General features: G+C 44.2%; 1 protein-coding gene across 1 annotated transcript; it reads right to left on the bottom strand.

The window, feature by feature from the left end:
- Positions 1–52,862: 52,862 nt before the first annotated feature.
- Positions 52,863–56,853, bottom strand: LOC119268235 (protein indeterminate-domain 7-like). The gene is made up of 3 exons (XM_037549820.1): positions 55,319–56,853; positions 54,761–55,160; positions 52,863–53,988 (listed from the first exon to the last, which is right to left on the bottom strand). Exons 1-3 carry the CDS (start codon positions 55,500–55,502, stop codon positions 53,139–53,141), a joined length of 1,434 nt encoding a protein of 477 aa, XP_037405717.1. The 5' UTR covers positions 55,503–56,853; the 3' UTR covers positions 52,863–53,138.
- Positions 56,854–72,089: the final 15,236 nt, after the last annotated feature.

Raw genomic sequence — 72,089 nt, 5'->3', positions numbered from 1 at the left:
CCCACTTGCACTAGAGTGAAGAATCTAGATTACACAGTAATGATTCTAACACCCATGGAGCCTTGGTACTAATCATGTTTTGCTCGTGAGAGTGGCTTAGTCAATGGGTCTGCAACATTCAGATCCGTATGTATCTTGCAAATTCTATGTCTCCCACCTGGACTTGATCCTGGATGGAATTGAAGCATCTCTTGATATGTTTGGTTCTCTTGTGAAATCTGGATTCCTTTGCCAAGGCAACTGCACCAGTATTATCACAAAAGATTTTCATTGGACCCGATGCACTAGGTATGACACCTAGATCGGATATGAACTCCTTCATCCAGACTCCTTCATTTGCTGCTTCCAAAGCAGCTATGTACTCCGCTTCACACGTAGATGTTGGAAATATGCCCTAGAGGCAATAATAAAATGGTTATTATTATATTTCCTTGTTCATGATAATTTTCTATTGTTCATGCTATAATTGTGTTATCCGGAAATCGTAATACATGTGTGAATACATAGACCACAACATGTCCCTAGTGAGCCTCTAGTTGACTAGCTCATTGATCAATAGATGGTTACGGTTTCCTAACCATGGACATAGGATGCCATTGATAACGGGATCACATCATTAGGATAATGATATGATGGACAAGACCCAATCCTAAGCATAGCACAAGATCGTGTAGTCCGTCTGCTAAAGCTTTTCTAATGTCGAGTATCCTTTCCTTAGACCATGAGATTGTGCAACTCCCGATACCGTATGGGTACTTTGGGTGTGCCAAACGTCACAACATAACTAGGTGGCTATAAAGGTACACTACGGTTATCCTCAAAAGTATCTGTTGGGTTGGCACGAATCGAGACTGGGATTTGTCACTTTGTATGACGGAGAGGTATCTCTGGGCCCACTCAGTAGGACATCATCCTAATGAGATCAATGTGATCAAGGAGTTTTTCACGGGATGATGTGTTATGGGAACGAGTAAAGAGACTTGCCGTAACGAGATTGAACAAGGTATCAGTATACCGATGATCGAATCTCGGGCAAGTATCGTACTGATAGACAAAGGGAATTGTATACGGGATTGATTGAATCCTCGACATCGTGGTTGATCCGATGAGATTATCGTGGAGCATGTGGGAGCCAACATGGGTATCCAGATCCCGCTGTTGGTTATTGACCGGAGAGTTGTCTCGGTCATGTCTACGTGTCTCCCGAACCCGTAGGGTCTACACACTTAAGGTTCGGTGACGCTAGAGTTGTAGAGATATTAGTATGTGGTTAACCGAAAGTTGTTAGGAGTCCCATATGAGATCTCGGACATCACGAGGAGTTCCGGAATGGTCCGGAGGTAAAGATTTATATATAGGAACTCCAGTTTCGGCCACCGGGAGAGTTTCGGGGGTCACCGGTATTGTACCGGGACCATCGGAAGGGTCCTGGGGGTCCACTGGGTGGGGCCACCTATCCCGAAGGGCCCCATGGGCTGAAGTAGTGTGGGAACCAGCCCCTGGTGGGATGGTGCGCCCCACCCAAGGGCCCAAGGCGCCTAGGGTTGGAAACCCTAGGGGGCTGTTGCCCCCCGAGGGGGCATGCGCCCCCCTGGTTGGAAACCCTAAGGGGGCCGTTGCCCCCTGAGGGGCCGCCCCCTCTAGATGGGATCTCCAAGGGGGCATGCACCCCCCTAGCCCCTATATATAGTGGAGGGGAGGGTGGGCAGCCGCACCCTAAGCCCTGGCGCCTCCCTCTCCCTCCCATGACACCTCTTCCTCCTCCAGTAGCGCTTGGCGAAGCCCTGATGGAATCCCGCTGCTTCCACCACCACGCTGTCGTGTTGCTGGATCTCCATCAACTTCTCCTCCCCCCTTGCTGGATCAATAAGGAGGAGACGTCTCCGCTCCGTATGTGTGTTGAACGCAGAGGTGCCGTCCGTTCGGTGCTAGGATCATCGGTGAATTGGATCACGACGAGTACGACTCCATCAACCCCGTTCTCTTGAACGCTTCCGCTCGCGATCTACAAGGGTATGTAAATGCACTCCTCTCTCTCTCGTTGCTAGATGACTCCATAGATTGATCTTGGTGATGCGTAGAAAATTTTAAATTTCTGCTACGATCCCCAACAGTGGCATCATGATCTAGGTCTATGCGTTGTTTCTATGCACGAGTAGAACACAAGTTGTTGTGGGTGTCAATTTTGTCAATTTACTTGCCGTTACTAGTCTTATCTTGATTCAGCGGCATCGTGGGATGAAGCGGCCCGGACTGACCTTACACGTACACTTACGTGAGACAGGTTCCACCGACTGACATGCACTAGTTGCATAAGGTGGCTAGCGGGTGTCTGTCTCTCCCACTTTAGTCGGATCAGATTCGATGAAAAGGGTCCTTGAAGCACCGCTAGGTGATGCACCTGTTTTCCCAGCAACTTAAGACGTTATGAACACCTGGCAGTCACGTAGTGATGATTACTCCATGGATCAGTGCGGCATGCTTTACAGCTTAGAACCGGGGCTCCAAAAGCGTTTTGAGCAGCACGGAGCATATGAGATGTTCCAAGAGCTGAAAATGGTTTTCCAAGCTCATGTCCGGGTCAAGAGATATGAAGTCTCTGACAAGTTCTACAATTGTAAGATGGAGGAGAATAGTTCTGTCAGCAAGCACATACTCAAAATGTCTGGGTTGCACAACCGCTTATCTCAGCTGGGAGTTAATCTCCCGGATGATGCGATCGTTGACAGAATCCTTCAGTCGCTCCCACCTAGCTACAAGAGCTTTGTATGAACTTCAATATGAAGGGGATGGAAAAGACCATTCCTGAGGTATATTCAATGCTGAAATCAGCGGAGGTGGGGATCAAAAAGGAACATCAAGTGTTGATGGTGAATAAAACCACTAAGTTCAAGAAAGGCAAGGGTAAGAAGAACTTCAAGAAGGACGGCAAGGGAGTTGCCGCGCCCGGTAAGCCAGTTGTCGGGAAGAAGCCAAAGCATGGACCCAAGCCTGAGACTGAGTGCTTTTATTGCAAGGGAAACAGTCACTTGAAGTGGAACTGCCCCAAGTACTTAGCGGATAAGAAGGCCAGCAATACCAAAGGTATATGTGATATACATGTTATTGATGTGTACCTAACCAGCGCTCGTAGTAGCTCCTGGGTATTTGATACCGGTGCAGTTGCTCATATTTGTAACTCAAAATAGGAGCTGCGGAATAAGCGGAGACTGGCGAAGGACGAGGTGACGATGCACGTCGGGAATGGTTCCAAGGTCGATGTGATCGCCGTCGGCACGCTACCTCTACATTTACCTACGTGATTAGTTTTAAACCTCAATAATTGTTATTTAGTACCAGCTTTGAGCATGAACATTGTATCTGGATCTCGTTTAATGCGAGATGGCTACTCATTTAAATCTGAGAATAATGGTTGTTCTACTTATATGAGAGACATGTTTTATGGTCATGCCCGCTGGTTAATGGTTTATTATTATTTAATCTCGAGCGTGATGTTACACATATTCATAGTGTGAATGCCAAAAGATGTAAGGTTGATAATGATAGTCCCACATACTTGTGGCACTGCCGCCTTGGTCACATTGGTGTCAAACGCATGAAGAAACTCCATGCAGATGGACTTTTGGAGTCTTGATGTCTACTACACAACCTTATTCTTGTAGACGTTGTTGGGCCTCCAAGTGCAGAGGTTTGTAGGACAGTAGCAAATTTCCCTCAAGTTGATGACCTAAGGTTTATCAATCCGTAGGAGGCATAGGATGAAGATGGTCTCTCTCGAGCAACCCTGCAACCAAACAACAAAGAATCTCTTGTGTCCCCAACACACCCAGTACAATGGTAAATTGTATAGGTGTACTAGTTCGGCGAAGAGATGGTGATACAAGTGGTATATGGATAGTAGATAATAGTTTTTGTAATCTGAAAATATAAAAACAGCAAGGTAGCAAGTGATAAAAGTGAGCATAAATGGTATTGCAAAGATAGGAAACAAGGCCTAGGGTTCATACTTTCACTAGTGTAAGTTCCCTCAACAATACTAACATAATTGGATCACATAACTATCCCTCAACATGCAACAAAGAGTCACTCCAAAGTCACTAATAGCGGAGAACGAACGAAGAGATTATGGTAGGGTACGAAACCACCTCAAAGTTATTCTTTCCAATCAATCCGTTGGGCTATTCCTATAAGTGTCACAAACAGCCCTAGAGTTCGTACTAGAATAACACCTTAAGACACATATCAACCAAAACCCTAATGTCACCTAGATACTCCAATGTCACCTCAAGTATCCGTGGGTATGATTATACGATATGCATCACACAATCTTAGATTCATCTATTCAGCCAACACATATGACCTCAAAGAGTGCCCCAAAGTTCCACCGGAGAATCACGACGAAAACGTGTGCCAACCCCTATGCATAGGTTCATGGGCGGAACCCGCAAGTTGATCACCAAAACATACATCAAGTGAATCATGTGGTATCCCATTGTCACCACAGATACGCACGGCAAGACATACATCAAGTGTTCTCAAATCTTTAAAGACTCAATCCGATAAGATAACTACAAAGGGGAAACTCAATTCATTACAAGAGAGTAGAGGGGAAGGAGAAACATAAGATCCAACTATAATAGCAAAGCTCGCGATACATCAAGATCGTATCACCTCAAGAACACGAGAGAGAGAGAGAGAGAGAGATCAAACACCTAGCTACTGGTACATACCCTCAGCCCCGAGGGAGAACTACTCCCTCCTCATCATGGAGAGCACCGGGATGATGAAGATGGCCATTGGAGAGGGATTGCCCCCTCCGGCAGGGTGCCGGAACGGGTCTAGATTGGCTTTCGGTGGCTACGGAGGCTTCTGGCGGCGGAACTCCCGATCTATTGTGCTCCTCGATAGTTTTAGGGTATATGGAGATATATAGGCGGAAGAAATACGTCAGGGGGCCACGAGGGGCCCACGAGGGTGGAGGGCGCGCCCTAGGGGGTGGGCGCGCCCCCCTACCTCGTGGCCTCCTCGAAGCTTCCCTTACGTGCACTTCAAGTCTTCTGGGCTTCTTTCCTTCCAAAAATGAGTTCCTTGAAGTTTCAGGTCAATTGGACTCCGTTTGATTTTCCTTTTCTTCGAAACCCTAAAACAAGGTAAAAACAGAAACTGGCACTGGGCTCTGGGTTAATAGGTTAGTCCCTAAAATAATATAAAAGTGTATAATAATGCCCATAAACATCCAAAACAGTAGATAATATAGCATGGAGCAATCAAAAATTATAGATACGTTGGAGACGTATCAGCATCCCCAAGCTTAATTCCTGCTCGTCCTCGAGTAGGTAAATGATAAAAACGGAGTTTTTGATGTGGAATGCTACTTGGCATAATTTCAATGTAATTCTTCTTAATTGTGGCATGAATATTCAGATCCATAAGATTCAAGACAAAAGTTCATATTGACATAAAAATAATAATACTTCAAGCATACTAACTAAGCAATCATGTCTTCTCAAAATAACATGGCCAAAGAAAGTTCATCCCTACAAAATCATATAGTTTGGTCATGCTCCATTTTCGTCACACAAGAATGCTCTCATCATGCACAACCCCGATGACAAGCCAAGCAATTGTTTCATACTTTAGTAATCTCAAACCTATAAATTTTCACGCAATATATGAGCGCGGGCCATGGACATAGCACTATGGGTGGAATAGAATATAATGAGGGGGGTTATGTGGAGAAGACAAAAAGGAGAAAGTCTCACATCAATGAGGCTAATCCATGGGCTATGTAGATGCCCATCGATTGATGTTAATGCAAGGAGTAGGGGTTGCCATGCAACGAATGCACTAGAGCTATAAATATATGAAAGCTCAACAAAAGAAACTAAGTGGGTGTGCATCCAACTTGCTTGCTCACGAAGACCTAGGGCACTTGAGGAGGCCCATTGTTGGAATATACAAGCCAAGTTCTATAATGAAAAATTCCCACTAGTATATGAAAGTGATAACATTAGAGACTCTCTACTATGAAGATTATGGTGTTACTTTGAAGCACAAGTGTGGAAAAGGATAGTAGCATTGTCCCTTCTCTCTTTTTCTCTCATTTTCATTTTTTTCATTTTTTTGGGCCTTCTCTTTTTTATGGCCTTTCTCTTTTTTGGGGGCCTTCTCTTTTTTTATGGCCTTTCTCTTTTTTTATTCCTCACTTGGGACAATGCTCTAGAAAATGCTGAACATCACACTTCTATTTATTTACAACTCAATGATTACAACTCAATACTAGAACAAAGTATGACTCTATATGAATGCCTCCAGCGGTGTACCGGGATTGCGATGAATCAAGAGTGACATGTATGAACAATTATGAACGGTGGCTTTGCCACAAATACGATGTCAACTACATGATCATGCAAAGCAATATGACAATGATGATGCGTGTCATAATAAACAGAACGGTGGAAAGTTGCATGGCAATATATCTCGGAATGGATATGGAAATGCCATAATAGGTAGGTATGGTGGCTGTTTTGAGGAAGATATAAGGAGGTTTATGTGTGAAAGAGCGTATCATATCATGGGGTTTGGATGCACCGGTGAAGTTTGCACCAACTCTCAATGTGAGAAAGGGTAATGCACGGTACCGAAGAGGCTAGGAAGGATGGAAGGGTGAGAGTGTGTATAATCCACGGACTCAACATTAGTCATAAAGAACTCACGTACTTATTGCAAAAATCTACAAGTCATCAAAAACCTCGGCACTACGCGCATGCTCCTAGGGGGATAGATTGGTAGGAAAGGACCATCGCTCGTCCCCGACCGCCACTCATAAGGAGGACAATCAAATAACACCTCATGTTTCAAATTTGTTACACAACGTTTACCATACGTGCATGCTACGGGACTTGCAAACTTCAACACAAGCATTTCTCAAATTCACAACTACTCAACTAGCACGACTTTGATATTATTACCTCCATATCTCAAAACAATCATCAAGCATCAAACTTCTCTTAGTATTCAAAATACTCATAAGAAAGTTTTACTAATCTCGAATACCTAGCATATTAGGATTTTAAGAAAATTACCATGCTATTTAAGACTCTAAAAAATAATCTAAGTGAAGCATGAGAGTTCATCTATTTATTCAAAATAAAACTACCACCATGCTCTAAAAGATATAAGTGAAGCACTAGAGCAAATGACAAACTACTCCGAAAGATATAAGTAAAGATCAATGAGTAGTCGAATAATTATGCAACTATGTGAAGACTCTCTCTCATTTAATAATTTAAGATCTTGATAATTTATTCAAACATCAAGCAAAGCAAAATAAAATGACATCTAAGAATAGCAAACATCATGTGAAGAAGCAAAAACTTAGGATCAACCGATACTAACCGGTAGTTGTTGAAGAAGAAAGGTGGGATGCCAGCCGGGGCATCCCCAAGCTTAGACGCTTGAGACTTCTTGAAATATTATCTTGGGATTCCTTGGGCATCCCCAAGCTTGAGCTTTTGTGTCTCCTTAATTCCTCTCATATCACGGTGTCCCTAAATCTCAAAAGCTTCATCCACAGAAAACTCAACAAGGACTCGTGAGATAAGTTAGCATAACACATTGCAAAAACCTTATCATACTCTACTGTAGCAAATCACTAAAATTATTTTTCAACATTGCATACTAAATGCCTCTGCATTTTTAGTAGTCCTATCCTCAAATAGAATCATTAAAGAAGCAAACATATGCAAACAATGCAAACATAACAGCAATATGCCTAAACAGGACAGTCTGTAAAGAATGCAGCAACATCTATACTTCCCTAGCTCCAAAAATTATGAAAGAAAATTCCCATTTTAGTAAATTTATCAGAGCTTAGTATTCAAAAGGTTTCAACATTTTATCACATTCTGACTTTCCTAGGGAATTATTGCAACAGCGGTAAACTTTCTGTTTTCAAACAGCAACATGTGGACTTTTAAAATAGGCATAGTAAAGGCTATCAATGCCACTTTTATTGAAATAAAAGATGCAAAACATTGTTCTAAATAACATAAAGCAAATCCTAACAAAATAAATTGACGCTCCAAGCAAAACACATATCATGTGGTGAATAAAAATATAGCTCCAAGTAAAGTTACCGATGAACGAAGACGATAGAGGGGATGCCTTTCGGGGCATCCCCAAGCTTAGGCTCTTGGCTATCCTTGAATATTACCTTGGGAATTCCCAAGATTAGGCTCTTGCCACTCTTTATTCCATAGTCCATCGAATCTTTACCCAAAACTTGAAAACTTCACAACACAAAACTTAACAGAAAACTCGTAAGCTCCATTAGTATAAGAAAGCAAATCACCATCATAAGGTACTGTAATGAACTAATTTTTTATTTATATTGGTGTTAAACCTACTGTATTCCAACTTATCTATGATTTATAAAATATTTTACTATCCATAGATTCATCAAAATAAGTAAACAACACATGAAAAACAGAATCTGTCAAAAACAGAATAGTATGTAGTAATCTGGATCAAACGTATACTTATGGAACTCATAAAATTCTCAAATAAATTTATGGACCTGAGGAATTTATCTATTAATAATCTGCAAAAATAATTAAATAAATATCACTCTCCAAATAAAAATGGCAGCAATTCTCGTGAGTGCTAAAGTTTCTGTTTTTTACAGCATGATCATAAAGACTTCACCCAAGTCTTCCCAAAGGTTCTACTTGGCACAAACACTAATTAAAAGCATAAAACCACATCTAAACAGAGGCTAGATGAATTATTTGTTACCAATCAGGAACAAAAATAAAGGAACTAAAGTAAAATTGGGTTGCCTCCCAACAAGCGCTATCGTTTAACGCCCCTAGCTAGGCATGATGATTTCAATGATGCTCACATAAAAGATAAGAATTGAAACATAAAGAGAGTGTCATGAAGAATATTGCTAATACATTTAAATCTAACCCACTTCCTATTCATAGGGATTTTGTGAGCAAACAACTTATGGGAGCAATAATCAACTAGCATAGGAAGGCAAAACAAGCATAACTTTAAAACTTTAAGCACATAGAGAGGGAACTTGATATTACTGCAATTCCTACAAGCATATATTCCTCCCTCATAATAATTTTCAGTAGCATCATGAATGAATTCAACAATATAACCAGCACCTAAAGCATTCTTTTCATGATCTATAAGCATAGAAATTTTATTACTCTCCACACAAGCAAAATTCTTCTCATTAATAGTAGTGGGAGCAAAATCAACAGAGTAACTATCATGGGATTGAAAATTAAAATCAAGATGACAAGTTTCATTGTTATTATTATTCTTTAAAGCATACGTGTCATCACAATAATCATCATAGATAGGAGGCATGCTTTCATCATAACAAATTTGCTTATCAAAACTTGGGAGACAAAAAATATCATCTTCATCAAACATAGCTTCCCCAAGCTTGTGGCTTTGCATATCATTAGCATCATGGATATTCAAGGAATTCATACGAACAACATTGCAATCATGCTCATCATTCAAATATTTAGTGCCAAACATTTTATAGATTTCTTCTTCTAGCACTTGAGCACAAATATCCTTTCCATCATACTCACGAAAGATATTAAAAAGGTGAAGCGTATGAGACAAACTCAATTCCATTTTTTATAGTTTTCTTTTATAAACTAAACTAGTGATAAAACAAGAAACTAAAAGACTCAATTGCAACATCTAAAGATATACCTTCAAGCGCTAACCTCCCCGGCAACGGCTCCAGAAAAGAGCTTGATGTCTACTACACAACCTTGTTCTTGTAGACATTGTTGGGCCTCCAAGTGCAGAGGTTTGTAGGACAGTAGAAAATTTTCCTCAAGTGGATGACCTAAGGTTTATCAATCCGTAGGAGACGTAGGATGAAGATGGTGTCTCTCAAGCAACCCTGCAACCAAACAACAAAGAGTCTCTTGTGTCCTCAACACACCCAGTACAATGGTAAATTGTATAGGTGCACTAGTTTGGCGAAGAGATGGTGATACAAGTGGTATATGGATAGTAGATAATAGTTTTTGTAATCTGAAAATATTAAAACAGCAAGGTAGCAAGTGATAAAAGTGAGCATAAACGGTATTGCAATGATAGGAAACAAAGCCTAGGGCTCATACTTTCACTAGTGTAAGTTCCCTCAACAATACTAACATAATTGGATCACATAACTATCCCTCAACATGCAACAAAGAGTCACTCCAAAGTCACTAATAGCGGAGAACGAACGAAGAGATTATGGTAGGTATGAAACCACCTCAAAGTTATTGACGGTGTCCTGGACTAGGGGGTACTCACCACGTCGTCTCCCGATCTATTAGATTGGGACAAGGACCCCCATGGCCGTATACTCATGGGCCAGTTCGGACAGCTGCCGCATACATGGAAAATTCCACAAGACTTGGTGATCAAGACAAGGACTCCTCCCCACCGGCGTATTCGGCTAGGACTCTTGTTATCCTAGGCCTCTGTTGCATTATATAAACCAAGGCCAGGCTAGTTGATAGATCATATACAACAATCATACCATAGGCTAGCTTCTAGGGTTTTAGCCTCTACGATCTCGTGGTAGATCATCTCTTGTAATACTCATATCATCAATATCAATCAAGCAGGACGTAGGGTATTACCTCCATCAAGAGGGCCCGAACCTGGGTAAACATCGTGTCCCCTGCCTCCTGTTAGCAATTATCCTAGACGCACAGTTGGGACTCCCTACCCGAGATCCGCCAGTTTTGACACCGACATTGGTGCTTTCATTGAGAGTTCCGTTGTGTGATCGGCAAAAGAATCAATGGCTCGCCTGCAGGTCAACTGCGACGCCGGCATCTTCGTCGCCGGCTCGACTGGTCACCTTGACTCGACCGAGGACCGTGCTCCATCTTCGATCATCATGTTCGGACGAAGGCCTTTTTCAACATCAACTCCGATCTCTATCATGATCATAGAGGAGTCATCCATGGAGCTCGAGGGCTCAACGCAACATTGCCCTCGGGCGGCCGTGCTGTCTTTATGGACAGCGAACTTGTATTCGCCGTCACCACCTCCTCGAGCATCGGTTTGACGATTGCTTCAGTGGAATAGTACGGAATTACGTCTACTACAGCCATGCAAAATTTCGTCAAGTTCCGATGGAGGAATCTCCGACAATCTACGATATTACCGGAGCCGTGTCAAATCTGGACGGGAATCTGGATGAGTTTAGGGCGTGGTCTCCAGAGCCCAGCTCGGAGGTCCTTTTGAAGATCCAACCATTCATCTACTGCGGAATTCCCATATCTACCACCCCTCCAAATTTCATCTCGATCCACGGTTCAAACTCCAGGAACCTTCCGATGAGTGGACCAATTTTCGGATCCGTTTTCTGCGCGAATACGGATCCGACCCGAATTCATGTTTCTTTATGAACGTGATATTTGACAACCTTTTTAGAGGAATTCTCTTCTAGGGTATTGTGCGTTGTTTTTAAACACGTGCCCGTAAATTTTTAAGCCTCCCCTGAGGTCATCTTCATCATCATGCTGGTGTCAAACCAGTCCGGCAATATTGCTCCAAGGCTGCCGACCTGCGCTAGACACGTCGTCACTTTGTTGAGCCGAGCTCAACTTCTTCGGATCATCATCTCGGCAAGCCGAACAAGAGTCCGGCATCGTGAAGGATAAATCATCACCAACATCGCCGCCCCACAGATTACACAGAGCAGGCATACCAGCATCGCCGCATGGTCACTTCATCAAGCCGGCATCGACCACGTCATGACCTGCATCGGCAGGGCCGCACTATTGCTTCTTCAAGCTGGTGTCCATCACGCCGACCTACTTCGACTCATCGGCTGACTCGAGGCTTAGACATCTCGGCTGGACCAGGGGCTTCGACATCTCTTCATCAACCTACTCCGGAGACTTCAGTGTCACTGGCCGACCAGCTCCATCATGTTAGCTGGACCGAGGGCTTTGCCTCGGCGAGCCAACCTTTGCCAGCATAGCCATACCATCGCTTTATCACCCATCAGGCAATGGGTGTGCGGATCGAGTCCCAATTTTCGGAATCACATTTCTTCGGATTGCTACAACAAATAAACCAGGTGCTATTAATCCTAGTATTTTTTGCTTGTTCGAGTTCTTTTTTCCCAAGGAATTATTACTCTGGTTTGTTCATCATATGTACACAGATCTATCAAATGATGGTCGCATTAACGAGGGTCGCATGGTGGTTTGGTCAGTTTCCGTACATGGTCCAGCGAACGCCGCATCCGGAACTCGGACCGACCTGTGAATTCAGGCTTTGCCACGCCTTTACCACATCACGCCGACGCCCTGCATTGACTTTGGCGCCAGGCCATATTTCTTTTATTACTCACTTTGCATAAATTATTTATTATGCAACGATTTTTATTTATTTATTATTATTGCTATTATCTCCGGTTTGCACTATTTTTTGTGCACAGGAAAATGATCCGGGTTGGGCAGTATCGTCAACTCGGCGTACTGACATACCACGTCACCTCGCCTGGACAGGGGGCTTCGTCAACACTTCATTACCCCATGCCAGGGACTTCGGCATCACTCTGCCGGCCCGCATTGACCGTGCTATGTCACCACTTCGGAGTGCCGAGCTCTTTGCTCCGCCACCTTGGGACCGGCTTGGGGGATGGAACCTTGTCCCGCATCAAGCTCGGGCCGCGTCATCAATACCGAACACATTAACCACCTAAGTTGCCTTCATGCTCAAAGTTTTAAATTTTTAACTTGTGTTCGGTTCGACCAAGCATTATACCTTTTTGAAAAAAAAAGTTGCTTGTAGAGAATCTCCTTGTCAAAACTTTGTTTGTGACACACAAATTCAAATATCCCGTTTACTTGGGGGCTCCCTTGATGGAGATTTTCCTCTTGCATATGATTATACTTGTACGGCTTTGTTCCTTGTTCGTGTATTACGCCACAATATGCACCATATTGACCTAAGCAATTTGCAAGCTGGGTTGCCTGGCTCCTATGCTTACCCCTATGTTCCCAATTGTTCGGCTAGGGAGTAAAGGGAGCACCTCTGCGATTGTCACGACCGGGTCATCTGAGCTCTGACCTCAGACTGGGTGAAGCCGAAAGCTAGTGCTCTTATTGTTTTCAATCATGGTCGGCACACAACGGAACTCATGAGTATAAAAAATCTATTGCACAAGTCTCATAGTAATAATGAGCACCGAAGAAAGGTATCGGTGGGGGTACTATTTTCTTCGAAGATGCTTCTTACACTTCGTTAGTAATATAGCATAAGTTCCCTGAGCGCGCTTTGTCTATTACAGCCTTATGGCCTGATTGCCTGGTCATCGGAAACACCGTCGATACTCTCAACAGGCAGAGTACATGACACTTTTCGGCCCTTGGCCGAGGAGGGAGAAGCCGACGGTCGGTTAAGACGCGTTTAAAGTTCGGGTGAACACAAATATGATATATGTACTTCGGTACATACAATCATTATACATAAAATTCTTACCCAAGTCACTTGGGGGCTCTTAAAATTTATATATGAGCTATAAATGTGTTTTCTTCTTGGTCGTTGTCAAAACACGACAGAAGCACATTTTTTTCTTTCTCATCCAATTTTCGGATTGGCACCGAACACTTGATCTTGTTCGGACGTCATGTTTTTACTCACGTTTTTTGGTTTTCCAAGCTTTTTGGCACTTTTAAACTATTTGTGTGTTTCCAGCACAAGTCTCACAGTGCAATGCCAAACACCTTTGTAGATTTAGCAAAAACATTCTCGGATCTCACTATATATGCATTGGTTTTGAATTGTGTCTTCAGTCAATAGTTGGGTTGCCCGGCTCCTGCGCTTGCCTCCTACGTTCCGCTTTGTTCGGCTAGATGTGCAAAGGGAGAACCACTGGGATTATGCTTCCAGCTCACATGGTTAAGCACCTCAGTGGAGAAAGCCGAAAACTGACTGTCACAATAAGCGTAAACTGGTCAGCGATCCGATGACGGTGTTAAATGACGGGCCATTCATAACAATGGCCGAAGTGTTTACGGCTTGACCTCGACTGTCGCCGAACACTACCGGGGGCTATTAACTGGCCTCCCAAACTAAATCCTCGATATTTTGCTCTTACATTAAAGCTGAGGTTTCATGGTCATGCTTAGCATGACAACCTAAAGAAAGGAACCAATAGCGGGGCTAATTTCTTTGGAAGACATTTCTTATGTGTAATATAACATATCTCTCTGCGTACCTTTGTTTATAAAACCGTAGGTCCAGATTGCCTTGTTTGTCGTAAATCTTTGCCCTCATAAAGGCTTTATAAAGTAGGACAAACACTCCTTAGCTACTAGCCGAGGAGGTGGAAGTCGATGGTCGGTCAACAAAGTTTTGTACAATGCGGATCCGAGCATTAAGGATGTAAAGTACTTGGATACATAGAGTCATTACACATAATTTGTGATTTTACTATGGATATCGATCCTTAATTCGGCCACCCGTGCCCGCATTAAGGCTCGGGGGCTACTGGGCTTCGGGCTTATTATTTACAAATATTAAAGGGGCACATCGATCCCCTGATCTGGTGTTTCCACCCGACCAGTGTCTCGGGGGCTACTGCATTGCCTGTCCAATGCAGAAAATTTTAAGTGCAATACAGTTTCCGAGGAGATTGTGATCCTCAGGTTGGTCGGCCGCACCCAACCTAAGTCTCGAGGACTGAGCACGCCGCTTTTTGTATCCCGAAGTATTCTGCCAAGCTAGGACTTGATCCTTAGGCCGATTTTGCAAATCAACCTGAGTCTCAGCGGCTACTGGGATCAGTGGTCTTACATCATCCTTCAAGTGCATCTCGGGTTTTAAACCGATACACAAGTTGAGGGTTACTGGCTATATATCTCGGCAGAGAATAAATTGCACCAATCAAAAATATTGACAAAAAATTGGCCCACAATCAGGGTGGTGCACCACCTCGGAAGCAGTCCAGCATAAAGCTCGGGTGCTAGTGGATGGCTCCATAGAGGGCATTTCCAGCATTAAGCTCGGCTAAACTCCTTCAACTTTTTTGGACCAAGATGATCTATGACATCTTGGATATAGTCCAGCGTTGGAGCTTGGACACAATCCGGCGTTGGAGCTCAGATACATTTCGGTGTTGGAGCTCGGAAGCAGTCCGACATTGGTGCTCGGCTGCAAAATATACCTCGAATGCAGTCCGGCGTTAGAGCTCGGATGCAAGAGGACACTGCCTCCCGGGAACAACTTCAAACCCGAGGTGCGGCATAAAAATAACAAGGCATTGATAAAGGCTGGAAACTTAAAGGGGCTCCTCGGATACCCGATGTGCAAACTCGTCGAATGCATTTCGGCAATCCTCAAGATCGAAGATGAGAAGATTTGTTGAACCAGTTTTCAAGACCGACAACCAAAGATGAAGAACAGTTCAGAAGAATCGAGGAGCATCCCTAACATGAAGACCGGTTCAGGGGGCTACTGACGGTGTCCTGGACTAGGGGGTACTCACCACGTCGTCTCCCGATCTGTTAGATTGGGCCGAGGACCCCCATGGCCGTATACTCATGGGCCAGTTTGGACAGCTGCCGCATACATGGAAAATTCCACAAGACTTGGTGATCAAGACAAGGACTCCTCCCCATCGGCGTATTCGGCTAGGACTCTTGTTATCCTAGGCCTCTGGTGCATTATATAAACCGAGGCCGGGCTAGTCGATAGATCATATACAACAATCATACCATAGGCTAGCTTCTAGGGTTTTAGCCTCTACGATCTCGTGGTAGATCAACTCTTGTAATACTCATATCATCAATATCAATCAAGCAGGACGTAGGGTATTACCTCCATCAAGAGGGCCCGAACCTGGGTAAACATCGTGTCCCCTGCCTCCTGTTACCATCGATCCTAGACGCACAGTTCGGGACCCCCTACCCGAGATCCGCCGGTTTTGACACCGACAATTATTCTTTCCAATCAATCCGCGTTGTGCTATTCCTATAAGTGTCACAAACAGCCCTAGAGTTCGTACTAGAATAACACCTTAAGACACATATCAACCAAAACCCTAATGTCACCTAGTTACTCCAATGTCACCTCAAGTATCCGTGGGTATGATTATATGATATGCATCACACAATCTTAGATTCATCTATTCAACCAACACATATGACCTCAAAGAGTGCCCCAAAGTTCTACCGGAGAATCACGACGAAAACGTGTGCCAACCCCTATGCATAGGTTCATGGGCGGAACCCGCAAGTTGATCACAAAAACATACATCAAGTGAATCATGTGGTATCCCATTGTCACCACAGATACGCACGGCAAGACATACATCAAGTGTTCTCAAATCTTTAAAGACTCAATCCGATAAGATAACTTCAAAGGGGAAACTCAATTCATTACAAGAGAGTAGAGGGGGAGGAGAAACATAAGATCCAACTATAATAGCAAAGCTCGCGATACATCAAGATTGTATCACCTCAAGAACACGAGAGAAAGAGAGAGAGATCAAACACATAGCTACTGGTACATACCCTCAGCCCCGAGGGAGAACAACTCCCTCCTCGTCATGGAGAGCACCGGGATGATGAAGATGGCCATGGGAGAGGGATTGCCCCCTCCGGCAGGGTGCCGGAACGGGTCTAGATTGGCTTTCGGTGGCTACGGAGGCTTCTGGCGGCGGAACTCCGATCTATTGTGCTCCTCGATAGTTTTAGGGTATATGGAGATATATAGGCGGAAGAAATACGTCAGGGGGCCACGAGGGGCCCACGAGGGTGGAGGGAGCGCCCTAGGGGGTGGGCGCGCCCCCTACCTCGTGGCCTCCTCGAAGCTTCCCTTACATGCACTTCAAGTCTTTTGGGCTTCTTTCCTTCCAAAAATGAGTTCCGTGAAGTTTCAGGTCAATTGGACTCCGTTTGATTTTCCTTTTCTTCGAAACCCTAAAACAAGGTAAAAACAAAAACTGGCACTAGGCTCTGGGTTAATAGGTTAGTCCCTAAAATAATATAAAAGTGTATAATAAAGCCCATAAACATCCAAAACAGTAGATAATATAGCATGGAGCAATCAAAAATTATAGATACGTTGGAGACGTATCAAGTATCTTGATTATGAATCATTTGACACGTGCGAACCATGCCTCATGGGCAAAATGGCCAAGACTCCGTTCTCCGGAACAATGGAGTGAGCAACCAACTTATTGGAAATCATACATACTGATGTGTGCGGTCCAATGAGTGTTGAGGCTCGTGGTGGTTATCGTTATGTCCTCACCCTCACTGATGACTTAAGTAGATATGGGTATGTCTACTTGATGAAACACAAGTCTGAGACCTTTGAAAAGTTCAAGGAATTTCAGAGTGAGGTTGAGAATCAACATGACAGGAAAATAAAGTTCTTACGATCAGATCGTGGAGGGGAATATTTGAGTCACGAATTTTGCACGCACTTAAGGAAATGTGGAATTGTTTCACAACTCATGCCGCCTGGAACACCTCAGTGTAATCGTGTGTCCGAACATCGTAATCGCACTCTATTGGATATGGTGCGATCTATGATGTCTCTGACCGATCTACCACTATCATTTTGGGGTTATTTCTATAGAGACTGCCGCATTCACTTTAAATAGGGCTCGGTCGAAATCTGTTGAGACGACACCGTGTGAATTGTGGTTTTGGAAGAAACCTAAGCCGTCGTTTCTGAAAGTTTGGGGATGCGATGCTTATGTCAAGAAACTTCAACCTGAAAAGCTCGAACCCAAATCAGAAAAATGCGTCTTCATAGGATACCCTAAGGAAACTATTGGGTATACCTTCTACCTCAGATCCGAAGGCAAGATCTTTGTTGCCAAGAATGGATCCTTTTTAGAGAAAGAGTTTCTCTCGAAAGAAGTAAGTGGGAGGAAAGTAGAACTTGATGAAGTATTGCCTCTTGAACTGGAGAGTAGCGCAGCTCAAGAAAATGTTTCTGTGGTGCCTGCACCGACTAGAGAGGAAGTTAATGATGATGATCATGAAACTTCAGATCAAGTTGCTAGTGAACTTCGTAGGTCCACAAGGACACGTTCCGCACCAGAGTGGTACGGCAACCCTGTCCTGGAAATCATGTTGTTAGACAATGGTGAACCTTCAAACTATGAAGAAGCGATGGCGGGCCCGGATTCCGACAAATGGCTTGAAGCCATGAAATCCGAGATAGGATCCATGTATGAAAATGAAGTATGGACTTTGACTGACTTGCCCGATGATCGGCGAGCCATAGAAAATAAATGGATCTTTAAGGAGAAGACAGACGCGGATGGTAATGTAACCATCTATAAGGCTCGGCTTGTCACTAAGGGTTATCGACAAGTTCAAGGGGTTGACTACGATGAGACCTTCTCACCCGTAGTGAAGTTGAAGTCTATCCGAATCATGTTAGCAATTGACGCATTCTGTGATTATGAGATATGGCAAATGGACGTCAAAACGACATTCCTTAATGGTTTCCTTAAGGAAGAATTGTATATGATGCAACCGGAAGGTTTTGTCGATCCTAAGAACGCTGACAAGGTATGCAAGCTCCAATGCTTGATCTATGGGCTGGTGCAAGCATCTCGGAGTTGGAACATTTGTTTTGATGGGATGATCAAAGCGTTTGGGTTTACGTAGATTTATGGAGAAGCATGTGTTTACAAGAAAGTGAGTGGGAGCTCTGCAGCATTTCTCATATTATATGTGGATGACATACTATTGATGGGAAATGATATAGAACTCTTGGAAAGCATAAATGCCTACTTGAATAAGTGTTATTCAATGAAGGACCTTGGAGAAGCTGCTTACATATTAGGCATCAAGATCTATAGAGATAGATCAAGACGCCTCATTGGTCTTTCACAAAGCACGTACCTTGACAAGATATTGAAGAAGTTCAATATGGATCAGTCCAAGAAGGGGTTCTTGCCTGTATTGCAAGGTGTGAGATTGAGCACGGCTCAATGCCCGACCACGGCACAAGATAGAGAAAAGATGAGTGTCATCCCCTATGCCTCGGCCGTGGGGTCTATTATGTATGCCATGTTGTGTACCAGACCTGATGTAAACCTTGGCGTAAGTTTGGTGGGAAGGTACCAAAGTAATCCCGGCATGGAACACTGGAAAGCGGTCAAGAATATCCTGAAGTACCTGAAAAGGACTAAGGATATGTTTCTCGTTTATGGAGGTGACGAAGAGCTCATCGTAAAGGGTTACGTTGTTGCTAGCTTCGACACAGATCTTGATGACTCCAAGTCACAAACCGAATACGTGTATATTTTGAATGGTGGGGCAGTCAGCTGGTGCAGTTGCAAGCAAAGCGTCGTGGCGGGATCTACATGTAAAGTGGAGTACATTGCAGCCTCGGAGGCAGCACATGAAGCAATCTGGATGAAGGAGTTCATTACCGACCTAGGAGTTATTCCCAATGCGTCGGGCCCAATGACTCTCTTCTGTGACAACACTGGAGCTATTGCCCTTGCCAAGGAGCCCAGGTTTCACAAGAAGACCAGGCATATCAAGCGTCGCTTCAACTCCATTCGTGAAAATGTTCAAGATGGAGAGATAGAGATTTGTAAAGTGCATACGGACCTGAATGTCGCAGATCCGTTGACTAAACCTCTTCCACGTGCAAAGCATGATCAACACCAGAACTCTATGCGTGTTCGCTTCATCACAATGTAACTAGGTTATTGACTCTAGTGCAAGTGGGAGACTGTTGGAAATATGCCCTAGAGGCAATAATAAAATGATTATTATTATATTTCCTTGTTCATGATAATTGTCTATTGTTCATGCTATAATTGTGTTATCCGGAAATCGTAATACATATGTGAATACATAGACCACAACATGTCCCTAGTGAGCCTCTAGTTGACTAGCTCGTTGATCAATAGATGGTTACGGATTCCTAACCATGGACATAGGATGACATTGGTAGCAGGATCACATCATTAGGATAATGATGTGATGGACAAGACCCAATCCTAAGCATAGCACAAGATCGTGTAGTTCGTCTGCTAAAGCTTTTCTAATGTCGAGTATCCTTTCCTTAGACCATGAGATTGTGCACCTCCTGGATACCGTATGGGTACTTTGGGTGTGCCAAACATCACAATGTAACTAGGTGGCTATAAAGGTACACTATGGGTATCCCTAAAAGTATCTGTTGGGTTGGCACGAATTGAGACTGGGATTTGTCACTCCGTATGACAGAGAGGTATCTCTGGGCCCACTCGGTAGGACATCATCATAATGAGATCAATGTGTTAAAGGAGTTGTTCACGGGATGATGTGTTACGGGAAAGAGTAAAGAGACTTGCCGTAACGAGATTGAACAAGGTATCAGTATACCGACGATCGAATCTCGGGCAAGTATCATACCGATAGACAAAGGGAATTGTATATGGGATTGATTGAACACTCGACATCGTGGTTCATCCGATGAGATTATCGTGGAGCATGTGGGAGCCAACATGGGTATCTAGATCCCGCTGTTGGTTATTGACCGGAGAGTTGTCTCGGTCATGTCTACGTGTCTCTCGAACCCGTAGGGTCTACACACTTAAGGTTAAGTAACGCTAGAGTTGTAGAGATATTAGTATGGGGTTAACCGAAAGTTGTTCGGAGTCCCGGATGAGATCCCAGACGTCACTAGGAGTTCTGGAATGGTTCGGCGGTAAAGATTTATATATAGGAAGTCCAGTTTCGGCCACCGGGAGAATTTCAGGGGTCACCGGTATTGTATCGGAACCACCGGAAGGGTCCCGGGGGTCCACCGGGTGGGGCCACCTATCCCGGAGGGGCCCATGGGCTGAAGTGGCGTGGGTACCAGCCCACCAGCGCCCCACCCAAGGGCCCAAGGCGCCTAGGGTTGGAAACCCTAGGGGGGCGTTGCCCCCCGAGGGAGCATGCGCCCCCTGGTTGGAAACCCTAAGGGGGTCGTTGCCCCCCGAGGGGCCGCCGCCCCCCTCTAGATGGGTTCTCCAGGGGGGCATGCGCACCCCCTAGCCCCTATATATAGTGGAGGGGAGGGAGGGCAGCTGCACCCTAGGCCCTGGCGCCTCCCTCTCCCTCCCGTGACACCTCTTCCTCCTCCAGTAGCGCTTGGTGAAGCCCTGCTGGAATCCCGCTGCTTCCACCACCACGCCGTCGTGCTGCTGGATCTCCATCAACTTCTCCTCCCCCATTGCTAGATCAAGAAGGAGGAGACGTCTTCGCTCCGTAAGTGTGTTGAACACGGAGGTGCCGTCCGTTCGGCGCTAGGATCATCGGTGAATTGGATCACGACGAGTACGACTCCATCAACCCCGTTCTCTTGAATGCTTCCGCTCGCGATCTACAAGGGTATGTAGATGCACTCCTCTCTCTCTCTCTCTCTCTCTCTCTCTCTCGTTGCTAGATGACTCCATAGATTGATTGATCTTGGTGATGCGTAGAAAATTTTAAATTTCTGCTACGATCCCCAACAGTAGATCCCGCCACGACGCTTCATTTAGAACTGCTCCAACTGATAGCTCCACCGTTCCATATAAACATGTATCCAGTTTGCTATTTAGAATCGTCTGGATCAGTGTCAAAGCTTGCATCGACGTAACCATTTACGACGAGCTCTTTGTCACCTCCATAAATGAGAAACGTGTCCTTAGTCCTTTTCAGGTATTTCAGGATGTTCTTGACCGCTATCCAGTGATCCACTCCTGGATTACTTTGGTACCTCCCTGCTAAACTAATAGCAAGGCACACATTAGGTCTGGTACACAGTATTGCATAGATGATGGATCCTATGGCTGAAGCATAGGGAACACTTTTCATTTTCTCTCTATCTTCTGCCGTGGTCGGGCATTGAGTCTTACTCAACTTCACACCTTGTAACACAGGCAAGAACCCTTTCTTAGCTTGATCCATTTTGAACTTCTTCAAAACTTTATCAAGTATGTGCTTTGTGAAAGTCCAATTAAGCGTCTTGATCTATCTCTATAGATCTTGATGCCTAATATATATGCAGCTTCACCGAGGTCTTTCATTGAAAAACTCTTACTCAAGTATCCTTTTATGCTATCCAGAAATTCTATATCATTTCCAATCAACAATATGTCATCCACATATAATATTAGAAATGCTACAGAGCTCCCACTCACTTTCTTATAAATACAGGCTTGGCCAAAAGTGTGTATAAAACCATAAGCTTTGATCACACTATCAAAACGTTTATTCCAACTCCGAGAGGCTTGCACCCGTCCATAAATGAATCCCTGGAGCTTGCACACTTTGTTAGTACGCTTTGGATCGATAAAACCTTCAAGTTGCATCATATACAACTCTTCTTCCAGAAATCCATTCAGGAATGCAGTCTTTACATCCATTTGCCAAATTTCATAATCATAAAATGCGGAAATTACTAACATGGTTCAGACGGACTTAAGCATCGCTACGGGTGAGAAGGTCTCATCGTAGTCAATTCCTTGAACTTGTCGAAAACCTTTCGCAACAAGTCGAGCTTTGTAGACAGTAACGTTATCGTCAGCGTCAGTCTTCTTCTTGAAGATCCATTTATTCTCGATGGCTTGCCGATCATCGGGCAAGTCAACCAAAGTCCACACTTTGTTCTCATACATGGATCCCATATCAGATTTCATGGCCTCAAGACATTTTGCGGAATCTGGGCTCATCATCGCTTCCTCATAGTTCATAGGTTCGTCATGGTCAAGTAACATGACCTCCAGAACAGGATTACTATACCACTCTTGTGCGGATCTTACTCTGGTTGACCTATGAGGTTCGGTAGTAACTTGATCTTAAGTTTCATGATCATCATCATTGGTTTCCTCACTAATTGGTGTAGGTGTCACAAGAACTGGTTTCTGTGATGTACTACTTACCAATAAGGGAGCAGGTACAGTTACCTCATCAAGTTCTCCTTTCCTCCCACTCACTTCTTTCAAGAGAAACTCCTTCTCTAGACAAGATCCATTCTTAGCAACAAATGTCTTGCCTTCGGATCTGTGATAGAAGGTGTACCCAATAGTTTCCTTTGGATATCCTATGAAGACACATTTCTCCGATTTGGGTTCGAGCTTCTCAGGTTGAAACTTTTCACATAAGCATCGCAGCCCCAAACTTTAAGAAGCGTCTCGACGGATTTAGATGGTGCCCTATTTAACGTGAATGCAGCTGTCTCTAAAGCATAACCCCAAAACGATAGCGGTAAATCAGTAAGAGACATCATAGATCGCACCATATCTAGTACAGTACGATTACGATGTTCGGACACACCATTACGCTGTGGTGTTCTGGGTGGCGTGAGTTGCGAAACTATTCCGCATTGTTTCAAATGAAGACCAAACTCGCAACTAAAATATTCTCCTCCACGATCAGACCGTATAAATTTTATTTTCTTGTTACGATGATTTTCCACTTCAATCTGAAATTCTTTGAACTTTTCAAATGTTTTAGACTTATGTTTCATCAAGTAGATATACCCGTATCTGCTCAAATCATCTGTGAAGGTGAGAAAATAACGATACCCGTCGCGAGCCTCAACATTCATCGGACCAGATACATTAGTATGTATGATTTCCAACAAATCTGTTGCTCGCTCCATAGTTCCAGAGAACGGTGTTTTAGTCATCTTGCCCATGAGGCATGGTTCGCAAGTACCAAGTGATTCATAATCAAGTGATTTCAAAAGTCCATCAGAATGGAGTTTCTTCATGTGCTTTACACCAATATGACCTAAACGGCAGTGCCACAAATAAGTTGCACTATCATTATCAACTCTGCATCTTTTGGCTTCAACATTATGAATATGTGTATCACTACTATCGAGATTCATTAAAAATAGACCACTCTTTAAGGGTGCATGATCATAAAAGATATTACTCATATAAATAGAACAACCATTATTCTCTGATTTAAATGAATAACCGTCCCGCATCAAACAAGATATAGATATAATGTTCATGCTCAACGCTGGCACCAAATAACAATTATTCAGGTCTAAAACTAATCTCGAAGGTAGACGTAGAGGTAGCGTGCCGACGGTGATCACATCGACTTTGGAACCATTTCCCATGCGCATCATCACCTCGTCCTTAGTCATTCTTCGCTTAATCCGTAGTCCCTGTTTCGAGTTGCAAATATTAGCAACAGAACCAGTATAAAATACCCAGGTGCTACTGCGAGCTTTAGTAAGGTACACATCAATAACATGTATATCACATATACCTTTGTTCACCTTGCCATCCTTCTTATCCGCTAAATACTTGGGGCAGTTCCGCTTCTAGTGACCAGTCCCTTTGCAGTAGAAGCACTCAGTCTCAGGCTTAGGTCCGGACTTGGGTTTCTTCTCTTAAGCAGCAACTTGTTTGCCGTTCTTCTTGAAGTTCCCTTTCTTTTTTCCATTACCCTTTTTCTTGAAACTGGTGGTCTTGTTGACCATGAACACTTGATGCTCCTTCTTGATTTCTACCTTCGCAGCTTTTAGCATTGCGACGAGCTCGAGAATCGTCTTATCCATCCCTTGCATATTATAGTTCATCACGAAGCTCTTGTAGCTTGGTGGCAGTGATTGAAGAACTCTGTCAATGACACTATCAATAGGAAGATTAACTCCCAGTTGAGTCAAGTGGTTATGGTACCCAGACATTCTGAGTATATGTTCACTGACAGAACTATTCTCCTCCATCTTGCAGCTGTAGAACTTATTGGAGACTTCATATCTCTCAATCCGGGCATTTGCTTGAAATATTAACTTCAACTCCTGGAACATCTCATATGCTCCATGACATTCAAAACGTCGTTGAAGTCCCGGTTCTAAGCTGTAAAGCATGGAACACTGAACTATCGAGTAGTCATCAGCTTTGCTCTGCCAGACGTTCATAACATCTGGCGTTGCTCCTGCAGCGGGTTTGGCAGCTAGCGGTCCTTCCAGGACGTAATTCTTCTGTGTAGCAATGAGGATAATCCTCAAGTTACGGGCCCAGTCCGTGTAATTGCTACCATCATCTTTCAACTTTGCTTTCTCAAGGAACGCATTAAAATTTAACGGAACAATAGCACGGGCCATCTATCTACAATAACATAGACAAGCAAAATACTATCAGGTACTAAGTTTATGATAAATTTAAAGTTCAATTAATCATATTTAAGAACTCTCACTTAGATAGACATCCCTCTGATCATCTAAGTTGTGACACCCGGGTAATTAAGCTACAGTAACCCTCTCGTAGTGATGCCATGTCATCACCCTTTTCCTAAGCCAATTGCCACTTGGTTAAAACTCAAGTCAAATTCGAATTTAAAATGCAAGTCAATTTATCATCTCTTCAAATTTTCAAAAAAAAATGTTCATTGGGTTGAATATATTCACAAAGTAATTATTGTATAAGAACCAATATTATTTGAGTATCTGAAATGCCATTAACCTATCTAAACTTGGACCATTACTATTTAATTTATCCTTTATAATTTAAATAAATGGCGAAACTTTTCCAAATGAATTGAAACCTTGTATGCTGCTTCAAGATCCTACTTAGTAATTATGTGCAAAGTTGCACCTATAACTAAATTAATTTAGTAGCTCAAATTAATGCAAAACAGAGATGAAACAAATGAAACAGAAAGGAATAAAAAAGAGAAAGGAAGAAAGAAAAGAAGAGGAAAGAGGAAAGAGAGATGGGGGAAGGCCCGGGTGGACTGGGAAAGGCCCAACCCACCTCCACCTCTCCTTCCACCTCCTGCTACAGGAGGCACGGGAGCCGTGGCGACCATCCCGCCGGCCATGGCCACGTGTCGGCCATCGGCGCCCCCACTACCGCCTATATGAGCACGCCACTCCTTCCCGAACCCTAGGCCCGTTTCTTCCCCTCCCATGCTCGCCCCCCTGTTTTTTTCATGCCCGAAACGCCCTGGACGCGCCGTTGTCGCTCACACAGCCACCGCCTCCCCCGCGCTGCACCACCGTGTCCCGGGGGATCAACGTCATCACCTACGCCATCTACAACACCGAATCGACGCCGGGGAGCCTCGCATCAACGGAATTGAGGTCATCTTCAACCTCGGTGTCGCCACCTTCCGCCGTTCGATCCGCCACCGATGATGCATCCCCGGCCTCCACGAGACCTCCTCGAGCTTCGCAGTGAGGTCCCGGTCCTATATGTCCTCCTTCCTATCTTCCCTGCATCCCCTAGCTTTCGATTCCAGTGAACACCGACCATCACCGCCGCGGCAAGTAGTCGTAGCCGTCATTTTGGTTCGCCTCAACTCACACCCGTGGTGTGCTTGGATGCAGCGCATCACATTGGTTCTATAGGAGCTCGCGCTGCTCCGTTGAGCCGCACGTAGCTCACTCCGGCACCCGCCGCTGCTGTCGCGCCCTACTCCCCTCGAACGTGTGCGCCCGCTGCCGTCGCTAACCGCGATGCTCCCACCGGCAGCTGCTGCCGCTTCTGCTGCCTGCTGTTGCTGTTTAACCGTTGCTGCCATTGCTGCAAGTTGGTATTAGAGCCGACTGCCTGTAGGAATCCCTCTTCCACACTCCTTGGCCGAAGTTGAATCTAGTCGATGAAAATTGTTTTACTAACATGGCTGTGCGGCCCATGGGCCCACGTCGCCATTGGGTGGTATTAGAATCTTTTATTCCTCATCTATACTCTGGGACTCTGATCTCTCTTCTATTCGGGTTAAATGATTTTACTAACTCTGACTCTAGGTTCTCGTAATTACTTCCTCCCGGAGAGCCCCTCACTCAAGGTGATTGCTTGGCGCACCAGAAGATTCCGAAGATACTCTTCGATGTTCTCTTGAGACTTTGTGCCCGTCGCTTTTGCAGTTCCCTACCACCGAAATATCCCTATGGATAAATACATACACCTACCGTCCTTACTTTTATTCCCAGTTGATCTTGTTATTACAAGATACCCCTTAAATTCTCTGTATTGTTTCGAGAATACTTTGTGCCTACTGCCCTGCGGTTCTTTGCCACCTGAATACCCCTATGAATAATTTCTCGCACTTATCGAGTATCCGTTCATTCCCAGTTGATTCATGTATTTCACAACGGTCTTCGAAATACCATTCGATCTTTCAAAAATCTCGAGCAACCTATTGCTCTTGAAATTCTTGCTTGCTTGCATTATAGTTAATCTCATAAGTCTCGTGATCTTATTGACATCCCTTGTCATTATCATTTTGAGTCTCTTGATTCAACATGTGTGTGAATGCACACAATCATCAGTTGTTCCCTGGAATTTATCCTTCCAATTCAGACGTCATTCTAGACATGAGCTGGATCTCGACCAATCAAATTTTGCCATTGATTGTACCCCTAAGTCTATTCAACTTATCCATCCCTAATCAGAGCATTGCTTCTGATCCCTTGTCTTGGAATTGATAATTCCTTTGCATTTGAACTTTGAGTTAGTCAGTTGTTTCTATAAACTAATCTCCTTGCATTCCTTCTTCCTCTGGTTGAGTATCGATGCTCACATCAGATCCCTTGAGGACCACCAGATCCTTTGTTGGATTTTGTTCGACACCATCCTTCATATTCATTAAACATTGTGAGATTTTCTTCGGATACATAATACCTTTGGTAAATTGTATCCCCTACTTTTGTCAACCATGCTCTGCTCCTGAGCTTGTATTATTTACTCCTGAAGTTTGTGGTATATGTTTCTATGATGCCCCGATGGGTTGAACCTATGCCTTCCTTAATCTATGTGAACCCGAAAGATTTCATGGGTCATACTTATCTAGTATTGCACCAGGTAAAACTTTCGACAACTAATGACATTTTCGTAAAGCAAGAGGTGAATGGAAGGTTATACATTGAAGAAGTGGGAGTCGACCTTGAAATTTGTGTTCATGCCCATGGACACGATGTATATCCTATCGTGGAAGCTTCTTGTAATAATAACTATTCCATTGATATAATATCATTTGGTATCTGTGTATTGAGCCTTGGCAATCGTGGTTCCGATCATATTTTTCTCCTTGATTCCATTTCTCGGGCAGGTTTAAGTACTTGTCTTCTGCAGATCATTGCACCTGTCCAACCTGTACTTTGATCTGCCGTCGAGTATTACACTTTGGTATCTCGAGAATATCAAAGAACTGTGTTGCTTCCTATGAGTCTTCATCTTGTATCGCTTTTCACCATTTTTAGATTTCCTTCGGGTTCTGAGTTATCAGTCACTCGAGAACACCGATAATTGAATCGATTCCGCACTCCGATTCAATAACTCTAAATAATTTTGTTGCCTACGAGTTTAATAATCCTTCCAGTCATTCCTAGCCTGATTGGCTATATCGTTATCGTGCTAAATTTTAACTGTGCTACCTGGTGCTTCTTCTTGGAGCACAATATTTGACGATGAGCTAACCTTACGTCGATCTTCCTCGTCATATCATTCCGCCTTGAACAGCAAGCTTGATTTCGAGTTTGTGTCATATCTGTGGCTCCAATAATCTTTTGAAGCATCAGTCCTTTTGCTTGATGCAGTCGCTGTTCAATTGCTTCTTCGTGGATCCTCTTGACAACAAATTGTCGTGATCATCATCAACACTTTCACTCCTTCCAGGATATCATTGGAATTCTTGATGATAAGTGCCATCCTCGTTCCTTGGTAATTTGACTTACTATCAACAACATCCTTACCTTCCTTTCATCACAAACTTGTTCATGTTATGGATGCAACTTGCTATCCAGCTCGTATTATGATCTACCTTGAAGTATTACTGCCTTTTTGTCAAGGATGTTATGAGAATTTCACCACCTCTTGAGAATTCTTGATATCAGTGATACTTCACCATCACCATTCTTTTCTTGGTCCCCGTGTTGTTCCTAACAGGAATACTGACAGATGTACTAGTAATTTTAAAACTTCTAGCAACCATATTGCTTTGAAGTTAATGGTCAACAGCTCATTCTTAGACCATTGGTTATCGAATCGCCATTCTAACATTGTTTATGCTACCTAAGTCCGTATTTCGGGTGCACCGTCAACCAATGTTTAATCGTGTATGTTTTCCTCGAGCATACCTCATTATATCATTTGATCTCACAAAAGCTATCTCCTTGTTCACATAATTGTGGAAATCCATCTTTTGGAAATCTCGATGAATTGTCGCTGAGTTCATCAGCCACCTCCTTATTCTCCCCTTGATTTAATACTGAACTCATGATTCGGAACTTGCTTCCATAGTTCATTTACGAGAATCTTACAACACCGTCTCGTCAATTTGTGTTGCACCTTTTTCTTCTCAGGCATAATGAGTCTGAGGTATCCTGACACCAATCAGATCTGAATCTCAGTCATATATGATGGTTGGAACATATCCCCAAGAGTTATAACATTAGTTTTTGACCCGATAAGGTGATGTCATGCCTAGCACACCTGGTGAGAGGATCGATTGTTATAATTTCCTTTTGGCAAGGTTAAACCCTTCTTCCATGATGAAATTGAAGACTTATTCTATAAGTTGTTCCTGTTAAATCCTTGGTGTATCCAAAGTTTGACCTTTGCATGAAGACCATGTCAATGCTATATCGAAGTATGTCTGTGGTACTCCGATTTCCAACAAGAACCTTTGGAGCCCAATGCTAAATGTTTCTGACTCAATTATCCAAACACCGTTGTATGGGTAATATCATGAAATTTCTCTCTCTCTACCTAAAGAGTTTTCTACATTATATCCTGTCATGGATATCATGCTCTGCTTGTCCTTGGGAAAGGTTATACCCCTGAAATATGTGTTTAAACACATTTTTACTTTCCATTGTTCTGTTTAACCTAATGATCACATTCCCCTTTTCATTGGATTGTTTGACCTTCCTGGTGTTCTATATGATCTAAGCAGTAATATTCTCCTGCTTAGGTAAACTCCTTGGTGTACAATTCTATCAGCAAGACCCTGTTACTATTGTTGATGACATTCCGGTAACCACCGATGGACGAGAACTTTGCCTGTAGGTCCGCCTCGTTTCAACGAGCAGGAAAATGGTTCTCTTCGTCCCTCGCCCTTGGTACCAACATTGTTGCCAACATAACTGACAGTCTCTTCTCTGACATGCGTGGCTATCATGAAGCCTTACTTACATGATCGTGCAAGACGTCACTGCCCTTTCTACTTTTAACCCACATGGTGGGCCCATAACCCACAGTTCCACAGGATCGAAACCTGACTCTCCTGTACCCCCTGTTTCCAAAGTTATTACTCACGCGCGACTTTGTATGTAATTCACGAGCCACCTTTCGAGAGATCACCAATTCTGATATCTGAAACAATACTTATGCCCATTGCTCTGAACCCCCTTTCACACTCTGTTTCAGGCAACAAATGATTGCATATCCGCTTGAAACTTCTTATTGCACCTTCTTACCTTGCTCTTGATATTTTCTTAAGTTTTAATTCAAGAGTTACTTTCGGCCACCTTCCCCGATGTTATCGACCAAATAGTCAACCTTGCAGAGGTAAGTTCTTTCGGAATACCTACATGTTATTCTTTCGTAAATACGATGGAGTTCCTGAAGAAAGGATACCGACTTCATCATGATGACCTGAAGCAGAGAAATGAAGACATCAATGTAATGGGTCGATCTCTCCGAGATGAGCAACAAGAACGAGAAGATCCGTTAGAATTTTGTAACCAAATCTTTCCCCCTTACTCCATCTCTTAAATCTCGGGACGAGATTTCTTGTAGTGGAGGAGAATTGTGACACCCGGGTAATTAAGCTACAGTAACCCTCTCGTAGTGATGCCATGTCATCACCCTTTTCCTAAGCCAATTGCCACTTGGTTAAAACTCAAGTCAAATTCGAATTTAAAATGCAAGTCAATTTATCATCTCTTCAAACTTTCAAAAACAATGTTCGTTGGGTTGAATATATTCACAAAGTAATTATCGTATAAGAACCAATATTATTTGAGTATCTAAAATGCCATTAACCTATCTAAACTTGGACCAGTAGTATTTAATTTATCCTTTATAATTTAAATAAATGGCAAAACTTTTCCAAATGAATTGAAACCTTGTATGCTGCTTCAAGATCCTACCTAGTAATTATGTGCAAAGTTGCACCTACAACTAAATTCATTTAGTAGCTCAAATTAATGCAAAACAGAGATGAAACAAATGAAACAGAAAAGAATAAAAAAAAGAGAAAGGAAGAAAGAAAAGAAGAGGAAAGAGGAAACAGAGATGGGGGAAGGCCCAGGTGGACTGGGAAAGGCCCAGCCCACCTCCACCTCTCCTTCCACCTCCTGCTACAGGAGGCACGGGAGCCGTGGCGGCCATCCCGCCGGCCATGGCCACGTGCCGGCCATTGGCGCCCCCACTACCGCCTATATGAGCATGCCAGTCCTTCCCGAACCCTAGGCCCGTTTCTTCCCCTCCCATGCTCGCCCCCCTGTTTTTTTTCATGCCCAAAACGCCCTGGACGCGCAGTTGTCGCTCACACGGCCACCGCCTCCCCCGCGCTGCACCACCATGTCCCGGGGGATCAGCGTCATCGCCTACGCCGTCTATAACACCGAATCAACGCTGGGGAGCCTCGCACCGACGGGATCGAGGTCATCTTCAACCTCGGTGTCGCCACCATCCGCCGTTCGATCCGCCACCGATGATGCATCCCCGGCCTCCACGAGACCTCCTCGAGCTTCGCAGTGAGGCCTCGGTCCTATATGACCTCCTTCCTCTCTTCCCTGCATCCCCTAGCTTCGATTCCGGTGAATACCGGCTGTCACTGCCGCGGTAAGTAGTCGTAGCCGTCGTTTTGGTTCGCCTCAACTCACAACCAATGTTCCTATTACATGTGGGCCACCAATCCTCTGTTGACTAGTCAAATTGATTGGATCAACCCCACTGTTGTATGGCAGAGCACAGGGTGACAAAAGCTTTTCTATTTAAATTTTCAAATTAAATAATTCAAATAAATCTAAGAAAGTTTGAAAATTAATATAAAATAATATGTAGCTCAGATGAAAATACTTTGTACATGAAAGATGCTCAAAACGACGAGACGAATCCGAATACGCAGTCCGTTCGGCCGTCACACATCCAGAGCATAGCGAACACGCAACTTTTCCCCTCCGGTTCATCTGCCTGAAAACGCGAAACATCGGGAATACTTTCCTGGATGTTTTCCCTCTTTGCCGTAATCACCTAGTACTGCGTTAGGTCACCTCTAGCACCGCGTATTGTCATGTTATGCCTTGTGATGCTTTGATTGCACTGTTATTTATTGTGTTCCTCTCCGTTACCTCTTTCCGGTAGACCCCAAGACCGCTGCCGGTACCCCTGTTGTCGACTACGGTGTTGACGACCCCTCCTTGCCAGAGCAACCAGGCAAGCCCCTCTTTGATCACCAGATATCGCCTACTCTTCTCTATACTGCTTGCATTAGAGTAGTGAAGCATGTTACTGCTTTCCGTTAATCCTATCCTGATGCATAGCCTGTCTTTGCTACTACTGTTGTTACCTTTACCTGCAATCCTAAATGCTTAGTATAGGATGCTAGTATTTCATCAGTGGCCCTACATTTTTGTCTGTCTGCCATGCTATACTATCGGACCGTGATCACTCGGGAGGTGATCACGGGTATATACTATATACTTTATACATGATACATGTGGTGACTAAAGTCGGGTCGGCTCGTGGAGCACCCGCGAGTGATTCACGGATTGGGGGCTGAAAGGACCTTTGTCCCAACGGCCCTCTGTTTGGATCTTTGTGGCGAAGTGACAGGGCAGATTGAGACCACGTAGGAGAGAGGTGGGCCTGGCCCTGGTCGGCGTTCGCGGTTATTTCAAGATAACACATTTAACGAGATCTTGGTATTTGATCTGAGTCTGGCCACTAGCCTATACGCACTAACCATCTACGCGGGGACAGTTATGGGCACTCGACGTCGTGGTATCAGTCGAAGCCTTCGTGACGTCAGCGACTGAGCAGCGCGCGTCGGATTGGACTGGAACGCTTGCTAGGCTAGGTCTGCTTCTGGCCGCCCTTGCAACATGCAGGTGCGCAATGGGCGATGGGCCCAGACCCCTGCGCCATAGGATTTAGACCGGTGTGCTGACCTCTCTGTTGTGCCTAGGTAGGGTTGCGACGTGTTGATCTTCCGAGGCCGGGCATGACCCAGAAAAGTGTGTCCGGACAAAGGGGATCGAGCGTGTTGGGAAATGTGGTGCACCCCTGCAGGGAAGTTAATCTATTTGAATAGCCGTGATCTTCGGTAACAGAACGACTTGGAGTTGTACCTTGACCTTATGACAACTAGAACCGGATACTTAATAAAACACACCCTTCCAAGTGCCAGTTACAACCGGTGATCGCTCTCTCACAGGGCGACGAGAGGAGGATCATCGGTTAGGATTATGCTACATGATGCTACTTGATGAACTTACCATCTACTCTCTTCTCCTGCTGCAAGATGGAGGTTACCAGAAGCGTAGTCTTCGCTAGGACTAGCTATCCCCCTCTTATTCCGGCATTCTGCAGTTCAGTCCACATATAATACCCTTATTCCATTTGATACCAATGCATACATATGTAGTGTAGCTCCTTGCTTGTGAGTACATTGGATGAGTACTCACGGTTGCTTTGCTCCCCCTTTTTTCCATTTCCTATACCCGATTGCTGCGACCAGACGTTGGAGCCCAGGAGCCAGACGCCACCGTCGACGACGACTACTACTACCCGGGAGGTGCCTACTACTACGTGCAGCCCGCTGACGACGACCAGGAGTAGTTTAGGAGGATCCCAGGCAGAAGGCATGCGCCTCTTTCGATCTGTATCCCAGTTTGTGCTAGTCATCTTATGGCAACTTGTTTAACTTATGTCTGTACCCAGATATTGTAGCTTCCGCTGACTCGTCTATGATCGAGCTCTTGTATTCGAGCCTTCGAGGCCCCTGGCTTGTAATATGATGGTTGTATGACTTATTTTATTTGTAGAGTTGTGTTGTGATATCTTCTCGTGAGTCCCTGATCTTGATCGTACACGTTTGCGTGTATGATTAGTGTACGATTGAATCGGGGGCGTCACATAAGTGCTCATGTGATCCATATCAACTAAACCATGACCGATCATCACGTGAAATGAAGTAGTTTTCAATGGTGAACATCACTATGTTGGTCACATCTACTATTTGATTCACGCTCGACCTTTCGGTCTTAGTGTTCCGAGGCCATATATGCATATGCTAGGCTCGTCAAGTTTAATCTGAGTTCTGCGTGTGCAAAACTAGCTTGCACCCGTTGTATGTGAACATAGAGCTTATCACACCTGATCATCACGTGGTGTCTCGACACGACGAACTTTGGCAACGGTGCATACTCAGGGAGAACACTTATACCTTGAAATTTAGTGAGAGATCATCTTATAATGCTACCGTCAATCAAGCAGAATAAGATGCATAAAGGATAAACATCACATGCAATCAATATAAGTGATATGATATGGCCATTATCATCTTGTGCCTATGATGTCCATCTCCAAAGCACCTTCATGATCACCATCGTCACCGACTTGACACCTTGATCTCCATCGAAGCATCGTTGTCGTCATGCCAAAAATTGCCTCCACGACTATCGCTATCGTTCATTGATAAAGTAAAGCAATTACATGGCGGTTGAATTTCATACAATAAAGCGACAATCATATGGCTCCTGCCAGTTGTCGATAACTGTGTTACAAAACATGATCATCTCATACAATAAAATTTAGCATCATGTCCTGACAATATCACATCACATCATGCCCTACAAAAACAAGTTAGACGTCCTCTACTTTGTTGTTGCATGTTTTACGTGGCTGCTACGGGCTGAGCAAGAACCTTTCTTACCTACGCATCAAAACCACAACGATATTTCGTCAAGTTAGTGATGTTTGAACCTTCAACAAGGACCGGGCGTAGTCACACTCGGTTCAATTAAAGTTGGAGAAACTGACACCCGCCAGCCACTTGTGTGCAAAGCACGTTGGTTGAACCAGTCTCGCGTAAGCATGCGCGTAATGTCGGTCCGGGCCGCTTCATCCAACAATACCGCCGAACTAAAGTATCACATGCTGGTAAGCAGTATGACTTGTATCACCCACAACTCACTTGTGTTCTACTCGTGCATAAAACATCTACGCATAAACCTGGCTCGGATGCCACTGTTGGGGAACATAGTAATTTCAAAAAAAATCCTACACACACGCAAGATCATGGTGATGCATAGAAACGAGAGGGAAGAGTATCATCCACGTACCCTCGTAGACCGTAAGCGGAAGCATTATGAGAACACGGTTGATGTAGTCGAACGTCTTCACGATCCGACCGATCCAAGTACCGAACACACGGCACCTCCGAGTTCAGCACACGTTCAGCTTGATGACGTCCCACGAACTCCGATCCAGCAGAGCTTCACGGGAGAGTTTCGTCAGCATGACGACATGATGACGGTGATGATGTTCCTACCGACGCAGGGCTTCTCCTAAGCACCGCTAAGATATGATCGAGGTAGATTGTGGTGGAGGGGGTGTAACACCCATGATGCGGCTATATATCCCACGTGTCAGAGCACTACTTAGAGGCATAACCGCATTGTAGGCATGTCACAAGAGGGGTAATCTTTACATATCCCATGTACTGAATAAGAAAGAGATAAAGAGTTGGCTTACAATCGCCACTTCACACAGTACATAAATATAGCATTACATCATCCAGAATACAATCAAGGTCCGACTACGGAACCAAAATAAAGACAACCCCAAATGCATAAGATCCCCGATCGCACCAAGTGGGCTCCACTACTGATCGTCTGGAAAGGAAACATAGTAACATCCTAAATCCTCGTCGAACTCCCACTTGAGTTCGATCGCGTCCCCTGTACTGGCATCATCGACACCTGCATCTGGTTTTGAAAGTAATCTGTGAGTCACAGGCACTCAGAAATCTCACACCAGCGAGATCAAGACTATTTAAGCTTATGGGTAGGAAAGGGAAGTGAGGTGGAGTTGCAGCAAGCACTAGCATATATGGTGGCTAACATACGCAAATAAGAGCGAGAAAAGAAGCAACGCAACGGTCGTGAAGCTAGAAGTGATCAAGAAGTGATCCTGAAACTACTTACGTTCAAGCATAACACAAGAACCGTGTTCACTTCCCGGACTCCGTCGGAAAGATACCATCATGGCTACACACGCGGTTGATGTATTTTAGTTAAGTCAAGTGTCAAGTTCTCTACAATCAGACATTAACAAATTCCCATCTTCCCATAACCGCGGGCACGGCTTTCGAAAGTTCAAACCCTGCAGGGGTGTCCCAACTTAGCCCATCACAAGATCGCGGTCAACAAAGGATATTCCTTCTCCCAGGAAGACCCGATCAGACTTGGAATCCCGGTTACAAGACATTTCGACAATGGTAAAACAAGAGCAGCAAGACCGCCCGATGCGCCGACATCCCAATAGGAGCTGCAGATATCTCATTCTTAGGGCAACACCGGATGAGCGCTCCGTACAACTAAAACAAACCCTCAAGTTTCTCTGAGGTGGCGCTGCAAAGGACTCTAGTTCGGACCAACACTTAGACAAGCACTGGCCCGGGGGGGCTTAAAATAAAGATGACCCTCGAGAGAGCGACTCCCAAGGGAAAAAATAGGTGGTGGTGAGGCAAATGGTAAAACCAAGGTTGGGCCTTGCTGGAGGAGTTTTATTCAAATCGAACTGTCAAGGGGTTCCCATAACACCCAACCGTGTAAGGAACGCAAAATCAAGGAACATAACACCGGTATGACGGATATTAGGGCGGCAAGAGTGGAACAAAACACCAGGCATAAGGCCGAGCCTTCCACCCTTTACCAAGTATATAGATGCATTAATTAAATAAGAGATATTGTTATATCCCAACAAAATCCATGTTCCAACAAGGAACAAACTTCATGTTCACCTACAACTAACAACGCTATAAGAGGGGCTAAGCAAAGCGGTAACATAGCCAAACAACGGTTTGCTAGGAAAGGTGGGTTAGAGGCTTGACATGGCAATATGGGAGGCATGATATAGCAAGTGGTAGGTATCGCAGCATAGCAATAGAACAAACAACTAGCAAGCAAAGATAGAAGTGATTTCGAGGATATGGTCATTGATACGTCTCCAACGTATCTATAATTTTTGATTGCTCCATGCTATATTATCTACTGTTTTGGACTATATTGGGATTTATTTTCCATTTTTATATTATTTTTGGGACTAACCTATTAACCGGAGGCCCAGCCCAGAATTGCTATTTTTTTGCCTATTTCAGTGTATCGGAGAAACATAATATTAAACGGAGTCCAAACGGAATAAAATCTTCGGGAACGTGATTTTCTCACCGAACGTGATCCATGAGACTTGGACCCTACTGCAAGGGATCAAAGAAGAGGTCACGAGGGTGGGGGGCACCCCCTAGGGCGCGCCCCCTGCCTCGTGGGCCCCTCGGTGCTCCACCGACGTACTCCTTCCTCCTATATATACCTACGTACCCCAAACGATCAGAACAGGAGCCAAAAACCTAATTCCACCGCCGCAACTTTTTGTATCCATGAGATCCCATCTTGGGGCCTGTTCCGGAGCTCCGCCGGAAGAGGGCCGTCATCACGGAGGGCTTCTACATCATCCTAGCCCCTCCGATGAAGTGTGAGTAGTTTACCTCAGACCTTCGGGTACATAGTTAGTAGCTAGATTGCTTCTTCTCTCTCTTTGAATCTCAATACAAAGTTCTCCCCCTCTCTCGTGGAGATCTATTCGATGTAATCTTATTTTTGCAGTGTGTTTGTTGAGACCGATGAATTGTGGGTTTATGATCAAGTCTATCTATGAATAATATTTGAATCTTCTCTGAATTCTTTTATGTATGATTGGTTATCTTTGCAAGTCTCTTCGAATTATCCGCTTGGTTTGGCCAACTAGATTGGTAGTTCTTGCCATGGGAGAAGTGCTTAGCTTTGGGTTCGATCTTGCGGTGTCCTTTCACAGTGACAGAAGGGGCAGCAAGGCACGTATTGCATCGTTGCCATCGAGGATAACAAGATGGGGTTTATTTCATATTGCATGAATTTATGTCTCTACATCATGTCATCTTGCTTAAGGCGTTACTCTGTTTTTAACTTAATACTCTATATGCATGCTGGATAGCGGTCGATGAGTGGAGTAATAGTAGTCGATGCAGAATCGTTTCGGTCTACTTGTCATGGGCGTGATGCCTATATACATGATCATGCCTAGATATTCTCATAACTATGCTCAATTCTGTCAATTGCTCAACAGTAATTTGTTCACCCACCGTAGAATACGTATGCTCTTGAGAGAAGCCACTAGTGAAACTTATGGCCCCGGGGTCTATTCTCATCATATCAATCTCCATCACTTTAATCTTGCTTTGCTTTTTACTTTGCCTTTACTTTTACTTTGCATCTTTATATCAAAAATACCAAAAATATTATATCTATCAGATCTCACTCTCGTAAGTGACTGTGAAGGGATTGACAACCCCTAATCGCGTTGGTTGCGAGTAGCTATCATTTTGTGCAGGTACGAGGGACTTGAGCGTGGCCTCCTACTGGATTGATACCTTGGTTCTCAAAAACTGAGGGAAATACTTACGCTATTCTGCTGCATCATCCCTTCCTCTTCGGGGAAAACCAACGCAAGCTCAAGACATAGCAAGAAGGATTTCTGGCGCCGTTGCCGGGGAGTCTACGCAAAAAGTCAACATACCAAGTACCCATCACAATCCTTATCTCTCGCATTACATTATTTGCCATTTGCCTCTCGTTTTCCTCTCCCCCAATTCACCCTTGCCGTTTTATTCGCCCTCTCTCTCTATCCTCCCTCTCTGTTTGCCTCTTCTGTTTGCTCGTGTGCTAGTCTGCTTGCTTGTCATTATGTCTGAAATTGGGGAAGTTATCGCCAATATGAGCGATAACAATATCATGGAAAATTCGGATGCTCCTGCTAAAGAACCTACCATCTTTCATACAAAAAAATCCATGTTGGTAGTGGTAATAGTATTGGAAAAGGAGTTATTCAAGATTTATTTACTTGTGCCGGTGCTTTACCTTCTATGGGTAGTTCTATCCTTCACAGAACTAGTAGTCTTGCGGACGCTATTGCCATGCTTGTAGTTGAACTTGAAAGACAATTCATGCACATGCATCCTTCCATACAAAGGATTTTTCTGGAATTTTCTAATATTGAGCATTCTTCTATTAAGCGTGCCGCTACTATCATTTTGGCTCATGAGTTTAGATTCATAATAAGAGAAGCCAAAGAAATCTTTGCGCATTATAGGGTGGACGCTTGCCGTCCTCCCATAGAGGCTATCCTCTTTGATCAAGAAGAAATAATGCGTTTTCAATCTCTAGATTATGTTGCTTTCAATGAAAATGTTAGAAGAAGGGTTCCTACCAATGTTTTAGTTGATAAAATTTCTGAAATTAATGATGATTTGGCTATTCGAAATAATGAGCTAGGATATTCTCTTGAATATAGGCTTACAAAGTTCTGTCAAAGGAATGCTTATAATGATGAATTGGTTGTGCATTATGAAGGACCAAAGGAGGAACCTATACCTCCCAAGGTTGATCTTGGGGACTTTTGTCCCGTTAAATTTAGTCCTTTTGATTACTTTTGCTTGCCTCAAAGAAAACTTGCTGCCGAATGTAGAGAATATGAAATGAGTTTCACCAATCTATCTTATTACTATGGCAATACCTAGATATATCCTCGCTCTTATGCCTAGCTAGGGGCGTTAAACGATAGCGCTTGTTGGGAGGCAACCCAATTTTATTTTTATTCCTTGCTTTTTTCTCCTGTTTAGTAATAAATAAATTATATAGCCTCTGTTTTGATTATGTTTTTTGTGTTTAATTAGTGTTTGTGCCAAGTAGAACCGTTGGGAAGACTTGGAGAAAGTCTTGTTGAACTAGCTGTACAAAACAGAAACTTTAGCGCTCACGAGAACTGCTGTAATTTTTACTTGAAGAGTGATATTTAGTTAATTATTTTTGCAGATGATTAATAGATAAATTCCTCACGTCCAGAAATTTATTTTAGAATTTCTGGGGTTCCGGATCTTGCGCTAGCTACAGATTACTACAGACTGCTCTGTTTTTGACAGATTCTGTTTTTCGTGTGTTGTTTGCTTATTTTGATGAATCTATGGCTAGTAAAATAGTTTATAATCCATAGAGAAGTTGGAATACAGTAGGTTTAACACCAATATAAATAAATAATGAGTTTATTACAGTACCTTGAAGTGGTATTTTGTTTTCTTTCGCTAACGGAGCTCACGAGTTTTCTATTTTGAGTTTTGTGTTGTGAAGTTTTAAAGTTTTGGGTAAGGATTTGATGGATTATGGAACAAGGAGTGGCAAGAGCCTAAGCTTTGGGATGCCCATGGCACCCCCAAGATAATCCAAGGACACCAAAAAGTCAAAGCTTGGGGATGCCCCGGAAGGCATCCCCTCTTTTCGTCCACTTCCATCGGTAATTTACTTGGAGCTATATTTTTATTCACCAACATGATATGTGTTTTGCTTGGAGCGTCTTGTATTATTTGTGTCTTTGTTTGTTAGTATGCCACAATCATCCTTGCTGTACACACCTTTTGAGAGAGCCATACATGAATTAAAATTTGATAGAATACTCTATATACTTCACTTATATCTTTTGAGCTAAGTAGTTTTGCTCTATATGCTTCACTTATATCTTTTGAGCGTTATAATTTTGCTCTATGTGCTTCACTTATATCTTTTAGAGCACGGTGGTGGATTTGTTTTAAATAAACTATTGATCTCTCATGCTTCACTTAAATTATTTTGAGAGTCTTAATAGCATGGTAATTTGCTTAATAATAATATGCTTGGTATTCAAGATTTGTGAAACTTTCTTTTGAGTGTGTTGAATACTAAGAAAAGATTGAAGCATGATAATTGTTTTGAGATATGGAGGTGATAATATTAAAGTCATGCTAGTTGAGTAGTTGTGAATTTAAAGAATACTTGTGTTGAAGTTTGTGATTCCCGTAGCATGCACGTATGGTGAACCGTTATGTGATGAAGTCAGAGCATGATTTATTTATTGATTGTCTTCCTTATGAGTGGCGGTCGGGGACGAGCGATGGTCTTTTCCTACCAATCTATCCCCCTAGGAGCATGCGCGTAGTACTTTTCTTTGATAACTTCTAGATTTTTGCAATAAGTATATGAGTTCTTTATGACTAATGTTGAGTCCATGGATCATACGCACTCTCACCCTTCCACCTTTGCTAGCCTCTCTAATACCGCGCACCTTTCGCCGGTATAATACACCTACCATATACCTTCCTCAAAACAGCCACCATACCTACCTATTATGGCATTTCCATAGCCATTCCGAGATATATTGCCATGCAACTTTCCACCATCTAGTTCATCATGACACATTCATCATTGTCATATTGCTTAGCATGATCATGTAGTTGACATAGTATTTCTGGCAAAGCCACCGTTCATAATTTTTTTCATACTTGTCACTCTTGATTCATTGCATATCCCGGTACACCGCCGGAGGCATCCATATAGAGTCATACTTTGTTTTAGTATCGAGTTGTAATCAATGAGTTGTAAATAAATAGAAGTGTGATGATTATCATTTAATAGAGCATTGTCCCAAAGAAAAAACGAAAGGCCAAAGAAAAAAAGAAGGCCCAAAAAAGAAAATAAATAAAAAGGGGCAATGCTACTATCCTTTTTCCACACTTGTGCTTCAAAGTAGCACCATGTTCTTCATATAGAGAGTCTCATATGTTGTCACTTTCATATACTAGTGGGAATTTTACATTATAGAACTTGGCTTGTATATTCCAATGATGGGCTTCCTCAAATTGCCCTAAGTCTTTGTGAGCAAGCAAGTTGGATGCACACCCACTAGTTTCTTTTGTTGAGCTTTCATACATTTATAGCTCTAGTGCATCCGTTGCATGGCAATCCCTACTCACTCACATTGATATCTATTGATGGGCATCTCCATAGCCCATTGATATGCCTAGTTGATGTGAGACTATCTTCCCCTCCTTTTTTTCTTCTCCACAACCACCATTATATTACACCTATAGTGTTATGTACATGGCTCACGCTCATGTATTGCGTGAAGATTGAAAAAGTTTTGAAAAAGTTAGAGTATGAAACAATTTCTTGGCTTGTCATCGGGGTTGTGCATGATTTAAATATTTTGTGTGGTGAAGATGGAGCATAGCCAGACTATATGATTTTGTAGGGATAACTTTCTTTGGCCTTGTTATTTTGAGAAGACATAATTGCTTTGTTAGTATGCTTGAAGTATTATTATTTTTATGTCAATATAAACTTTTGTCTTGAATCTGTCTAATCTGAATATGCATACCACAATTAAGAAGATTTACATTGAAATTATGCCAAGTAGCACTCCGCATCAAAAATTCTCTTTTTATCATTTACATACTCGAGGACGAGTAGGAATTAAGCTTGGGGATGCCTGATACTCTCCAACGTATCTATAATTTTTGATTGCTCCATGCTATATTATCTACTGTTTTGGACTATATTGGGCTTTATTTTCCACTTTTATATTATTTTTGGGACTAACCTATTAACCGGAGGCCCAGCCCAGAATTGCTGTTTTTTGCCTATTTCAGTGTTTCGGAGAAACATAATATCAAACGGAGTCCAAACGGAATAAAATCTTCGGGAACGTGATTTTCTCACCGAACGTGATCTAGGAGACTTGGACCCTAGTGCAAGGGATCAAAGAGGAGGTCACGAGGGTGGGGGGCGTGCCCCCTGCCTCGTGGGCCCCTCGGTGCTCCACCGACGTACTCCTTCCTCCTATATATACCTATGTACCCCCAAACGATTAGGACAGGAGCCAAAAACCTAATTCCACCGCCGCAACTTTCTGTATCCACGAGATCCCATCTTGGGGCCTGTTCCGGAGCTCCGCCGGAAGAGGGCCGTCATCACGGAGGGCTTCTACATCATCCTAGCCCCTCCGATGAAGTGTGAGTAGTTTACCTCAGACCTTCGGGTCCATAGTTAGTAGCTAGATGGCTTCTTCTCTCTCTTTGAATCTCAATACAAAGTTATCCCCCTCTCTCTTGGAGATCTATTCGATGTAATCTTCTTTTTGCGGTGTGTTTGTTGAGATCGATGAATTGTGGGTTTATGATCAAGTCTATCTATGAATAATATTTGAATCTTCTCTGAATTCTTTTATGTATGATTGGTTATCTTTGCAAGTCTCTTCGAAATATCCATTTGGTTTGGCCAACTAGATTGGTAGTTCTTGCCATGGGAGAAGTGCTTAGCTTTGGGTTCGATCTTGCGGTTACCTTTCCCAGTGACAGAAGGGGCAGCAAGGCACGTATTGCATCGTTGCCATCGAGGATAACAAGATGGGGTTTATTTCATATTGCATGAATTTATCTCTCTACATCATGTCATCTTGCTTAAGGCGTTACTCTGTTTTTAACTTAATACTCTAGATGCATGCTGGATAGCGGTCGATGAGTGGAGTAATAGTAGTAGATGCAGAATCGTTTCGGTCTACTTGTCACGGACGTGATGCCTATATACATGATCATGCCTAGATATTCTCATAACTATGCTCAATTCTGTCAATTGCTCAACAGTAATTTGTTCACCCACCGTAGAATACTTATGCTCTTGAGAGAAGCCACTAGTGAAACCTATGCCCCCCGGGTCTATTCTCATCATATCAATCTCCATCACTTTAATCTTGCTTTGCTTTTTTACTTTGCCTTTACTTTTACTTTGCATCTTTATATCAAAAATACCAAAAATATTATATCTATCAGATCTCACTCTCGTAAGTGACCGTGAAGGGATTGACAACCCCTAATCACGTTGGTTGCGAGTAGCTATCGTTTTGTGCAGGTACGAGGGACTTGAGCGTGGCCTCCTACTGGATTGATACCTTGGTTCTCAAAAACTAAGGGAAATACTTACACTACTCTGCTGCATCATCCCTTCCTCTTCGGGGAAAACCAACGCAAGCTCAAGACGTAGCAGTCATCTTGCCTGAGAACCCGCAAGGAAGAAGAACGAGTCCATGAAGAAGACAAACGGACGTAGTCGAATGAATCCTCACAAACGCGACGTAATCGGAACTAACCCGAAGAAGCAACACTGAAAAGAAGCAAACAACATGGTAAACAACCATCACATAATCATGGCATGATGCACAATCAAGTATGATCCATGTCCGGTTTAAATATGCATGGCATGGCAAAGATCACAAACAAAACAACAAATTAAGTGAAGCTCAATATGCAACAAGTTGCATATTGACGGAAGACCACATCAATTATTTAGTTCACTCCCGGTTAGGTACTCAGCAATATTAAATGTTGGTTAACATGGCATGAGGTGAAGCATAACAAAACTATACTATCTAAACAATTTAAATGGGGCCGGATATAAAAAACAAAATATCCGGTAAATCCCCATATGCATTTAGCAATTTAATGCAAACAACAATTTTAAACATTTTAAATGTTATTATCATGATGTGGATGACATGTGGAAGTTTTATGCAAGTTATATGAAAATGTTAACATGAGCATCTTATGAAGCATTTGTCATCGTGGCGGAAAACAAAAGGGGTGCCACGGCAATGACAATAAAAATGGTGCCACGACAACACTCCGATGATCCGGTAGCTCACGAAGATACCGGTGCAAAAGGAAGTAGGTGTGAGTGTGTCATGCAAGGATGGTGGGGTGCTCCTGGGAACCGGGTTCCCACGGGTCGACGGCATGGCAAACGAGGAGGGGCGTGCAAGCGACAAATTGTGACACGGTGCAAACACGAGCATCTCATGCATCGCAAGCATTCGTTCTCGGAAGGACATCTCGGCGGTTATACCTTTGAAGCGTGCATTCTCAGAGGGGTTCGGGTTCGGTGCAAAGTAGAGGAAGTAGACGTTCACGGTTCGTCGAGGGAAGTAGTGGTTCATGTTCGGGAAGTGGTAGAGGTACGGGTCTTCGACAACGGTCGTCGTACACGTCCCGAGATCGTCGGTAGAGGTACTCGCAATCTCGGCGACGGTAGTGGAAGACGTTTTCATAGATGTTCGAGTCATCGGTAGCGGTACTTGGTGAATCCCGAAACGGTCTTAGCATCTTCGCGCGTAGGGGTACTTGGCGTCTCCATTTAGCCGAACTTGGGGGGGCATCGACATCGTGGTACTTGGTGTCCATGGGTCACCGTGTCATGGTACTTGCCAGTCCAAAATTGCTCTTGTTCATGGTTGTCAAATGGGACGTCGAGGTTGTCCACTACGACGAACATGGCATGCATGTCCTGGGGGTGTGGCACGGGTATAGGATGTCGGGGCTGCGTCTTGGGGTCTTGGCCGCAGGGTCCACAAGGAAGCCAAGGAGGCCGCACGAGGGACGATGTGGTCACTGCTGCTGCACGCCGGGCCGGCGGGAGGAGGCGCTCGGGAGCCCGACACGCCTGAATGACTGTTGCTACAACCTCGGGCTGCTGGAGCGCTTCGAGGCTGCTGCTCGCGGATCCCAAGGATGACTACTTGGCCGCAGGCGCACGGTGGAGAGGTTTGCCGGACGAAGCAGCTGCAGGGATGTCGCGCGGGGAATGATGCCACGGCCATGGTTGGTCTGACGGTGGAGGCCATGGACGAAGGGGAGGTCCGGCGAGGACGGGGCACCAGTAAACGAAGGCGGCGTTGAGCAAGAGGCAGAGATGGCGAGGAGCTTGGGGTCGGGCCAGGGAGAGGGTTAGGTTAGGAATAGGTGGGCCTAAAGGGCCGGCCTAGTACAGAGGGGGGCTTAGGTGGGCCGACGCGGATGAAGAGGCCCAAGTGGGCTGCGGCTGGCCTAAAGCTGTTGTTTCCTTTTTCTCTAATTTTCTTCAAGGAGAAAATAAAGAGAAAAGCGCAGGGGAAAAGGAGAGGTGTATGAGAAATATAAAAATATCCTCAGGACCCTGAATACATGCCCTATTTGATAAAATTGGTTTGGGCATTTTTAGAGGTAGAAAAATAAAACAAGTTTAAATATGATTCAAACTTGAGGCATTTTGAACCTAACCAAAACAACTCCAAAGGATCTTAAATTTGACAGAGAGGGTTTAGGCATGGTGAACTAGCATCAGGAAAAGAATGAACATTTCTCGAGGAGGGGAAAAGGTCACTTGCCAAAATGAAAGAAAGAAGAAGGAAGGAGGGGGTGATGATGCATGATCATACATGGAGCATCCAACAATGTGACATGCATGAATATGACAATGCACATGATGATTATAAGAGTGCAAAAAATACAAGAGACACAAATGCAACATGACAACAATGGGCATGGCAATGCAATATAACCAAATGATGAACATGATGCATGAAGCAAAATATGACAATGCCACTCATCCGATCATGGCAACAAATAGCGAATAACTGGAAGACACCTGGCGCATCGGTCTCGGGGTGTTACAACACTCCACCACTACGAGAGGATCTCGTCCCGAGATCTAGCATGGCACCGGAGGGAAAAGGAAGAGGAAGAGAAGAGGTGCATCTAAGTTGCTTCTTTGACAAACGAGTGAAACCAAAGAACCTAGCGAGGTTGAACAAATTGAAATAAAGAATTCAACGAGGATGAACAAAGTTGAAAACACTCCGTTAGAAAAGAGGAACAAGGGAGACCAAATTCGGACAACACTCCGGTTGAAAAGAGATGTATAATGGAATGATAAGAATCAATTATGACAACACTCCGGTTAACAAGATAGAGAAGGAAAAAGAATGATGTAATTTGGGCAGCACTCCGACTGTAAATGGAAAGAATTCAACATGAACTTGACAAGATGAGCGGATACTTGATGAAATCAACAACACATTGCCTCCGAAACTGTTGAAAGAATGGCACAAGAGGTAAGAAAGATTTCAGACAGCACTCCGGTTGAGAAGGGAGGCAAAACTTGACAGAATGGGAAGAAATTGAAAAGAGGGCACGACACTCCGGTTGAATGGATAAGCAAAAGGAAATAACATGATCTTTGACAACAAATGGGATGATGGGTCGAAGAGTGCAACATCACAATGCCTCCAGAAGAAATGAAATAAATGTTTACTGAATGGAGGAAAACAAGATCTGAAAAGAGCACGCTTACACAAGATGCTAGAACGGAGTTGTTGGATTATCAACAACGAAAGGATAAGCTTGTTGTGGCCTTATGGAAAACATCTCAAAAACTTGAGGTGAAATTCTGCCACTAACGAAAAACAACAGATTGGATTGATATCAACAAGGAGACGAGAACTTATTTCACCGGGAAGATAAATGAAGAACTTGGGTCATTTATAAGCACCATAATAGCAACAATCCTTAGGGAAGGCTTAAGGTGAAATATAACCCAAGATAACTCCAAAGAAGAGATTGATTGGTTGAGAAGAAGTCTTGAGCAAAGAGAAAATAATGGATTTAGACATGTCACTCTTGAAAACTTGTGAATCATGAAACACGAAGGGAAATTATCAACAATGACATAACACCACCTCAAAAGATACGGTAGAGAGAATTGCACTTCGAAATGCAAGATGAAGAATGCTTGAACTCCTCTGAAAAGAATCTTGATGAATAGTTCGAGAAGGAATTAAATCCTTTATGAACCATCATGAAGAACCTTCATAAAGAACTCCGGTAATAAAAGAATGATCAAACGAAAGGAAAGTTGAAAAGAACTCCGGGAGAATCATAGCAATGATTAAATGGAGTTACGAAAAGATATAATTGAAAGAGCTTGGAACTCTGGGAAAAGAAAGATGAGCAATTGAAACCAAGAACTTTGATGAACCTCCGGAATAAGGAATTGAATTTACTCGATGAAACAAGAATAAGAATTACATTATGCTTATCCTTCACCAATATAAATTGATGACAAGCAACGGAATTGGCATACTACTTATTCTCGTAAAAAGGATTAAGATAGATATAGCGCAAACTTGGGAAGGTCTTCAATGAACCACCGGTAGGATTTGGAAACAACGAATGAATTGATATGAAAATGAAGGAAGAATAATCTTGACCAAACCACCATAAGAATTGAAAACGGACGAAGTAAAAGGGGTGAATCACCGGTAAGAATTAGAGAACGAATGAAGATACTTGAGGGAATTTGATACAAGAGAATAAAGAGATCACGAGCTGATTAGATAATATTTGAATGATGCACCGGTATGATTTGGAGAACGAGAGCTGAAAGCTGAGAATGAATAAACCCGCAATGATGGTCTTCGGAGAATCAAACTGAAAAGACTCTTGAATTGCTCCGGATAGGTGAAAAGAATTCTCACAATTGAAAATAATTATGAGAGGATGGCAACAAGCTTGAACTACGCATCTCTGAGAGAACGGATAGGATTTGGAGGAAAAACTCTTCTTCGGTCTTCAAATGTTGAGAATGACGATAAGAAACACCACCATGAGTTGTTGAGATACTCTGGGAGAATGAAGAAGTCTTCGGTTGAGCCGACAATGAAAAGGGTTATAAGATCTTGGAGAAACCAACTGACTGATTATAATTCATTCTTACGTCAAACTTTGAATTGAATATGAGAATAACTCCGGGAAATTAGAAGAGTCAATGAATTGCATCGCATGGAGTACAGATGACTCGCTAATGGAGTACAGATGCGGATCCTCCCGAAGATATCATTCCACTAAGGGATCGATGCTTTGACGTTCAGTGGCCCTGATGAGCGCCTCGGCCGTAGGTGCTCCCACTCCTCGGCCTTGGAGGCTATCCTCATGTTATGTGGCGCTATCTCACTTGCGCGCCAAGGAAAGTCGAGCTGGGCCATTCGCCCTGGTACTCGAACGCCATGGCATCGTAAGCGTGCGCCGCATCCTCGACTACCAACGTGTTTTTAGAAACCATATTAATAGGGAAAATGACTTAAGATAGAATTTAGTCCCACCTTGCTTAGGGGGGACGAAATTCCCCTCCGTCTCCCTATAAATACGGCTCTTAGGGCATCATTTTAGAATTTGGTTTTGTTTAGATTAAAGTTCGTCATAATGCAACACAGGTACTTCATTTGTGTCCAACGACCAGGACAAGACGTTTCAGAACGCCACCTTAATCCATAAACTTTCCTCTTAAATTTGCAATATTCAGATTGCAATCTCAGTTTATTCCTTGTTCTTCGTTTGCATGAAGGAAATAGACCCTCGTGGTCAGGTTGATCGTGCTCCAGCGTGGTCAATAACCTGTCGGAGTTGGTTTAGCGATTGCTAAGGCGTGACGTCTTCGCGCGTTCGTATTCGGGTCATCAAAGTCTACTTCACCAAAAATGATAGTTACCATCTCATCGAAATACGGGACACCTTTGCCCCTATCATAGAGTATGTTTAGTGAGGCTATGTGCCTTAAGATTAGTTTCTCTTCCCTCAAAGATGAAGGAACGGCGAGAGAACTGCTAAGATGTAAGATTGATCTCCTTAATAATGGTCGAGTGTAGATCACCCATATTTCCATGGATATCTTTGATCACATCTTGACAGTTTGAAGCTATTTGTATGTCTGTAAGTGATAAGTCAAGAGCAAGTGAGAGCTCTTCTCGACAAGCCAAAGCCTCCAATGATGCTGGGTCAGTCACACCTTGACATTATGTCGCCGAAAAGCCTAGATATTTCCCGATGGAATCCCTGCAAACTGCTGTAAGTCCCTTCCATTGCATCGCGCGACACATCACCATCAACACGAATTTTTGCAGTTCCTACAAGCGGCGGGGTCCATCTGTGGTGTTGTCTCGGAGGTATTTGAACAGCTCATGTTGCTTCAAGGGTTTGCAAATCTAAAGCTACTTTCGACAATTCTTGAAAAACTAATTCGCCACTAACGACCCCTAAATACATGCTCATGCATAGCATTTCTTCGAGCATGCCAAATCACCCATAGTGTTACAAGTATCTTCATGAAATTCTCATGCGGTATAGAATCCATTAGTGAGAAAATAAGCGTTTTGCATCTGGTTCTTTACACTGCATCATAACATCCACCAGATCATCATCCTCTAATGCCTAAATGCAGTGTGCCATGTTACACTCCATCAAAGAATGCCGCCATGAATCTTCAGAGCCACAAAGTCCACACTCTGATTGTACTGCCATCTTTCGCTGTTTGAGCAAGTCTAAAGTTGGCAAGGACTGTTGCGCTAGCCTCCATAGATTTTATTTTTATTTTTAATGGAACATCAATCTTCCACATTTTCGTCCATGGTTTTATTTCTCCCTCGGAATTTGAGTTGTCAACACGACCTTCCAATCATGCTTCTCAACGGAGTTTAGTTGATACCAGCATGCGGTATGCCGAGCGTATGGAAAGAGCACTGTTTCGATCATGTACCCATGACCAGAAATCAATGAACTGTCTTGTGCAAAGCCAGATGGACAAAATTGCTTGAGCGTCTGTAGGCAGGAAAACTTGAGAGATCCACGCACGATCCTCCATGGACAACATAATAAGCTCATTGACCAACTTAGGTGGATCAAATAATGACGTTGTTATCAGCCGCATGTTGTGCACCCTTGGTATCCATTGGTGTGTAGTAGCCATGAAATAATAAATTGTTTTTAAATATAATTGCTAACCGGGCTTCAGTTCCTGTGTTACCCTTGTCCAAAAGCCCATCTATAACTAGCCCAAACCCCTACTTATATAAAAGGCACACAACCTTTTATTTCAGGGCAAAACCCTAAAAATTAGAGACAAACTCCCTAAAAATCCTCCCACCGCCACTTCCTGCCTCCGTTTCCATGCTAACCAATCAGCTCCAGTTGCCGATCTGAGCCACCTGATCTCAGATCAGACAGCCAGAGAGCCCCCAACCATCCTCACGCGCAACCCACAGTCGCCCGTCCCCACAGTGCCTTGTGTCCGAGCTGCCAAGGAGCAGCCCGAGCTCCTCGACTAGGAGCTCCTCCACGCTCGCGTCTGTCCGCATCATAGTTGTCCTAGGCTGGTGTGTAGGTCGATTTTTTTTTTGTTTTCTGTTGCGTTGCCCTTCAGCGACATGTGGTGTTCACTCTGATCTGTTATTCCGACGCTGATCGGGACACTGTAGCAGGACTTCTTTTGTGGAAGCAACACATGGGGCTTCATTTATGGTGGTGTTCTTCCAGTACCAGCTCTCGAGTTTCGCGGTGAAAACTCTAGGCCTGGCCTTCACTGGTTGTACCCGGCAACGACGGTTTATGCTCCCTTGAAGGCACTGTCTGGAGCTTACATTGTGTGTCTTGTGGGTGAAAGCTCATAATCCTGGTCCATGTGCTTTAATCCAGCAACGACGACATTCATGCATTGTTTCTTTGTTGAAGGCGTTGTTGTTGGGTAACCTTCTCGTCATCTAAATGTTGTCAACAACAGTGCTAGTAGTTGATGTTTCGCCTGTTTTGCTGCGGTGGGTCGTTCCTCCGGCTTTAACTCATATACGGTTCTTTTTCTTTCTTATTGGTAATGTGCATCCTTGTCATGCAGATGTTGGGTCGGTACTCATTTTGTGTCCTCGCGCTAGGGTTATGCTTCACCAACCTGTGCTAGTGTGTATACCATAAATTGTACTAGAAATTAAATAGTTACACAGCTGCAAAATGATAACAAATTTATACACTTTTTTGCGGGAAAATTTATACACTAAGAACTGGCAAGACCTTTTGGGTTGTTTCTAGAGGGCAAAAAAGTGACTTATTATAGCAAAATACTTGTTATTTCATGACGAAATTCGTAAATAAAGAGCACCCTTTATCGAAGAAATGTATAGCTACGTAAGAATAGTACCAAGAGCCAAAGATATGTGCAGGCATAGTCTTAATAATTAGGTGTGTGTTTCTATCTTTAAAAAATCTGAAACTAAATAAAGTTTCTCCTTTTATTTCAAGCATGGAATAATGCGCCGGCCCACGACCAATTGCAGACAAAACCTTGTCACGGACGAACAGTAGCCAGCACAGCTAGCCGGGTACAGTACATCGACTGATTGCACGACACAGTACACACACACTCCCCGTATGCATGCATCAATAAACTACAGATATCATCGTAGGCCGCATTTTAGCTCTTGTAGCAACTAGCAAGAGCTCCCAAGTGACCACCAAGCAGCACAATCAGTTCAGTTCAGTTCACCCAAATACACCTTTCTTCTCCCCTTGAAAATAGTATTGTCAAACATATTTTGCGCCTTTTTTTTGAAGAAGCAAAGTACTCCCTTTGTTACATATTAAATGTTGCTGGTTTAGTATTAAAGGGGGGTGTATATCTGGATTTTCCTTATACATATACCGATCGACGTGTACCTTAGTCAGATAGAGAAAACTTTCTTTTACCCAAGTCAGAGAATATAAAACTTGTAGTGTGTGGCCATGAGACATGTACTCACTCCATTTCATAATGTAATGCATATAGATTTTTTATACTTTAACTAATTAAGTTTATTGAGAAAACTATCTATATCCACCATAATATGAGACTACATCTTATGATGAATTTAGTGATATATGTTTGGTGTATTAGATGTAAATGTTCTTCACAAACTTAATAAAAATTTGCGAGGTTTGACTTTTGAAAAATATTATAGGCACTACATATGGATCGGAGGGAGTGTGTACTTCTCTCTGTCTCAAAATATAAGACTGTTTTCACACTGATATATTGCCCAGCAAACGGAGACAGTAGATATGTACGTAGGCAATGCAGCTGACCAGTTGTTGAGTGCCAGAGAGAGAGAGAGAGAGAACGGATGCATGTATTATTTTCACGTAGCTTTTCGTTGATCCCAGTTTACCTTACAGTTGGCTTCTACCCACAAAAAACTCCAAAGCTTGCTTAGCTTGCAAGATCACGAGTGCGAGAGAGAGAGAGAGAGAGAGAGAGAGAGAGAGAGAGAGAGAGAGAGAGAGAGAGAGATTACCCAGTTCAAAACGCATCCCTTGCTGATCTAGAGGGTAGCAGCAAGCAGTGCTCTGCGGTGATCAGAAGCGACCATGCAACTATCATCATGGCTAGCTATGGCTACCCATGCCATGCCACGGCTCGTTGCTGCTCTGCTGCTGCGGCGGCTGCGGCTGCGGCTGTCCTTGTTGCTGTGGCTCGTAGCAGGGAGCCATGTTGGTGTTGTTGCCGGCCGTGTTCACGGCGGCGCCCATGCACGACGAGTCAAAGCCGGCGAGGCCGAGGATGTCGCGGTGCGAGAAGGCGCGCAGCCCCAGGAAGTCCCTGGTCATGCCGTCGTTGGCCCCTCCCGAGGCGCCGCCTTCCTCGCCGCTCCGGCCCTGGGAGGCGGTCCTGGCGAGGCTCATCATCTGCTGGTTGCTGAGGCACGAGAGGCCGAGCCCGAACGTGGCGCTGCCGGTCGCGCTGGTCGCCGAGCCGGCCATCTGGGTGTAGTGCACTCCCGCCCCGCCAGCGCCGGCCCCGCCGATGGTGGCGCCCATCTGCGCCGCCTTCTGTAGGAGCGCTGTGGCCGACAGGTGCGCGGCTGCCGCGGGAAGCTGCTGCTGCTGGTGGTGCGTAGGCGTCGGCACGGACGTGGCGGAGCTCTGCGCGGTGGCGCTGCAGAGCGGCTGCAGCAGCGGGTGGTGGACGTCGTCGTAGGGCATGGTTGGCCACGGCTGCATCTCCGGCTTCACGTCGAAGTTGCAATTCTGCTGCATGACCTGGTGCTGGTGGTCCTGGAACGCGGCGAGCTCCTGGTGGTGGTGCTGCTGCATCAGATCGTGCGGCGAATAGAGCATGGCGTGGTGCTGGGCGTGCGCGATGGGTGGCAGTGGCAGGCCGCCCCCGCTGATGGCCTTGTTGCTCTCCTCGGTGAGCGCGTCGCAGAAGGCCCGGTGCGTGATGAAGCTGTCCCGCCTGCATGCAATGCAGTGCAACAAAGAAAGCCATCAGAAGAAGAAATGCAGCACGAGAAGGAAGGGCAAGAGAAAAGGTAAGGCTAAAACTTTCCCCTGATTCTTTGTTCATTTGATTCTTTGTTCATTTGTTGTCATATGGCATGCGACGCTGCCGTGCCGTGCGGTGTGAGCTCCGAGAGAGAGAGAGAGAGAGAATCAGGGAGGAGAGGACGCATGGAAGTGACAGCACGGAGAGAATAGTGTGAGCATGCATAGGCAATTAGGCTAAGGCAGGAGGAGTGAGATGGAAAGGCAGCTCAGCTCTGCAAAGAGATTCACATGTCTGAATTCTCGTCTCCCAAAGCTCGATCCTCATCATCATCACAGCATCTCTCTCCTCTCTCCTTCCACACGAGCTGCACAGCCGCTCATCTCATCTCATCCATGTCCGAAACAAAAAGAAAGAGGACCCCCGGCCGTAAAAGTGGTCCATCTTTGCATCCGTCCATGCCTCTTCTGCGTTCGTTGCCCCATCTGGCCTGACTCGCCAACGCAAATCACAATGAGTTCCTTCCTTCTCTCAGATTAATTAATGTTGACGATCCTCTACTTGAATTCTACTGTAGTAGTAATTTGTAGGCAGTGCACTCGCTAGGTTAGGTTGCCAAGGCACAAGAATATATAGTAACGAGAAATCAGCAAGACTGCAGGGAAGAAAGCTTTCATGATGCATAGCATAGCATAGTAGAAGCACAAGAGGTGGATCGAGATTGGAAGAAAGGGATAAGAACCTGGAGAAGACGGTCCCGCAGTCGCACTTGTACTCGCGGGTGCCGCAGATCTTGGAGTGCGCCTTCCAGTCGGACTGCACGGCGTACTTCTTGGAGCACTTGTCGCACTTCCACTTCTTCTCGCCGTGCTTGCGGAAGAAGTGCTTCTTGATCCCGGTGAGGTCGCCCAGCGCGCGCGACGGGTCGTGGTGCACGCACGACGCCTCCGGGCAGATGTACACCTTCTTCCGCACCACCTCCTTGCTCCCGCGCTGCTTCAGCTTCCATGGCAGGTTGTGCCCGCGCCGGTGCAGCTGCAGGTTCTGGTCGCGCTGGAACCCCTTGCCGCAGATCTCACACAGGAACCGGTTCGTCGCCATCAGCGTCGCCGGAGACAGCGCAACCACCTCCGACTCTGGGTCTTGGGTTCCGTTTCCATGAAAAACACGCGCGGACAAAGATTAGTAACATGCAACGATCCTCCAGATACAGACATGCGCATCAGTCCAGTCCAGCAACACGTCGTCACTAGAATTCTGAGAAAACAAACAAGAAATTAAACCGAGGACAAGGACCTACCGGGGTTGCCGGGTAGGCTTCGCTTGCGCTTGTTGGAGGCCGGGGTTGGGGGAGGAGGAGGAGGAGGTTTGGCGGAAGCGGAGGCGGAGGTGGTGAGGTTGGACATGCTGCTGTCCTGATCCTGATCTGCCGCTTCCGCTTCTCCACGCTGCTGCTGCTGCTGCTGAAGATGGTGATGATACATAAAGCGGCAAACTTGTAGTGCTAGGGATTTGATTCAGGCCTTAGGATATCTCTCTCTCCCTCTAAAGTCTAAACACAACTTAGCCAAGGCCCAAGGAAGGGGTGGCAATAAATTTGATGCTGCCACAGAGGGGGCATTAACTGAAGAACGGAGGAGGAGGAGGAAGAACGGGATGGGGGCAAGGCAAGACAGGAGTGACAAAAGGAGAGAGTTCAGAGAGCCACTCCCTCTCCTCAGGCGGCGGCGGCGGCGGCGGCAGCTCAGGGAATAACACAGGTATCAAGGATGGAGGGGAAGGGGACAAACAAGGGGAAACTGGGGTTGGGTTGGTCAATGACTGGAAAGCAAATTCAGATTCTCTCCCTTCCCTCTTCTCTCCTTTCTTCTTGTTTCTCTCTCTACTTTCTTTCCCTGCAGCAGTACAAGCGTAGAACACTACAGCAAGGATTCAAGAGCTGGCTGGCAGTGCAGGGGGGAGAGAGAGAGAGGAACGGAGATCAGGAGCTATGCAAGCTGGAAGATGACGGCCCCCATGAGAGAGAAAAAGGAGAGGCCACAGTGCTGGCAGCCATAGGGGCTAGAGGGAGGGGGAGGGGAGGGGGAGAAGAAGGCTTAGCAAACGACCAAACCAAACCCCTCCTCTCCCTCCTTTATCTGCTTCCTTGCTTTAGGGGCCAAAAAGAAGAAAAATCCTGACCAAATCAGCAGTTGAGCCTTCTTCCCTTCCCTTCCCTTCATGCTCTCTCTAGCTATGGCCTATGGGGCAAATGCAAGAGCAAAATTGAAATAAAATTAAAAATACAAGGCAACTCTTCTGTCCTTCTTGTAATTATATACTTTATTTAAGATGATGATAATAAAGTACAGTAGTAGAAGTGGAAACTATTCTAAAATCACGGACTGTATATAACATTGTGAACCACGCTGGGAGCAATGCTGCACCGATGTTGAGCTTTCTGTCTTTTCCTTTGTCTTACAAATGTAGAGTAGATATACTTCCTCTCTCGTCCTCCCTCTCCCTCTCTGAATTCCTGCTTTTCTTTATGTAATCACTACTGTACTGTACACCCACTCGGTTGGTACACCATAGACCATCAATCCTCTCACAACAATTAGATTAGATGGATATGTTACATAGATTCCCAGGTTTAACAATTGTTTTTTTTTGTCAATTACAGGGCATGCATGTTGGTCATGATAAAAATAATACTGTGATGTATAGGTACATATGTATACTCCCTCCGTCCATGAATAAGTGTACATCTAGCTTTTGTCTTCAGTCAAAGTTTTAAAAGTTTGACCACCTTTCTAGAAAAAAGTAAAAGCACTTATGGCATCAAATTAGTATCACTAGATTCTTTTTGAAATGTACTTTGATAATATATCAATTTGATTTCATATATGTTAGTATTATTTTCTATAAAGTTGGTCAAAATTTTAAAAACTTTGACTTAGAACAAAAACTAGATGTACACTTATTCCCGGACGGAGGGAGTATATGTATACTTGTATACCAACCACAATGCATGCATGCATGCATGCATGATACTACATGCATAGCTCCATGCCATGTGATTTATCTGCCTTTTCTTCTTTATTTTCTCTTGATGAGTCACCTTGGACCCATGCATGCATATCATGGGTGCTCATAATTCACAAATAGAAATCCTATCCTCTTGATGTCACGGGCCAGTATGTACATGGGTCATGAGACCTGCCGCTTGCTTGCTTGCTTCTATGACCTACGGTAAAAAAAGAAACTTTTAACGTATTTGTATTATTTATACAGTGATAAAAGCGATGATAATATCATAATAACACTAAATTTGTCATGAAAATATTATTTTTAATATAAAATGCACAATTGTATTAACATGTGCTTGAAATTTGAAGATACATATTGGAGATCATCATGAAGTTAGAATGATGCAGTAATTTCTAATTAGGTCATGGAATAAACCCAGGTTTCTTTTTTTCTTGAGGGAAAACCCGTTTCTTCTTGAGGGAAAAAACCCGGTTCTTTTTCTTGAGGGAAAAACTCCGGTTTTCTGATCCCGTGAGATGCAGCGAAGTACCGTCACAGAACGATGGACTCTTCTTGGATTCTCTGTGCTAACACGTGCATGTCAACTAGAACAGCCAGATTAAGCAATAATTATAGAGAAACACCATGATTATACAGGCTTGGCATCTAAGAGCATCTACAACGAGAAAACCATTACCTGCCCCAAACGTCCAGGCGGGATGTCCGGGTTATTGTTGGGATGCAAAAACCGCACCCAATTGAACGCTTCATATTTGGTTCAAACGCACAGACTGACTCGCACTTATATACCCGATCCATATTTAGGATGGATATGGGACGAATGCGTCCACCACAATGGACTGATCGCTAGGGCCCACGTGGGGACACGGAGCGGCCGTTGGTCCGACGACGCCTCCTCCACTCCGTGTCGTGTGGCGCTGATGCGGCATGCCGGTTCAGGGAGCAAGTCTGGATATTCAAGCCAGACGGCGGCAACGCAACCCTAGCCCGTCCTCATTCCTTCCCTTCCCCTCCCACCCGCGCTGCCAGCTTCCATCCGCTTGTCGTAGCTGCTAGCCAGGGCCCGACAAAGGATCACCTCCTACGCCATGTTTGTGCTGGAACGTCGGTTGCATCTCGAGGAGGAGATCCGGGCAAGGCGCGTTGCTCGTGTCACTGTCGGCCTTCCTTCGGATTCGTCAAAGGCAGAGCAGGAGGCTGCATTGAGAGGCGGAGCAGGACCCCAAGGCCATGGAGGGAAAAATCCAAAGGAGGACGATGCGGCGGCGCCGAAGAAAGAGGCAGAGCCGACTACGGGCTTCGCCATGGAGGACACCATTACGAAGTTCGAGGTCACCCAAGCGAAGGAGATGGTAGAGAAGACCGCCATCCTCGAGCCCATCCAGGATGAAGTATATGTGGAGACCAACCGACGTTTCATCCGACAACAGAGGGTGGAGATCAACGAGCTCTTCACCTCTAGTTCGTCCAACGACGAGCCGGAATTGCCGCAATTGCCCATCTACCCGAAGCCGGGCACGGAGATCGTGGACATCTCTGACGATGACTAGATAGAATACCTACATAGTACGCATGTTCTTATTCTGCATGGCTTGTATATATGGATTTAAGGTATGGTGTTTGAGGTACTTGGACACAACAGACAATTTTTTATGTGTAAAGGGTCAGTGCCCACAAACACACGCGGTGCGTCCACAAGCACACGATGCTTTAAAATGCAGTGCATCAAAAAACACAACCTAAACCATACATGTCCATGGACCGTGGTAGCGAAATCAGTCATGTAACCTGGTGCATCAAATATTTGTCTCTTTAAAAAAACTAAAATAAATGTTGTCCACTTTGAATAATTGACCCATAGCAATTCAACCATAAATTTAAATTTTAATAAAAGCACTGGATGTTCAATAAGTTTTTAAAATGCATCAATCTTAAATTTAACGATACTCCTCGAAAGTGACCTTCATCTCAAGCTTTCTCTTCACGTTTCTTGAACTTCTTCAATGATGCATGTTGCTCACCCAGAGAACTCTCCCTTGAGCTTCATCCAATAATGCATTAAAGTGAAGGGCTTGCCCTAATGACATGATCGTCAAGTAGCAACATTGAGTGAATTAAAGTATTGACAAATACATGCAATAATAAGAAGCAAAACTTACAATTTCCGTGATTGACACCCCTGTTGGCCCCATTCTTTTCACTTGCGCATCACACCGAAGTATTCATGACGATGTTTGAAATGGTGTACCACCGATGAAGTAACGACTTCGCATTGTGATCATGAATCACATCCAAATTGTAGGGCGTGTAATGCTTACGCTTACCAAAGTAAGAATGTATGGCGTTGGATGATACAAAAATGTTCGGACTGTGTTATGGGCATCTCCAAGGCTGACCCGCAAATATACTCCTACATCCGTCCGCGGACAGGGGAGTGCCACCCCGCGGACAAGGATGCGGGAGGCGGTCATCCAACACTGTCTGCATACATTTCGGCCATTGTTTGAACTAACCGGACGAAATTCATGAAAACATGGCGGATTTCATATAAACTAGATAAAATTCATTACATTTCAAACATTTTTCATTATATTTCAAACATTTAGTACAAAAAACAGCCGGGTCATAAAGCTATCTTATGACGGCGGCTATTGTCCACTTCCTTTGTATTCCACATTAGCGACCACGTCATCCATCTGTCGTCTCCATGAACGGCGACGGGGGTTTAAGACCCGTGAGATGAAGGTGCGGTCTCTCGCGTGGAAGAGTAGAACATGGTGAGAGACTACCCACTTGGGAGATAATGCCTGCCGCCTCCCATGCCCTACTCATCTTTGGAGGAGTTTGCGACATGTCTGTCGTCGGTGCTGGTGGATGTTAGGTCGATGATGGACGTGGACGGTCCATCACCATCCACCCGCCACATGCGCCCACAAAAGATGGACGGCCGTGTGTTGAGCACGCGCGCCTCATAGAGCACCAGCTGCTCTGCCGGCTGCTATGGCAGCCACAACCCTCTCGCTTGCGCGCTCGCTGTAAATTTGACCCTCCGCCAACCGGTACTGCTCGAGGAGGAGCAGGTTGTACTTCTGCCCCTCCTGCATCTGCCGGAATTCCAGCATAGGAGTCGGTGTAGGCTGCTCCTCATCTGCCACATCGGCGTCGTAATGCGTATGCGCTAGCTCCATGTTCAAGTCGGCATGCATCGGCTCCGGCGCGATGTCAAAGGTCGGTCCATGTCTCCATTGTGGGGTCGTCGTTGGAGAGCTGGGGGAGCTGGCCGGCATGCCGACCTCGACCCGCCTGGCGCGATGGCTCTACCAGGTGACCGCAAGGGCAGCGATCTCGCGTTCATCTCCATCGACAGGATCTCCTACAGAGCATTCCCGCTTGTGGTCATGGTGAATGTGGTGCAAGGGAGGAGGATGTGGAGCGGATGTGTTGTGATGTGGAGTTCAGCTGGGTGTGGCCGCCTTTGAATAGCGGTTCCGATGAGGTCAAGTGTACAGGGGCGTCACTGCGTGGCGCCGGAGTTGGTTTCTCGGCCGGCGAGCATGCTTAATGACAGCATACGGACGGACGAGTATTGAACGGGCATGATAGGTATTCGTCACGCCCTGCACAGTAAACATCTCTCTCGACCAGCGTGCCACTTCAATACCGGTGCCAGTGAGAGGTCGCGTCCGCTTTAGACCGACGTTAATGCAGAGCGGCCGCTCTACAACGGCATGAACGTGGGTAGCTGGCACCGGAAGAGAACGCACATGGGCGAACGAGAAGGGTTTTTGATGAGCCAGGATAGTCATGAGCGGGCAAGGCAGCGATCCGGATGGCCGCAAAGCCCTAACATTTTCTCTAATTTATCGAAAAAAGTGTGTCTAGACCATCGAACGATCGATATAGAATCATGTTGAATGGCTTCCGATGATGTCCGGAAGATGCCCTGACGTGTAGGACCGGTTTGATGCACGGCGTGCTTAGCTACGGTGTCATGTTGCTTGGCTTGTGCAGTGCAGCAGCGTGCAGCGACAGTAATGGTACTTGAACTAGCAGGGGGGAAACACATAGGAGGGTGTGTGCCTACCTGCCTGCCTACACCGCCATAGGTGCAGCGGAAATTTGGTACCTCAAAAAGATAGAGACGTATTTTCCAAAGTTGGCTAGTGACTGGAGCCTGCATGCTATCTATAGCTATAGGGCTTCATGTGACACACTCAGCATGTAAATTGTGTTACCATGTGGTAAGCAGTAGGTGGCCAGGTGTTCTCTTTTTACTGCAGGTAGAAAGAAAATCTCCGTGTTCTGGTGCCCCATGCAATAATGGAACGTCTTATAGTGCTAGTACACCAGCGGTACTAGTAGTAGTATCAATTTCCGGGAGGATCCAAAGACATGCCTTCCTTCAAAGTACTTTCCACTATGAACTCTTTGACACCACCAAAGCTTCATGGCTACAATCAAAGGGGAAGCCAGAAAAAAAATGTAGACATTGTCAACCCAAACAACTAGCACAAGTGTGACAAAATTGACAAATTTAACCTTAGAGCAAAAGTATTTCACAAACTAAACTGTTTTTGAAAATATTTTACACCGCTGACCCTTTTGTGCAGTGTCCGACAGCAAGACGCTGCACTCTACTATGCAACATCTTACAGCTAGGCGATGCACAAGTATGACGCCTGAGTGTTAGGCGGTGCACTGTAGAGTGCAGCGCCTTGCTATCAGGCGCTGCACATTAGGGATCAGCTAGGTGAAATATTTTCAAAAACAGTTTAGTTTGTGAAATAGTTTCGCCTTGAGATCAAATTTGTACCTTTTGCCCACAAATGTATCCTCTCATAAACAAAGTAGCAACAATATATGGCTAAAAAACGTGTAATCAGTATTAACTAACATGTCTACATTTTTTTTAGTAAACTCACATATATAAGAAATCATAGTTGCCCATGTATCATAACTAAATAAGCTCCGATTACTAAATAGTGAGCTCTATTTTTCTTGACCTCTACGACCTTTCGTCTTCAAAACGTAATCTATCACATCCTTTCATGGAGTTGAATATAGAAGTATTTGCTCTATGGGTTCCAGCTCTTAACTCCACAAACTTCTCACTTGGAGTTGACCGGAACGTCCGATGTCCATGAAGCTAAATTCAAGAAGCTATCCCAGTCTGCAGTGTAAATTGAAGCTAGGAAAGCCAAGCTCCACACAAATGGAAAGCAAGAGCTCGTTGTAGTTACATCCAGTTGCCACCGCCAAAGACACTGATTCATCTCAGCCATCCCGAATCTGTACCCTCAGCCTAAAAAAAGAATCTTATTGTACGTATGTAATGAGGTTTAGCATAAGTTTCTTGCGTGGAGAAAAATGGCTTCATGATCAGCGCAAGAGTCTACGACTGAATGACAAAGATTCTGCATAAGCTAAATTGCATTTTGGAACGACAGAACCAACTTAATTAGAGGTCTTAATGTCCAGCCCATGCATGACTTGTTGGTGGCTGATCCCTTTGCAAAATTATTGAACTGGAGAAGTTTTTTATAATATTAGTTTGAATCTTGTAATCTTTGAATTTCAGCCTTGCAATATTTTAATGTGAGCCTTGTGATATTTTTGGCATTTCCATTAGAATCTTGAAATGTGATTGTGTTCTTTTATTTGAATGTCCTATTGCAATTTATATATGTGGAGTACTCTCCTCGCCTTTGAAACCATATTTCAATAGGTGGTCGGTTGTGCTAGCAATCCTACCACATTTGAAAATTGTTGTCAATGTTATGCTCATGCTTTAGGAAGGCATCGAAGGGCTTTTCCTGTTCATTGATGACATTTCGTCTTGCAGATCCTTGGCTAAGCTCTCCTCGAATACCGGTTGTTGGCTAATGAAGTTCCTCTTGAAAGCACTGGGTCTAAGCATAGACTAGCTAACTTTCTAAGCCAATCGTTAATTGTGGTTTGTAATTGTACCGGGTAGAAACAAATACAATAGAAACATAACCACTTCCAGACCATTCAAGAGAAACATCCTTCAAATAGTTCACTTAATCTCCATTTATGTTTCAAATAGTTCACTTAACTTGCAGGTTGCAAAAACACAAGCAAAAGAAGCCCAACGTTCACATTGTGTTTCTATCAGTGATTGTTAGGATGAACATAATTATTTGCAAACTGTTGAGGACAAAATCCTTCAAATAGTTTTATTAACGAATACTATGGGTAATGATTATTGTTGAGGCGAATAGAAACAAAGTATGAACTTAATTATTTTTAGACAATTGTGAATAAAATACTTCAAACAATTCGCTTATGTTTCAAGCTGTAGTTGGTCTCTTCAAAGAGTTCACTTAGTTTCCATTTTATGTTTCAAATAGTTCATTTAGTTGCCGAGTAACAGTTGGTTTGTTGGTCTCTTCAAATAGTTCACTTGACTTCCACTTTATGTTTCATGTACTTTGCTTAACTTGCAGGTTGCAGTTGGTTTCTACGCCAATTGGCGCAATGGATCATCTAGTGTATGAAAATGGGTAGAGAGGAGATAAGGAGGGACAAAGTGGGAGGCGCAGAAAGCCACCAGAGCGCAAGACAGTGTCTCATACGAGCGCACACACTCGTATGAGTGCTCTTATGGCATGCCAGTGGCATCCTCTGATCCACCCCAACAACATTTATAAATGGGCTAGCACCAGAAGGGCAACAAAACATCGCCGAGACCTCCATCTTCGGCATCCAACAACCCTAGCCACCACCATTTTCGATCTCCATCTCCATCTTCATAGGCATCTCCATCACCATCACCACAACATTCATCCTAGTTAGCCACACCTTGTAATCCTATATCTCATCCGACAACTACAGTAAGACATATATCAATCGATCTTCTTGATGTGTTCTTCAATGATTTCTTCTTGCGGTCTGATAGCTATGTGTGAGTAATTCGGTAAGGTCATGGGTTGAGGCATATCCCTACAACCCTATGTATTTGTTGGAGGGACCGATGAAGGTATAATGATATCTTGTATGTGTGAAATAAAATTGCTTCGTAGTTGTCTCTTGTCTCGTTTGCGATGTGCAGGTACCCAAGATCATAGAGATCGAGCCACAACAATGCTAAGGGCAGAGAGACCGTGAAACGCTATTCCATACACCAGTGATAGAAAAATTTAGTACGATAGCGTGAATCCTATCTCTAGGGATACAACAGGTGTAGTCATTAAACTTCTAATGTTTTTTTCCTGATTTTGCCTTAATTACTGAGGCAACCCCGCGCTACGAATAGGACCTTTAGTTGGACAACTAACTCTTGATGCATGACACGTGCCAGTCAAGACATGATTTGGAAACATCCCCCATTTCGATAATGTTGCAAGCACATCTTGATGATGACTTCCAGAGCACAAAGAAATATCGTGATGGCCCCGTTCGCAAATATATGATTGTAAGAATATGTCCTCATACTCATGCCTATTCCTATTTATAAGCGTTCAACTATGTAACTTGATTTCAATCCAGTCCAGAAACTAGAATTTAATTCTCTTGCAAAACTTGGTAGAAACCCTTGTCTTAAAGGTGAACTTCCTCTCGTGGGTTTGATAACTCAGGACCACCTTTAGGGAAAAAGGTCATAATCCTTTATGCTCCTTCACTGGGTCACTAAAGTGACTCAATAAAGAGGCGGATGACTGATACGTCCATTTTGCATCATGTTTTCTTACTATTATTTATAATGTTTTATCCATAATAATGCTTTTTGGAGTAATTCTAATGCCTTTTCTCTCACAATTTGCAAGGTACACACCAAGAGGGAGAAGTCCGGTAGCTGGAAATCTGGACCTGGAAAAGCTACGTCAAGCTACCTATTCTGCACAACTCCAAATGAGCTGAAACTTCACGATGATTTTTTATGGAATATTTAAGAATTATTGGAGCCAATAAGTGAAGGAAATATGCCCTATAGGCAATAATAAAGTTGTTATTTATATTTCCTTATATCATGATAAATGTTTATTATTCATGCTAGAATTGTATTAATCGGAAACTCAGTACATGTGTGAATACATAGACAAACAGAGTGTCACTAATATGCCTCTACTTGACTAGCTCGTTAATCAAAGATGGTTAAGTTTCCTAGCCATGGACAAAGAGTTGTCATTTTATGAACGGGATCACATCCTTAGAGAATGATATGATTGACTTGACCCATCCGTTAGCTTAGCACTTTGATCGTTTAGTTTACTGCTATTGCTTTCTTCATAACTTATACATGTTCCTATGACTATGAGATTATCCAACTCCTGAATATCGGAGGAACACTTAGTGTGCTATCAAACGTCACAATGTAACTGTGTGACTATAAAGATGCTCTACAGGTGTCTCCGATGGTGTTTGTTGAGTTGGCATAGATCGAGATTAGGATTTGTCACTCCGTGTATCGGAGAGGTATCTCTGGGCCCTCTCGGTAATGCACATCACTATAAGCCTTGCAAGCAATGTGACTAATGAGTTAGTTATGGGATGTTGCATTAAGGAACGAGTAAAGAGACTTGCCGGTAACGAGATTGAACTAGGTATTGAGATACCAACGATCGGATCTCGGGCAAGTAACATACCGATGACAAAAGGAACAACGTATGTTGTTATGCGGTTTGACCAAAAGATCTTCGTAGAATATGTAGGAACCAATATGAGCATCCAGGTTCCGCTATTTGTTATTGACCGGAGATGAGTCTCGGTCATGTCTACATAGTTCTCTAACCCGTAGGGTCCGCATGCTTAACGTTCGGTGACGATCGGTATTATGAGTTTATGTGTTTTGATGTACCGAAGGTAGTTCGGAGTCCCGGATATGATCACGGACATAACAAGGAGTCTTCAAATGGTCGAGACATAAAGATTGATATATTGGACGGCTATGTTCGGACACCGAAAGTGTTCCGGGAGGTTTCAGATAAAACCGGAGTGTCGGAGGGTTACCGGAACCCCCCCGGAAAGTTATTGGGCCCTTAGTGTGCTTTAGGGGAGAGAGAGGGCAGCAGCCAGGAGGTGCCCCCCCCAAGGGAGTCCTAATTGGACTAGGGGAGGGGGGCGCGACCCCTCTTTCCCTCTCCCTCCCCCTCTCCTTCCTCCCCCTCCTAGTAGGACCAGGAAAGGAGGAATCCTACTCCTACTAGGAGGAGGATTCCTCCCCCCTTGGCGCGCCCTCTAGGGACGGAGGGCCTCCTCCTCCCCTCCTTTATATACGGGGGAGGGGGCACCCCATAGACACACAAGTTGATTGTTTAGCGGTGTGCGGTGCCCCCCTCCACAGATTTCCACCTTGGTCATATCGTTGTAGTGCTTAGGGGAAGCCCTGCGTCGGTAACTTCGTCATCACCGTCATCACGCCATCATGCTGATGAAGCTCTCCCTCAAAACTCAGCTGGATCTAGAGTTCGTGGGACGTCGCTGAGCTGAACGTGTGCAAATCACGGAGGTGTCGTACCTTCGGTGCTAGGATTGGTCGGATCGTGAAGACGTATGACTACATCAGCCGCGTTGTCATAACGCTTCTGCTTACGGTCTACGAGGGTACGTGGACAACACTCTCCCCTCTCATTGCTATGCATCACCTAGATGGATCTTGTGTGTGCGTAGGAAAATTTTGAAATTACTGCGTTCCCCAATAGTGGCATCCGAGCCAGGTCTATGCGTAGATGTTATATGCATGAGTAGAATGCAAGGAGTTGTGGGCGTGAGTATATACATATTGCTTGTCATCACTAGTTGATTCTTGGTTCAGCGGTATTGTTGGATGAAGCGGCTCAGACAGACATTACGCGTACTGTCGGGGGTTGGGTGCGACATATGCCAAAGGATGGCTTATCATGGTGGGAGCTGAAGGAAATATGCCCTAGAGGCAATAATAAAGTTATTATTTATTTCCTTATATCATGATAAAAGTTTATTATTCATGCTAGAATTGTATTAACCGGAAACATAATACATGTGTGAATACATAGACAAACAGAGTGTCACTAGTATGCCTCTACTTGACTAGCTCGTTAATCAAAGATGGTTATGTTTCCTAACCATGGACAAAGAGTTGTCATTTGATTAACGGAATCACATCATTAGTTGAATGATCTGATTGACATGACCCATTCCATTAGCTTAGCACCTGATCGTTTAGTATCTTGCTATTGCTTTCTTCATGACTTATACATGTTCCTATGACTATGAGATTATGCAACTCCTGTTTGCCGGAGGAACACTTTGTGTGCTACCAAACGTCACAACGTAACTAGGTGATTATAAAGGAGCTCTACAGGTGTCTCCAAAGGTACATGTCGGGTTGGCGTATTTCGAGATTAGGATTTGTCACTCCGATTGTCGGAGAGGTATCTCTGGGCCCTCTCGGTGATGCACATCACTTAAGCCTTGCAAGAATTGCAACTAATGAGTTAGTTGCGGGATGATGTATTACGGAACGAGTAAAGAGACTTGCCGGTAACGAGATTGAACTAGGTATGGGATACCGACGATCGAATCTCGGGCAAGTAACATACCGATGACAAAGGGAACAACGTATGTTGTTATGCGGTCTGACCGATAAAAGATCTTTGTAGAATATGTAGGAGCCAATATGAGCATCCAGGTTCCGCTATTGGTTATTGACCGGAGACGTGTCTCGGTCATGTCTACATTGTTCTCGAACCCGTAGGGTCCGCACGCTTAAGGTTATGATGACAGTTATATTATGAGTTTATGCATTTTGATGTACCGAAGGTTGTTCGGAGTCCCGGATGTGATCACGGACATGACGAGGAGTCTCGAAATGGTCGAGACATAAAGATTGATATATTGGAAGCCTATGTTTGGATATCGGAAGTGTTGCGGGTGAAATCGGGATTTTACCAAAGTACCGGGAGGTTACCGGAACCCCCCGGGAGGTATATGGGCCTTAGTGGGCCTTAGTGGAAGAGAGGAGAGGTGGCCAGAGATGGGCCGCGCGCCCCTCCCCCTTGGTCCGAATAGGACAAGGAGAGGGGGTCGGCCCCCCTTCCTCCTCTCTCTCCTCTTTTCCCCTCCGCGAATCCTATTCCAACTAGGAAAGGGGGGGAGTCCTACTCCCGGAGGGAGTAGGACTCCTCCTGGCGCGCCTCATCTTGGCCGGCCAGCCCCCCCCCCTTTGAGCCTTTATATACGGAGGCAAGGGGCACCCCTAGAGACACAAGTTGATCCACGTGATCATATTCTTAGCCGTGTGCGGTGCCCCCTTCCACCATAGTCCTCGATAATATTGTAGCGGTGCTTAGGCGAAGCCCTGCGACGGTAGTACATCAAGATCGTCACCACGTCGTTGTGCTGACGGAACTCTTCCCCGGCACTTTGCTGGATCGGAGTCCGGGGATCGTCATCGAGCTGAACGTGTGTTAGAATTCGGAGGTGCCGTAGTTTCGGTGCTTGATCGGTCGGGCCGTGGAGACGTACGACTACATCAACCAAGTTAACGCTTTCGTTGTTGATCTACAAGGGTACGTAGATCACACTCTCCCCCTCTCGTTGCTATGCATCACCATGATCTTGCGTGTGCGTAGGAATTTTTTTGAAATTACTACGAAACCCTACAGTGGCATCCGAGCCTAGGTTTTATGTGTTGATGTTATATGCACGAGTAGAACACAAGTGAGTTGTGGGCGATATAAGTCATACTGCTTACCAACATGTCATACTTTGGTTCGGCGTATTGTTGGACGAAGCGGCCTGGACCGACATTACGCGTACGCTTACGCGAGACCGGTTCTCCCGACGTGCTTTGCACAAAGGTGGCTAGCGGGTGACAGTTTCTCCAACTTTAGTTGAACCGAGTGTGGCTACGCCCGGTCCTTGCGAAGGTTAAAACAGCACCAACTTGACAAACTATCGTTGTGGTTTTGATGCGTAGGTAAGATTGGTTCTTGCTTAAGCCCGTAGCAGCCACGTAAAACTTGCAACAACAAAGTAGAGGACGTCTAACTTGTTTTTGCAGGGCATGTTGTGATGTGATATGGTCAAGACATGATGCTAAATTTTATTGTATGAGATGATCATGTTTTGTAACCGAGTTATCTGCAACTGGCAGGAGCCATATGGTTGTCGCTTTATTGTATGCAATGCAATCGCGTTGTAATGCTTTACTTTATCACTAAGCGGTAGCGATAGTCGTGGAAGCATAAGATTGGCGAGACAACAACGATGCTACGATGGTGAGCAAGGTTTCATGCCGGTGACGATGGTGATCATGACGGTGCTTCGAAGATGGAGATCACAAGCACAAGATGATGATGGCCATATCATATCACTTATATTGATTGCATGTGATGTTTATCTTTTATGCATCTTATCTTGCTTTGATTAACGGTAGCATTATAAGATGATCTCTCACTAATTATCAAGAAGTGTTCTCCCTGAATATGCACCGTTGCGAAAGTTCTTTGTGCTGAGACACCACGTGATGATCGGGTGTGATAGGCTCTACGTTCAAATACAACGGGTGCAAAACAGTTGCACACGCAGAATACTCAGGTTATACTTGACGAGCCAAGCATATACAGATATGGCCTTGGAACACGGAGATCGAAAGGTCGAGCGTGAATCATATAGTAGATATGATCAACATAGTGATGTTCACCAATGAAACTACTCCATCTCACGTGATGATCGGACATGGTTTAGTTGACTTGGATCACGTAATCACTTAGAGGATTAGAGGGATGTCCATCTAAGTGGGAGTTCTTTAAGTAATATGATTAATTGAACCTAAATTTATCATGAACTTAGTACCTGATAGTATCTTGCTTATGTATGTTTGATTGTAGATAGATGGCCCGTGCTGTTGTTCCATTGAATTTTAATGCGTTCCTTGAGAAAGCAAAGTTGAAAGATGATGGTAGCAATTACACGGACTGGGTCCGTAACTTGAGGATTATCCTCATTGCTGCATAGAAGAATTACGTCCTGGAAGCACCGCTGGGTGCCAGGCCTGCTGCTGGAGCAACACCAGATGTTATGAATGTCTGGCAGAGCAAAGCTGAAGACTACTCGATAGTTCAATGTGCCATGCTTTACGGCTTAGAACCGGGACTTCAATGACGTTTTGAACGTCATGGGGCATATGAGATGTTCCAGGAGTTGAAGTTGATATTTCAAGCAAATGCCCGGATTGAGAGATATGAAGTCTCCAATAAGTTCTATAGCTGCAAGATGGAGGAGAACAATTCTGTCAGTGAGCATATACTCAAGATGTCTGGGTATTGTAATCACTTGATTCAACTGGGAGTTAATCTTCCGGATGATAGCGTCATTGACAGAATTCTCCAATCACTTCCACCAAGCTACAAGAGCTTCGTGATGAACTATAATATGCAAGGGATGAATAAGACTATTCCCGAGCTCTTCGCAATGCTGAAAGTTGCGGAGGTAGAAATCAAGAAGGAGCATCAAGTGTTGATGGTCAACAAGACCACTAGTTTCAAGAAAAAGGGCAAAGGGAAGAAGAAGGGGAACTTCAAGAAGAACAGCAAGCAAGTTGCTGCTCAAGAAAAGAAACCCAAGTCTGGACCTAAGCCTGAAACTGAGTGCTTCTACTGCAAGCAGACTGGTCACTGGTAGCGGAACTGCCCCAAGTATTTGGCGGATAAGAAGGATGGCAAGGTGAACAAAGGTATGTGTGATATACATGTTATTGATGCGTACCTTACTAATGCTCGCAGTAGCACCTGGGTATTTGATATTGGTTCTGTTGCTAATATTTGCAACTCGAAACAGGGACTACGGATTAAGCGAAGATTGGCTAAGGACGAGGTGACGATGCGCGTGGGAAACGGTTCCAAAGTCGATGTGATCGCAGTCGGCGCACTACCTCTACATCTACCTTCGGGATTAATATTAGACCTAAATAATTGTTATTTGGTGCCAGCGTTAAGCATGAACATTATATCTGGATCTTGTTTGATGCAAGACGATGATTCATTTAAATCAGAGAATAATGGTTGTTCTATTTATATGAGTAATATCTTTTATGGTCATGCACCCTTGAAGAATGGTCTATTCTTATTGAATCTCGATAGTAGTGACACACATATTCATAATGTTGAAGCCAAAAGATGCAGAGTTGATAATGATAGTGCAACTTATTTGTGGCACTGCCGTTTAGGTCATATCGGTGTAAAGCGCATGAAGAAACTCCATACTGATGGACTTTTGGAACCACTTGATTATGAATCACTTGGTACTTGCGAACTGTGCCTCATGGGCAAGATGACTAAAACGCCGTTCTCCGGTACTATGGAGAGAGCAATAGAGTTGTTGGAAATCATACATACAGATGTATGTGGTCCGATGAATATTGAGGCTCGTGGCGGATATCGTTATTTTCTCACCTTCACAGATGACTTAAGCAGATATGGGTATATCTACTTAATGAAACATAAGTCTGAAACGTTTGAAAAGTTCAAAGAATTTCAGAGTGAAGTTGAAAATCATCGTAACAAGAAAATAAAGTTTGTATGATCTGATCCTGGAGGAGAATATTTGAGTTGCGAGTTTGGTGTACATTTGAAACAATGCGGAATAGTTTCGCAACTCATGCCACCCGAAACACCACAGCGTAATGGTGTGTCCGAACGTCGTAATCGTACTTTACTAGATATGGTGCGATCTATGATGTAACATCCCAAATTTTCAATTTGGAATGTTATACATTAGATCATCATGCATATCTTATTTTCTTGGATTTTGGTCGATCCTAGAAATTTCACGCAACTCAAGGACCTTCGGAGAGAGTTGGAGATTTCGTTATTTTCATATTTGAGAGTTTTCTCGAATTTGAAAAGAGGATCATTTGATTTATTTATTTCATCTTCAATTATTTTTCCGATATCAAAATATGAGAGAGGGAATAATATGACTTTCCCAAAGTTAGGAAAAATGAAGATCTAATGAATAAATCAAATTTTGTTTGCCGGAGTTTATTTGCATTTTATTTGGATAGGGAAAAATGCGCGTTTTCAAAAATTGCATTTTAG

This window comes from Triticum dicoccoides, chromosome 3A (genome assembly GCF_002162155.2).
Source record: "Triticum dicoccoides isolate Atlit2015 ecotype Zavitan chromosome 3A, WEW_v2.0, whole genome shotgun sequence".
NCBI classification, from domain to species: domain Eukaryota; kingdom Viridiplantae; phylum Streptophyta; class Magnoliopsida; order Poales; family Poaceae; genus Triticum; species Triticum dicoccoides.
This window is presented reverse-complemented; position numbering and strand designations above follow the sequence as displayed.

What these genes read in the sequence shown, in the direction of transcription:
- LOC119268235 (XM_037549820.1), bottom strand. Translation starts at nt 55,502, where the DNA reads ATGTATCATCACCATCTTCAGCAGCAGCAGCAGCAGCGTGGAGAAGCG. An exon ending in AAGCCTACCCGGCAACCCCG is followed by an intron (nt 55,161 to 55,318) that starts GTAGGTCCTTGT and finishes ACGGAACCCAAG; the next exon opens with ACCCAGAGTCGGAGGTGGTT. An exon ending in TGCGGGACCGTCTTCTCCAG is followed by an intron (nt 53,989 to 54,760) that starts GTTCTTATCCCT and finishes CATTGCATGCAG; the next exon opens with GCGGGACAGCTTCATCACGC.